This window comes from Drosophila miranda, chromosome 2, assembly GCF_003369915.1.
Source record: "Drosophila miranda strain MSH22 chromosome 2, D.miranda_PacBio2.1, whole genome shotgun sequence".
Lineage (NCBI taxonomy): Eukaryota > Metazoa > Arthropoda > Insecta > Diptera > Drosophilidae > Drosophila > Drosophila miranda.
Window position 1 is genome coordinate 14,472,999 of NC_046675.1, and position 57,491 is coordinate 14,530,489.

Genomic DNA, 57,491 nt, shown 5'->3' on the forward strand with positions numbered 1-57,491 from the left:
CAGCGGACGGGACTCCACATTGTCGACTCAGCGACAAAGCAGCGGCATCATGGCCCGCAGCGGGAAAGCCGGTGGCTACCACAGTCCTGCCAGGAGCACATCCCTGGACCTCCCGAGAGGACGAGGAACTATGGCGGATTCACCCGCGGAGGAGGTACCGATGGCGAGCGGACTGAAAAGGCGGTGAAAACAGGGTAGGACGCTGCAGGAGGCCACAGCCTCGCGCGACAGAAAAACGGAAGCTTAAAGCCTCGGGCCGCTTATCCGGGGAAATATATGATGAAATATGATAACTTCTACATATTTGAGTTTTTCCTTTAATAATGCCTATTTTAGCTCCTCGCTTTATTATATTATAGAATTGATGAAATGTTTGTCAACTTAGGCTACAATGAAAATTAAAAATTTTTAAACGAAAACCGAGATGGTGTCCACATTTTTTACAAATTTTGTTAAAGTGTAGCAAAGTGTAGTTAAAGTTAGAGCTACAATTTTTTTTTAATATTTCTTTTTAAAACCCTCTATAAACAATCCAATAAATTGGTCGATGGTTGCCTCACTGCCAGCACCTGCAGCTACTATGCCTATAGTATGTATGATCAAGTGATCTGATATAGTTATCTTTTAAGGGCAAATCTGGCAATTCGTATTCTAACTTTTGTAGACAGTGCGCGTGATTGTCATATCAAATAATAAAGTTCTACTGTTCATGCTTTGATTTTATTGAAAAATTATGTTTTAAAATGTACTGAAGATGATTGCTAAAACGGTTATACTCTCTTGAGCGTTCATACTAAGATATTAATTAAATATATCTTAAACAATATCTTCTTTTGTGCCTATTTATTTTTATGAAAACAAACGGAAAATTATATTCTTCGCCTACTCCCAAGTTTTTGAAGTCATCATTTCGAGCAAAATAGATACAAATCGGAAAATTTCGCTTTCGAAAAATAAATATTAGCCAAACTGTATGCTTTAGCTGCAAAGTTTTCATTACCGATTTACAGCTGCCTTCATTAACTTTTCAGAATTGTTAAGTTCCATTAAAACTAGTTGTAAGACACTAAAGATGTGACAAAATATGCTAGCTTGAGCCAAAAAAAAAATTGAAGTTGAAAAAAAGGAATACTAACGTATAGCTTGATCACCTAAAATACTTATACCATGCGATCATATTCATAGCTATATATGTATGGACTTCTACATATGTAAGGTTAAACTACTTGTTGCACCGGTTTGTGTTTTGTGTTGACTTTGCCATCACACATTCTCTCAGAGTCTCTCGTGCCTCCCGGACGGATCTCACAGTAGCTTTTGAATCTTTTGGTTGGTTGGTTGTTTTGATTTTCCGTGCTCTTCGTTGTTTGCATTGTTTTTGATTGCCTTACGTGGGTGTTCGCGATAAAAAAAAAAGTATTTATAAATTTCACGCATAGTTGAGTGTACAGCGATTAATTGCCTGAATAACTGTAAATGTGGGATACGCACTGGCGGGTGCCTGGCTAATTAAAATATTGTATTCATTCCTAGTGTTAATTGTGCCAACCGGTTTGTTGTTGTTCCACAATTGTTTCACTGATGACTTAAGTCGAAGACACACCCCAAACTACATAAAATATGAGTACTAGCAACGATATTTGCATAATGACGACATCTAGCTGGAGGCCTGTAATCAGCATGATTCTCTAATCGCAGTCTCAAAATAAAACTGAAATGTTTCCCTGACCTCAGAGCTCCCTCCCGGGAGGCCTTCTACTTTCAAGCTGCCTTCTTTGGGCAGGCGCGGCGACATCCAGAATCGGCTCTGACGCTCGAAAGCCATACCAAATTGGTAGCTCGAGTGCTTGTCACGAACTTGGGGCTTTCAAGTATACAAAAGTGAAATCTAGCTGAAAGAAAGCAGCCATGCAAATGCAGTTTCGGGGAAAAGCCTTACGAAATGCATACCAGACTAGTAATACTACAATAATACAAGTAAAACAATAGTATTACTTCATGGAAATCAACTATCAACTAAGACGCAATCAGAAGTCAAGAGTTTTAATTTTAATGAGTTGTGGTCATCTGATAAGATTCGCAATTGGTTCCGACCCTCTTAAAGACATCTCTTTCATTTATCTTATCTTGCAGCTCGAATTACTTCGAACAAGAAACTCTACACATCAAGATGCCCAATCCACTGTGGTTTGTTTTCTGGCTGCTGGTCTTCTGGTTCGTCTCCTTCTTCGTGGCCTTCTTCTGCGCCTTCTTCTACATCTGGGTCTATGCATTTGCCTCCTGCATACCCGCCCTGTCGGTGAGTCCGGGAAATACCAGCATGGTGTGGGGTGGGGTCGTCACGGGTGAGGTCATCGCTACGAAACAGGTGCTGCATGCGGCTGTTGCTTATCACAGAAAATACATTTCTTCACAATTACTCATGTGCCATACTTTATCGGGGATACTGGGAGGGGCTATACGGAAAATGTGGACAAACGCGATAACGTTCGGTTAGATATGCTCCAATCCACCACTTGCTAAACAAGAAACTCTTTCCGTTTTTTACTCTTCGCAGGGCGTCGCGGATATGCTGCTCCAGGGCGTGCAGTTTCCGTTCTTCTGCGGCAAGGCCATGTTGGAGGGAAAGCCGGCCTTCTAGATCCAGTCTTACTTACATATATGCTTACAACTAAGTGAATAATTTATAACACTTGCTTTGGAAAATCTTTACAATTAAATGTAATTAATTACTTTTTATAAAACCGACCGTCTCTCACTGATGACATTCTACAGATGATAGGAAGATTAATATAACAATTAATAAATAAATTTATTAATGAAAATCGATTAACAAACTTATAAAAATTGATGCAAGCACCAGAAACTCTACTTTATCAAAGTCTACTGTACTAACGAGAGCAACTTGAGCCTGCTTTGAACTGATTCCATGGGTTGAGTGGGCCGCATGCTGCGAGCTACTTTGTCGTGGATGCCACCGTTGCATTCTGCTGGCTGCTGACAGGCGTATCTGGGGTAGGCGGTGCGCAAGTGGCGAGATCGAGACTAGGTTGAGTGGCCAGCGGGCAGTCCTGGTCGCTGAGGGCGCGTAGCTCCAGCTCTCCGATCAGCTGCATGACACGGATTTTGCCCTCGGTAGCTAGCTTTGGCGGTAGCGACTTGACGGTGGAGCAAATGCTGTCAAAGAACAGCTCTAGGGAGTCGCGCGGCGGGGCGATGGAGGAGAGGTTCTGCAGCTGGTACGACTGGAGCTGCCGGGAGGCGTATGATTGCGGCAGACGCGTGGAAGGCGTATAACAGCTGCCGGAGGCTGCTAACGGCGTGATGGTAGCCTTGGACGTAATTTCATGAGACTGCGCAACGTTTGGTGGCGGGCTGGGTGCGGCCATCTGAGCCACGGGCGCCGACACCTTCTTGATGGTGATGCGGCATGGCTGCGGCACCGTGGCTGCTGAAGGGAATGGAGTGCCGGGCAGCAACTGACTGGGCAGCTCGTTGATGGTCACGTGCAGAGGTAAATAGTCCAGCATGCCGGAATGTTGCGAATCACTTTCGGATATGCGGCGCTGTTGTTTGGAAGCTGGTTCGGTCTCATTATCGTTATCGCTTTGGGCATCCACATCCGCATCTGCATCTGCCTCGCCCTCTCCATTTGGGTCAGTGTCGTCATCGTCGACCTCCGCATCGGCATCCCCATCCCCATCAGCCTCATCGTCGCCGTCTTCATCATCGTGCTCTTTTTTCTCATGGGCTGCTCCATACAGCATCAGGCCCTCTTGCTCGTCTGTGTACTCCCAATTCATAATTCCGGACGCCGCCACTGCATCTTCCTCGATCTTTGGAACCAATGACTTTCGCTGTGCATTTTCCGAGTGCTTGATGCTGCCCTCGTGCTTGCCCAGGTCGGAGCGCTTGCAGCTCAACCGACACTCGCAGACCGCGCAGAAGACAAAATGTGGATCCGTCTCGTCCGGCAGGAGCCATGGGTATATCGCTTGGTATTCCGGTTTTGTTTTCGGTCTCGGGTACTTCAGCTGGGCGCACGGCCTGCGTGGTCTGTACTCTGAGCGCAGGGCATCACTGTCGAGAAATATGGGCACGGATCATCAACAGTTGAGTGGCTGCTAGTTAAGAATACTTACAGTTTTTCCTGAGTTAACTGTAAGTTTGCCATTAATTTAATGCACTTTTTGCAAAATATAAACAAATTTGAGTGCAGTACAGTGTGACCGCGGACTTTTCGATAAGATATACGGTCCGATCCTCACAAAATATACCAAAATATACCGTCTCATTTTGAAAATATACCGTAAATATACTGACGAATTCTAGTTGTATTTTACATATTCCTCGCTTTTCATATTCCGACGAATATTATTAGCTAGATAAAACTCTCACCCCAGCCCACATAATTGTATACCATTGAAGAATCAATTTTCCACAAGACTAACTACTTTTAAGTACTCTCATTTATTGCATTTTGACGAAAACAAGGGTTAAAGAAAAAGGTAAACAAGAAAACAGTCACAATGTTGACACGTTAATATTGAAGACTTTGTTTACCCTATTTTACTCTATTTTTATTTTATTTAGAGGCTATGTCGATCCGATATTGTCGGATCTGCTCCCTAGCATGGCGTGGGACCAGGACTCCAGTGCTGCCAAATTTTGAGCGTCAAAATATGCTAGCTATCACAAAAATACAAGCTAGAGCAAGCTAAAAATTGTAGAAAACAGTCTAAAAACAGGCAATATACATTTCTAATAGGGTTATTGCCACCAATTCGCTCGAATCGGTAACGTATTATTGGCAGCCTATTTGCAAAAACAGCAATAAGCTTTTGACTGATACGCAGGTACCTTGCGCAGCTACTCCTTAAATATGTCCAATTTGTCAATTAATTCTAAAATACCATTACACACCAAAATACGTATAAAATACCTAAAAATATATTCAGGATATAAAAAAGCTAAATACGTTGAAATACGTTCAAATAAGCTAGATCTAGCCTTAAATAGGCTAAAATGGCAGCAAATGTCTGAAATTAATACCCCTCTCGATTCTATTGTAATGTTTTGCCTATCGATATCTTCGAAAGAAAGCGACTTGCTATCAATCCAAACTCCACTAACATCAGATGTTCACTTAAAATGTGCGCATTATAATAAAATATTGTGCCTATGTAGTTTGTCACATTAAATAACTACATTTGAATGCAGTAAAAAGGCTCGAATAGGGGAAGTGAAATATCGATGCATATCGATGGAATTCAGCTTGCTGGAGTAGCAATATCGATTGTTATTGTTTCAGTCTCCAGACGCATCTGTGCAAATTTGGTGAATTTTTTTGTTAAACTTTAAGACGGCGTGCTGTGATTTTATAATTGTGTGGATTAGACAACTGCGAGTGCCTGCAGGCTTCTCGGGATCGTAATGGATGAGCACAGTGCACTCGTTGAAAAATTCGACCAGGTACCCGACACCGGCAACAAAATGGCGTCGGCAGATGCGGGCTTGAAAACGACGCAACACGAGCTGAAAATCATGGATGTGGAAGGAGCTATGGACACGGAGGTCCCCCTCGTTATTTTAGTAGAAGACTCAGATATTGATGAATTGGACGACAATGTGCCCACGGTTGAAGAGCTGCCGATTGGGTCTCAAATTGACCCTCTGTCTGAGGACAAAGAAAATGTGTCCACCAAAACCGAGGTGAGCAGCGACGTGGAGAGCAACAACTCGTACGTTGACCCAATGGGGCTCCTCGAGCGCCTGGATAATCACGATGCGGACAGTCAGGACGATGAAGATGATTTCAGCCTGGATGATGGCGTTCCTGCTGGCACATCACACAGTCGAGTGAAAGAGAATCGCTGGCTAATCTGGATGAAACGCTGGCCCTGGGTGCTGCACGAGGACAGCGATGGCAACTATGCCTTCTGCCTGTATTGCAAAATGAAACTCAACGTGAACAACAAGTCCAAGTACATCCAGCAGCACAATATGTCGCTGTACCATCAGGAGCGCGAGACAAACTACCTGGCCTTCAAGGAGAGCCAGAAGCAAATCCAAGCCGCGTGAGTATTCCCACCATATGTTTACCGCCAACATATTTGATTGTTGACTTTCGTCCTGGGTTTTTTCGCAGCACTAACGAGCAAGCCGATGCCGAGATCAAGCACGAGTTCGGCACTAACGGCTATGTGGCGGCCATGAAAGAGAAGCGCGCCAAGGAGACTGATTTGTTCAACGACTTCAACTGGACGCGCTGGCTTGAGTGTCATTCCTGGCTGGAACGCGACCAGCTCCAGGGTACAATTGGCCTGTGTAAATGGTGCAACGTGAAGCTGAATGTGGAGTTTTTGTACCTACGCAAGCGGCACGAGGCCACCAAAGGACATTCGGAGGCCGCGCGACAGCTAAGAGTCTCGGGCAAACAGTCGCTCAAGCGCAAGCGTAGTGCCAGTATCTACCACCCCACCGGTCCGGAGGAGGAGGAGGAAGAGCCAGTGCCTCGGCGGGACAGCACTGTTGTCACAGTCGTTGGCGGGGAAGTCGATGCCAGCAGCGATCCCAGTCGCTGGTGCGAGCTCGTGGATGACACGAGTCCCCAGCAATGCCGCTGCACCCTCTGCAACTGCCAGATGGCGATAACTAGCTTCCTGCGTCACTGCAAAACCAACGCTCACTGCCAGAACGTATTGCTTAATAAAAACCCGGATAGGTGAGACATTCCTTGAACTGAGTCCCCAGCCATCTGTTACCCTTATCGTTACTGTTCTTCAGATCTAGGATAAATCGAGGAATTTGGGAGCATTACTCCGAACTGCATCCCTGGATGGTAGCCGATCCTGAGGACCCCAGTCAGGCGTATTGCAGCATCTGCTGTAAGCGATTCGTGTACGGGCACTCTGAGATCAAGCGCAAGAACCACGAGAACTCTGAGAAGCATCTGGCGGCCGTGGCAGCCTTCAGGTCTGAACATACCGGAACTACCGATGCGGAGGAGGAGGATGGGGAGGAGCAGCGCAGCGAACCAGCCCCATCAGTGCGCCGCAGCGAAAGCGAGCCTAGTGATGCCGAATACCAAGTGGATGAAGATGACGATGATTGGTCTGAATCGCCAAAGGGGTACGTGAGCTCTATAAATAACAAGCTCGGACACAGAACTTACAATTAGGTCTACCCTTAGATATTCTGCGGAGCAAAGAGGCCCGAGGAAGCGCAGGGTCAGGCCTGGGGCTCGATTCTATTCTTGGCTGCGCTACTCCAAGGATCGGAAAACACAGCTGTGCCGGTTCTGTCGCGTGCGCTTCTACAACGAGTCGGGCAAGGCGCGACACGATCTCAGTATTCGCCACAATAACCTGGTTAAGCAGCACAAACTGCGCCAGGAGCTGCTTCGACAGGAAAAAAAACAGCGGAACCGGTTGCCGGAGGCCGAAGGGGACGAGGAGCAGAGCAACACGGACTCTGGGACCGTGCAGGAAAAGTCAGCCGCCCCATTCAGCAAGACCAGCCATCCAATTCCGGCCACAATTAAGGGTAAGGTGATGGTGTGGAAGGAGCGCTTCCCCTGGCTCTCCTACAAGCGCAGCGAGCAGCGTAGTAACTACGGCTGGTGCAAGCTGTGCGAGGTCTCCGTCTTCTTGCCCACCTCCAAGTACGCGTCTAAGCATCAGCGCTCGTCTCGCCACGTGCGGCTGCGCATGGAGAGGAAGCGCACAGGTGGCAAACCAGCAGACGCAGCGAGCAAAGAGGTCATATCCGCCGCTGTCGCCACGGCGGCAGCGCTTACTAGTGCCGAGAGCAAGCAGAAGGCGGCGATGGCAGAGCTGCAGGCTAAGTACGATTGGTTGGATCCCGATGCCACCGATGAGAACCACTGTCAATGCCGCATCTGCGACTCCCGTCTCCCCATCAAGGTGTTCTTTCTGCGCCAGCACGACGCCTCGCGAAAACATGCTGAAAATCTCGAGAAATACATGATTCAGGCCGCGGCTGCAAAACACACCTCGGCCAACCCTGGTGCGGCCGCGGTGCAGGACTCGGCCATGGAAATGGATCAGGACAGCGATGGGGCGTTGAGCGTCAAGTAAGTGCATTGGAATCGAATGAAAGGAAGACATCACTTATCTTTGCTCACTTGCTTCTAGATCTGAAGGCAGCACGACGGAAGAGCCGCCGTCTAAGCGTTCACGCCGCTCGATGGAGGTACGGCGCATCATGCGCTACCTGCGCGACTCTGTGGGAAAGCGATCGGACGACCGCAGCCAATTGGACATGGCGAAGGACATGATCTGCTCCTCCTTCGACATTGTAACGCGCCTTCGCAACCTGGAGCGAGAGGTGGCACCACAGATGGATTCCACGGCGCTGGCGCCGGGTTCGCCCAATGTTTCGATAACGTCTCTGCCATCAGGGCCCCGGCACGTAATGGATCTGTTCTTTGACAGTATTTCTCCGACTATGAAAGCCCTGCCGGCAGATCTTGCCGCCGAAGGCAAGGCAAAGATCATGCAGCTCGTCTGTGGCTTGGAAGTGCGAGCCATGCAGCGCATCGTGGCCCCTGGCCCTGCTGCAGCAACGGCCGCCAGCGTAGTCACCCAGAGCACGGAGACACTTGGTTCTGATGCTTCCCCTAACAATGGAGCCGACTCTTCGTCGCCAGCGCTTTCTAACACGACAACCATTTCCATAAACGACCTAGCCGATGAGAACAGTGGCCAGCAGAACCACAACGAAATTGAGAATGCCAGCTCTGGCGCCACCCCGGCAAAGTCCAGCCCCATGCCACAGAAGAAGGGTCAGGTGACTATCAATGGTTCCAATGGTGCCAAGGATCTGTTGAGCAACGTACGCCACTTGTGGTCCGCCTCCATGCAAGCGTCATGCCGGCAAGACTCCGATGCAGTACGCTGCGTCCCCCTGAACAAGCTGACCACACCAAATAGCTTGAACGGGCGCCACAGCGTCAACACCTCCACGGAAACCACATCCACGTACACGACCGTGAATTCAGCCTCTCCCGTCAAGACGGATAGGCCTAATGGCAATCCATCGGCAATGATGCGTCAGATCCGTCTAAACAATGGCAACCAGTCGAAGATGATATCCATTTCAAAGACACAGACTGTGAAACAGCCGCCCCCCGCCCAACACTTGCGACTTCCACCAACCAACATTAATGGAGGGGCAAAAATTCAACCGACCTGGGCCGTGAAGAACAACAACAATGTCACTGGGAAGAATCAGAAGCTGACAATCAGTAGACCATCGCAGCCATAAGTTATTGGCAGCACCCGCAGACCATACATTACCAGAATGTACTCCCCCATCCATGCCCTTAGTTTCTTGTTTACTTCCCCCACTAGATGTTCTTTCCTGTCCCCATTTCATATATATTTTTACCCCCCATTTAGCTGATTTCTGTCTTAAGAACATATTTATGTTAAAGATGAATGCACGGGAGAGTACCTTTCCTTGGACTCTATGATCGCTCTCAGCCTGACTATTATATTCCAAATACCAGTGTATCCCCGATATTCTGATTGTTATATAGCCGTACAAAATAAGTGAATGTACGTGATTATTTTTTAATTGCCACCAAAAAAATTGAATTGTTTTTAATGCAACTTAAACGGCAATTATTGGGAAATGTTTCGGAGACACTTCCACTTAAGCGTACCGCTTTAATTTATACATTTTAAGCTGACCCGGCAAATTAAAATTATTAATATTAATTTCGAAAAGCAATCGAGTGTACTTTTTTTTTGCAGAAAAACTTGTCGGCAAAGCCCGAATTTAATAATTCTTCAATCCCACTTCTGTCGCCAGTTACATTTACCTACGCGTAAATTCGAAGAATTTGAATAATTCAATAGGTGTCGGGTCGTCCCGCTCGACGACTATGCGCCAGACTGCCTTTTGCTGAATTGAGGTTTTTGTAGCCGCCACGTTCCTCCACCGCCCAGCTTTGTGTGGCAGCAATTTTGAAGAATTCTTGTTAGTACACTTGTACTTCTATTTTAAATTGAACTTTTAACGGATTACCACATTATTTTGAAGAATTCCTGCTGCTCCGAACGATGTCTGCATGATTTTAATGTGCAAATGGACAGGAAAGGGTTTGAATCTGGATCCACACCACATTCTTTATCCATAGCCATGTCGGATAAGCACGTTCGGATGAGCGAAACATTCAATATCTGGCTGTAAATGCTGGATGTACTTTTTGTCGTTATCGGCCACCTCATCTGCGCCGAGCCGCATGTGTTCGTTCCAATTGTCTCTTTTGATTTCTTTCTTCTCGCGCTTCTTCTGATTGAGAGTCCCGCAATTGCGACACGCCCACACGCACATTTTCGTTATCATGTTGGATTCGTTCGTCTGTTCTTTCTGCTGTACAATTTCGCATTTTGTTGCTTTACTCGTTCGACGATGAAAATGTATCGCCTTGCTGCCTCTTATTGTAACACACACACACACAAATTGATCACTAAACTACAACTAATGTAACTTAAGTTAGAATTCTAGCAAAAATAACCAAATTATTACTGATACAGAATGGAATAAATAATATGAAATAAAAATTAGTAAACTACTGTAACATTTTACAGCCTCCTAGATGGGTACCGATTTCACTAGCTACAAGCACCCACCCACACCCCATTTCACGACCCATTGTATAGGTATCGGAGGTAAACATTGCTGGTAAAAATGGGTGGTAAGGGTCAGTAATGAAAGTACTCCTGATCTGTTAGGGAGGGGTGATATCACCACCTCCGAACTAGTGCCCAGTAATGCTACAGTCTCACAAATACGTTGTATTAGAGACGTATTAAAACGTTGTATGGGAGATAAGTGGATGTTTTTCATACAAAAATACAAAAAGCCCGATTAAGAAATGTTGTGTGTCATTCGCATTGAAACAAAAATTGTTCTAAAAATCAGTCGAGCCATTTGAGAGGACTTCAAACACAAACACCATTACACGAGATCTTTTCATCTTAGATTAAAAACTTCAAAATTGTATCGCTTTATTTCATTAGCAGACTCCAAAAGTATAGTACCTGTTCGTTCACTTGGCAGCCACTAGGTGGCTGCTGCACCTAATATAATTTTTTGTTCAGTCAATATGATCAGATCACCGCAGATTGGTGATTGGGAGGTGCCGCTTCTGGGGTTCCGCCGCCGGAAGACCATTCTGCACAACCGTTCCTGGCTTCTCGTCGCTTGTTATCGTCGACAACTCAATTTCCCGCATTTCGCCCAACAGACGACGCATCGAGCTGTGCATGAAAGCATTTTCCGGCATTTCGTAACTACTGGAGACGGCCGCAGGCGTGGGTGTAGATGAGGGGGACGGCGAGGCTCTGGCTACTTCCTGTTTTGTCTTGGCACTGGTCTTGTTCAGCTGCTTTTGTTCGTTAGCCTCCAGTGCCTGGTCGATTGGCGCCGAGCGCGTGTGCAGTGGAAACATGAATTTCACGTCGAGGAAACTACAAAGCTCCTCAATTCCGTCCAGCGTGCGGCTCAGCTCTTCATTGCCCTGCCTGGGCGCCACATGCTGGCGCACAGTTCGCAGGTAATTTTGCAGCTTGCTTCTAGCGATTTTGATTACAGTCTGGGCATTCTTCAACTCCAGCCGCAGCAGTTCTGGGCTCTGGGAAATCGTCATAGGATTGGCGATAATGTCGAGATCGTAAGGTGCATACGAGGGGAGTCACTTACATTTTCCAGGTAGCCATCCATGGCAACGCGGTGGGCATCTTGCAGCTTGGCCAGAGCAGAGGAATCGGCAGCATTGCGCTCCTGCATGTAGGTGATCTGGCGATCGACTTGACTGCCACTGGATGATGTTTCCGAGATGGTACGCAGACGTTGCTGGCGTGCGGATGGCCCCCCAACTGGCGGGGCTGGAAGATTGTTGGCAAAGGACACACAGGTGAAGGCGTTCGCTGGGTAATCGAACTGCTTGGGATTGAGCATGAAGAGAGCATGGCGCAACACCAAGTTGACGTCAACGTTGCCCGGGTATCGCATGAGATAAGTCAGCGACGTAGTGTAGTCGCTGAGCAGCACTGCAATCAAACGGGTAATTACAAGAGCACCCAGACGCCGGGAAATACCCACGCTTATCTCGTATGTGCACCAGCATGGCCACCAGAATGTAGTTGGGCAAGTCGAAGCGGTCGCTATCCGCGAAAATGGCATCCCACAGCAGCAGCAGGTCCAACAACATGAACTCCCGTCCGAATAGAAGGCGTAGCCAGCGACTGTAAAGATCATTAATGTACGAACGGGTATATATTATTATATATGACGATGGGATGTCTCGAATTTAAGCTTACATTCCAAATATGTGCAGCGGTATTTCCATTTTCAGCAGATAATGGTGCAAGTGCTGGTCCTGCTTGGCCAGTATTTTGTCCCGTATACGGTTGAGCTGGCTGATAACCTCCACCTCGGTTTGCTGCTCCTTATCGCTGGAGGCCTGAAAGAGAGCGATAAGATTGTTTTGTCTTGCATCTGCAGCCTGCAGCTGCGACGCACCTCGTTTAGCTGCTCAATGTGGCCGTCAGGAGTGGAAACGAGATTCGATACTCGATAGTACGACTCCACGGAGGCCATGAGACGCGAGAAAATGGAGCTGCAAAACATGAGAACAGATTATGCTAATGGTGGGTGGGCAATGGCAGACGACGTACTATGTGTCCGCCTCCAGATAGCCAGGATCGAGGACGTTCAGCAAGGTCTCGTTTATGTCAGTCTTGGCGATCTCGCTGAAGTGCAGCAGCGACTGGTGATCGCTGTAGATCACAAAGATAATGGGGGCCAGTATCTCATGCATGCCCTGGCGGTAGCACATGTAGGGATGCTCGCGGGCGTAGTAGAACAGGATATTGACCATGGCGTTCTGGACGAGCGCTTTGCGGAAGAAGTCAACGCCGGGGAAGGTGCGCACCACGTCCTGCCGTATCACCGCGAACAGCTCTTGGTCGCTGAAGTACTGGTTCCAAACGCTTTTCGTTGACTGCGACAAGGGGTCGTCGTCGGACACTGCCAGCTCGTGGGGATTGCGCACATAGTCAACCCGGAACTTCTCGTATCTACTGCGCTGCTGCAGGCGCTGGGTGTGCCAGCTCCTATGCTCAGCATTGAGGACGCGCAGGAGCAGCGCCCAGTAGACGCTGCGAAACTTGGACATCTTCAGGTCGCCATTAAAAGCGGCCAGTCGCAGGGTCTCCGGGTTCTCATCAAGATTCTCCAGCAGCTGCGTCCACTCAAGTCTATACCGTTCCACAGAGGTCATTGTGCTGGCGCTGGCTTCGTCGGGTCCAGGTTCAATGGCTTGACCTCTCTCCTCGCGAATGTTTGTTTTGATGGCTGCTGCGTCGCCCTTTGCCTTCGGTATGTTCAATTTGATTGCTTCTATGCCGCGCACGGTCATCGCTTGTTGCTGGAGCTGGCACTAAATGAATACGCACGCCCTTCTTGTTGCCATATCAACGCTTACAACACATACGAACGTCCAATAAGAGGGGTTTTTTACCAAAATAATCTGATTAGGTCCTCGAATTTAATAACACATATGTAGGTCCAGTGCTGCCAGATTTCGGGAGTCGCCATAAGCTAGATTGAAGAAAAAAAATAAGCTAGAATAAGCTAAAAATTAAAAAAGCTAACCATAAAAACACATCAAATTTATGGAAAATTTAATTGTATTAATTTTTTTTTCATATTTCATTAGAGTAATAACGTAATAACAACGGACCTTTTATAGGTCCAAGTGAGCTTGGGGGCGGGAGGCTCTTATCCCCCCCCTCCCGGCTACCGCCTTAACCTAACCTAATAACGTAATTTTTTCCACTACATTATGTTATGGCCGAGTGATCAGCAATGTACGAACCAAGTTCTGCCTTCTGCTCCTCTGTTTTTGAGGACTTTCTTGTGCCATGCTTCAATGCAAGACACAATAGGTTTTTAGTGAAAAGCAGCAGTACGATTTTGTGGGGTCAGATGGCACATTGCGTAGCCACTCCTTAATTATTTTTTGTATTTAAATGTGCAAACATGTGCAATATAATATATAAAATAAGCTTAAAGCTTCTAGCTTAAGCTATCTAGCTTCAAATAAGCTAACATGGCACCACTGCTCCATTTAAATGTTATACAACACTGGGGTTTAGGGTAGATCGGTTCCACGTAAATACAATTGATCCCCAATCCGCGAATGATTTCTTATCGTTGGGGACAATAAGTGAGTCGCTTATGGCAGCGCACATTAAAACTGGACTCGGACATAGTCAGTCGGTAAATAATAATTGAGAAAATCTATATTTAGTGGAACCGCACTCTAATTGATTGTCCCAATGCCGTTTGATGACCTTGGAAGAGGCGGAGTGGAGCGCAGACCCTAAATCAACAAACACACATACACACATTCCAAACCATTCCACATTCCATGTATGTGTGTATATGTACATGCCAAGTAATCGACAGGTTCTCTGTTTACAGTAAGGGCGAACAAACAGCTGATTATGCCTGCCACCTAATTTGGGGCTGGGGCTGGGTTCCTCAATATTTTTCTTGCGATGATCTCATTCCTTTCAATGTAGAACAAGACACTAACATGTGCGCTCTTCGCTCTTTTATTTTTCTCCAGTAATCTAAACACAGCGCAGCTCCCATGGGCAAGGATCAGCATTTGCTGACGGCAGCAAGAAGTGGAGACATCCGAACGGTCGACAAGTTGCTGGATCTTTCATCCAAACGTCACGGGCCTTTGTCGAGGTGAGTCAGCCAAACAAAGTATTTTCAATTGAGTTTACGTACTAAATGTAGTGTGGATCTCATATTTCAGCTTTCGCCGCAGTCCCAGCATCAATTGCCAAGATGTGAATGGATACACATCACTGCACCATGCCTGCCTCAACGGGCATGGGAATATTGTCCGCCTGCTTCTGTCCCACAATGCCAAGCTGGATGTGCCAGATATTCGTGGCTCCACACCGCTATTTCTTGCCGCTTGGGCTGGCCACCAGGAAATCGTGAAAATGCTGCTAATGCACAGCCCCAATGGTGCCAATCCCAATGCCCAAACGATCGAGAACGAAACCCCACTGCATTCGGGGGCCCAGCATGGTCACAACGCCGTCGTGGCCATCCTACTCTCCTACGGTGCTGATCCGGCAATACGCAACAATAGCTTCCAGACGGCTCTGGATCTGGCCGCCCAATTTGGACGATTGCAGGTGGTACAAACGCTATTGCGGGTCTATCCAGATCTTATACTGCCATATAAGAGGGATCTGTCTGAGCTGCTGGGATACTCCGACTCCAGTCCGTATGCAACGTCGCCCACGAAGCACATTTTTACGCACACATGTCTGCATCTGGCCAGTCGGAATGGACACAAAAAGGTGGTGGACACGCTGCTGGCGGCGGGCGTTGATGTCAACATACTCACGCATGCGGGCAGCGCCCTTCACGAGGCGGCGCTGTGCGGCAAAAAGTCTGTGGTGGTCACCCTGCTAAAGGCCGGTATTTTTGTATACGCCACAGATGGCAACGGGCGCACTGCCCTGGATATACTCTCGGACTATCCCCCTCACGTCACATACGACATTGTGGGTGTCATCAATGGTGGGAGGAGGCCACGCCTTGGACATTTCAAAGCTTCTAACGGCTACCATTTCTTTCAGAGTTCACCAACCAGGCGATGGCACAGCAGACTCGAATGGTTGCTGATGATTTGATCGTGGAGAATAGCACCCAGTCGCTGCCGAAGCGCTTGTTTGAAAAGAACTCGCAGCGCCAGAAGCTGTCCAAGCTGCGCGATTCGGCGAGGCAGAGGAAGTAAGCCCCAGCACCAGTGCCCTAACCATGTCTTGTGGCACGCACGCCCATACCAACCACCACATTCTGTTTGTCTGTTTGTCGTACTCACTCGTAATGTGTCTGTTAATGTCGTGACCTTAATTAACCCCTTGCTCTGCAGCTCATGTCATTCGGAAAACGCACTGCACTCATCCCAACTCTTGCACCCACACACTCACGCCCACGCCCACTACCATCATCGTCAGAATCGATTGCTCCACACACTCTTCAATTAACCGGTCTGGTCTTAATGGTCTTTCTTCCATAACCCCATTCGCCCCACCGCTCCCCTATAGAAACCAAGATCAAGCCAACGGACTTTCGCACTCTTTAAGCTCGCTGGACGTATACACCAAGCTGCCGGAAAATGATCTGGCCATGAAGCCAATCACACTGCAGAAATCGTTCAACGATGTCCACACAATCCAGGACGACAGCAGGAATCATTGGGAGTCGTACAAGCCTGTCTACAAGCAGCCCCATCTGCCTAGCTTCCAGACGTTCGGCGATATCTCCAGTGCCTCTGTGCCGTCGCGATCCTACGAGTACATCAATCTGTTGAAAAATGGTTCCGCCAGTGATGACAATAACTCAGCCAGCACAAGCAGTAATTGTAAGTACAAAAGAAACCAATTAACAGCAGGAAAAGCAATTGATTCGGAGAGTGACTACTTGGTTGTTCAAAGATCTATTTTTAATGACTTTTCCTTTACAGCTGGAGCACGACATCAGGCTGTGACTATTTATATGGAAATGTCGCTAGCATCTCCTCCGACTCCGATGCCACGTACACACATAAATGGGAAATCCAATGACTATGCGAACCTCGTGGTGATAGAAGAAGGGAGCAATGGAGCGCCGGCGAAAACCGCAGTTGTGGACAGCAACAACAACAGCAGCGGCAGCAAACTGCGAACGGTTCGTCATTCGCCCACGCCAGATTATCCGCCGCCCACGGTTACGGAGGCGGAGCACACGATATTGAACTATATAATGCCCGTGACACTGCGAAGGGACAGCGCCTTGGAATCAAGTGAATCGGCACGCACCACGAACTCTTTCAGTTCGGATCATGTGGAGGAATTTGTAGGCGATATTCCGTTCGCGGGTCTTTTCAAGGGATCTACATTGAATTTGGCTGCAGACACCACTGATGGGCGAGGCTCAGTGCCCCGGGAGCGAGAATTTCTACGTTCGCCTAGCATGGTGAGGTCTGTACATGCCCTGAACCATCGCCGCAGTCTGTCCAAGCAGCGATACTCTGCCTTGGGGGAGGATTTCAGCGCCTCTCGTGTCTGGGCTGAGATTGATACCATCTTTGAGAACATCGGAAATGAAGTATCTACAGAATACGATCAAGATACCGAGGAGCAGGAGCAGGAGGAGGTCGACGAACCCCAGAGCTTGCCCGCTGATGACCCACGATACTCTCTACACATACGCAATCCGGCAGAACTCCTACTGGGCAAGAGCCAGAGTTCCGCCTCCCACTGGTGTCACTCGCCGTACACCCTAATATACGGCGAAATACGGTACTCCCTGTTTGTATGTTTGTCTGGAAATCTATTGGGTGCAGTTTTTTTAAATCAGATTTTCTTTCTAGTATCTCGGATCGACGGTTATAAGGCAATTGCAGGGCACACTGTCTACGCGCAAGTCCATTCAGAAGCTGAAGATCGATGAGAACATGAAATCAGCCGCGAGCGTCAGTGACTTTAGTCTTCTCGAGAATTGCACAACTTCCACAAAATATCTGAAGGCTGCCAATCTGCAGACGCGTCACAACGTGGACATTGCAGTTTCATGTATCGGTGTTAAATTTATGGATCATGAGAAAAAGGTAAAAACAGAATATATTATCCCTAAATAATTCAACTATCCATTCTTCAATAGACTGCCCTCTGCTCCCATGACATTGAGAATATCAATTGCGTCTGCCAGGACACTGAAGACTTGCGGTACTTTGCATATATAACCAAAGAGCAGGATCTGCATTATTGCCATGTCTTTATGGTCGATAATTTGGTTCGTAGAATACCAATTCCCTATTTCCGGCTTCTTAACTTATTTTACCTTACAGGAGCTGGCTAAGGAAATTATTTTGACTTTGGGACAAGCTTTTGAGGTAGCCTACCAGCTAGCCCTGAGCAGGCAGACCACTCCCATAATCGAAGAGTGCTAATCTACAAAAGTGCCACAAATGGATCATAGGAGTATAATATATTTATTGAATTGCATTTCATTTGCTAGTCGTTGATGCCATCTCGATGCTAGCTTTATTTCACATGAGGCAGCTCACATGTTAAAGTATTCGGATAATGTTTTTAAATAAATTTATTATAAAATTATCCGTTCTCTTCATTTTGATTAATAATAAAAAGACTCTTCAAGTCAAGTGGGTGCAGTGGTTAAATTTATCAAAGTTTATTTCATTTATGTATTTTAGTTTATTTGAATTCAACTGAAACAATCGAGAAATCGTTGCGATTGTTGCTTTCGCTATGTATCGGTCATAAAATGCCAACTCCTTTCAGTTCGAGCACCTCTCGTATCCAGTCGATAGTATCTATAGCCGTAGCAGGAAAAGTCAAGTATTTAAAATAATTGGATAAAATTATGTGGGCAGGGCTGAGAGATCTATCTAGCTGGTGGTAATATTCGGCGGAATATCAAAATCGAGGAATATATATAACTTGAATTCGTCAGTATATTTACGGTATAATTTTAAAATGAGACGGTATATTTTGGTATATTTTGTGAGGGTCGGACCGTCTATCTTATCGAAAAGTAACACAGGTTACACATCTCTAACGCTTTGAAATAAACGTACAGCCCGGAAAGATTGTTTGGCATTTTCCTGTTATTGTGCTGTTTCATTATAAATATTATACAAAATTCGGAATGGAATCTATTATTGGTAAGCAGAAAGTTGAACACACGTATTTTCCATGAAGTCTATATCGTGCATTTACAATTCCTAGACCTGCATCAGGATGATTTGAGCGTCCTGACGCCGACGCCACATAACAAACAAAGTGCTGTACAGCAAGATACACCATTGCCAATGAAAACTCGCCACGTTTGTAAGAAAAACAAAGCTAACCCTGAATTGGTGTCGCCAACCAATCGAGATCCTCCCAAAACACCAACAAGTAGACAGCATCTGGCAAATGAAACGCCGAGACGCAGTTCGCGCAAGAGTGTGCGACCGGCGATCGACTACGACGATATTATGCTACGTTCTGCCAGCAAGGAAATAAAAAGCAAACTAGTCGAATTGGACGAGAATGCTGAAGAGCAACCTACTCAGATGTGGACTGCCGCAGAAGTGGGCCGCAATTCTCGTAAGCGCAGTCGTAAGTCCAAACGCGCTTCTAGTAAGGTCAATACCACTGCGTTAGAGGAAGACGACGAAGTCGTCAAACCTGGTGTTGTTGTCGAGCCATCCTCAGATATAGATGGGGATAAGATCTCCACTGAAACCATGCAAGAGGATACTAACACCGAGAAAAAAGATTCAGATCTGGGTGATGACGATGAACAATGCTTAGTTTCATTCGGAGTGGAACACATCACAGCCGATGAAACCGATGAGGAGACCATGGTATCAACCAAACAGCCAATTCTGATGGACGTGAAAGACCTGAGCTTGATTTCACTGACCGATAACGATGACAAAGAGGAAATAAAGGTAGTGTCAACTGAACAACCTGCACAGGGCGTCCATAATGCAACATTGGATGATCTGGGATTGTGTCCACTTGAGCCTATGGACCAATTCGAACATGAATCAGCGGTAGATGACTTTGAATGCGAAATGCCATCTCTGATTATGCTCGACGATGATGATCTTGCCGATCCAAATAAATCTGTGCTCAACACGACCTTCGACGCTGATGAAAGAAAGAGTGACGAACAAAATGTTATCACAGATGCAGTATTACACAAATCGGAGCAATCCCGTACGTCGGTGAAGCCCTCGATTAAAATTGTTTTAACAACGGAGGATAATCTTGACCAGACACTTTTGAATTTAACTAAGTTCGCGACAAACACAACACCATCAGGTCCCAATAGTTCCAAGGGATATCGATTCCCTACACCTTATAAGTCCCAGTCGCGTGTATCCGCTAAGACGGTGGCGGCATCGGATCCTGGCACCCAATTAGGAAGCAAAGAAATTAAGAAACGACGCTCAAATTCAGCCACCACTTGGGAAGATATCAAATCGAAAACGGTCTCGTTCCGTAGTCCCATTGAAGTCACTCATGTCTATGGCATTGATAAGCGCTGGGAGGGTCTGAACACCAGCAGTAAGTTGGAATATTTGTAATAATTTATGTCATATGCTTATACAACTAATTCCAGATGTCACAAACCGTCGCAAGCGCTCAAAGTCTGTGGACGAGAGCCGCTCGAAGGGGAGCAGGATTCCCCCGCCAAGTAAGGACCGATCGCGACCTTTCGCCTATCCAATAAATACAACAATATATGCTCTCCTTTTCAGAATTCTTTAAGAATAACAAAGTGCTCTCACCGTGCAAGGTGACGAAGCGAACAAAGCTTCCAAACTTTGCAGCCATTCATCAGAAGCACTTTTCCACGATGGAGAATTTGGTGGACCACGTCAATCGCAAGGAAGTGCGCGCCAAGGAGTTGATTAACTCAGGATTGAAGCCAACGCAAGGAGCTGGATCATCCGTGAAGAAGATACCAAGTTCCAGTGAATTGGCGTCTGGCGATCGTTCTCGACCACCGGCTCTCAAGAAAATTGATTGGGCCAGCAACCCGACAGTAACCAAGCAGCCTGAATGCACATTCAAAATGCAGTTACCTGAGCTCCGTCCAGCCGCTGAGGTAAAGCAGCCGCCACAAAGCCGGTTGCCCTTGATGAGTGGCAGCAACATAGTGGTGAAGCCACCATTCAATTTATCAACATCCGCGGTCAAGAAATTTACGGCAACCAGTACATTCGCTCCGACTACAGCACAGAAGCCAACAGAAGCGTTTAAGGATAAAGTGGCAGAGAGACGCCAACGACACATGGAAATGTACAAGAGCTCCAGTGCCCCAAAGGAGAAGACCGGAGATTTCATACGGGGAGTGCGCTTAAATCGTCGCTTTGAGCTACAGATGCAGCATCGTCGGCACATGGAGGAGGAATAATCTTAGATTTAACTGTTCAATTACTTTTACACATACAATACGCACACATACATATATGATTTATCTTTCTGGTTGATTGAAATGCGGGGCTTTAACATGCTGCTAACAAATTCATTAAAGTTTTTAATTTTCTCTTTTAATTGTTTTTGTTTTTTGAATTCCTTGTCTTGCAATTCTCCTTGCAGTCATCGCTCGCACGATTACGCGTGGCTTCTAATTCGTTATCTGGCATTTGCATTATTCACTGCACAATCGTGCTTTAGCTAGTAATTTTTTAGCTATGCCCGGTACTCAAAGATAATAGGGATATACTCGATTTATGGTGAATTTGGTTGTGTGGAACACCCAAAAGGGTGTTCAACTTAATTTTGTATCCAGACTCCTGTGATATCACACTGTTATAAGTGTATTCAAAAATTCCTCCTCACGATAAGTACGAGCAAAATTTGGAGAGATTGCTGGGAGATCGCACCTCTCCGCATTATCTTACAGATCAATTCGTCCCTTTTACGAACAGCGATCGTTTCCCCTCGTTATTATTTATAAATCAATGGATTTATATTTTCCTAGAAAAAACTAGAATGACAATTAAGAACACCGTGCAAACATAATTTTTTCTACGCGTTGTCGCAGCAGCCCTTTCTGATTGTTTCTAAAATCTTTACAGATATTCAGTATATATTTTTCTACTATATTATATCATAGAGTTTTCATTCATTTCTCGCAATTTTGTAATCACAGTTCCAGCATCAAAATCGAGGCAGCTGGCATCCCTATATAACGGTGCCGGCATTTTTTTCCCCTTTTCCTATCATTCTGTTGCCGTTTCGCTGCTTCGGCTTCGTTTCGTATAAAAAAAATTGAAAACAACAAGCAGGTGGATAAGTAGTATAACATTTCTGGAAGACGACTTGGATTTCGGTTAGTGGCAGAATAAGGACCTCTATCTGTCATGTCTGACGCGGCGAATCAAGCGAAGTCTTGGCGCTTAGCCAACAACTTATACGGCAATGGGACTTCGGCGCTCTGTCTGCTGCATTTGGAAATAGAAAATTTTTACAACTTTATCCAATCCACAGCGACGGAATTCTATCTGCGCGCAGAAGCAGTGCGTTGCATCGAAGATATGCTGGTCTCCATATGGCCAGGAGCCAGTGTCGAAGTGTTTGGCTCCTTTCGCACCGGGCTGAATTTGCCGCTTTCGGACATTGATCTGGTCGTCAAGAACCGTAGGAGCTACTGGTACAATCCTCCACTGTACGAGCTGGAGAGTGAGCTTGTGGCACGCGGCGTCGCGGATCCGCAAACAGTCAACGTGGTGAAGACAGCTGCAGTCCCCGTGGTCAAGTTCACGGAGCGCGTGTCGCAAATCAAATTCGATATTAGCTTCAATGTGGGATCCGGCGTGAAGGCAGCCGAGCTGATCAAGGACTTAATTCACGAGTTTCCCGATTTGCCAAAGCTAGTTATGGTCCTGAAGCAGTTCCTGGCTATGCATGGATTGAACGATGTCTATCGCTCGGGAGGCATTTCATCCTACGGCATTACCCTCATGTGCATCGGCTTTCTCCAGCACCAATCGCAGAGCAACCAAAAGTACAGCAATAACAACAGGCTGGGGATACTGCTGCTCAAGTTCCTGGAGTACTATGGCTGCAAATTTGACTTCAACAAGTACGCGATTTCGGTAACCGGCAAGGGAGGCTGTGAGACGAAGGAACAACTGAAATCTACCATGGGCAACTATAACTGGCAGTCATTTTTAAGCATTCAGGACCCGATCACACCGTCAAACGACATTGGACGCAGCTCGTACGCAGCCTTGAGTGTAATGAAATTGTTCGAAGCTGCTTTCCAGAAGCTATCCCGCCTGGTGGACCTTGACCCGACAAAGATAACTGGGCCCATCCTGGATAGCATAGTGGAAGTCCCCCAGCAGGTGATCAATTACCGTGATTGGGTACACTACAATTTCCGGCATCTGGTTAGACCCGGCAGCTCTTCTGGTCCCCCGCCGCCGTCTCCAGGAAAAATGCTGAAGCGGCGACGCAGCTCACAGTATAATGATTCGAAGCCTTGTACTACGTCCACATCGGAGGGCGAATCGACTGACGGCAATGCGAATGCTCCAAATATGTTAGAATGTTAAAAAATTTTATTTATGTATGTTCCTTTTATTGCACCCGTTATGAACTCTAAGTTGGTTTACTTTGTAAGCTAATTTCCAGTTTGATTTTAAATCTAGTTTATATAATTCGTATCTCAATTTTATTTGTGTATTATCTTATGCTCGGCATATAAAAAAAAATGTAAAAAATAAATAAAAAATAAAAAAAATAAATAAAAAACGAGGTGGAACGTTGTGAGTTGCTGCGGACACCGCAACTCTACAGTTATACCCGATACTAAGTCAGTATGGCTCTCTCCGGCAGACGCCGCTAATATTGAACGACACGACAAAGAGTGCGTGCGAGAGAGACAGAAAATCAGTCTGAGCGTGACGTCGGGGGCTGCGTAGCCACTGCAAATTGATTTGTTCCTTTTGGCTACAAAAATGATCTGATCTGATCCAGATTCAGCAATCTGATAGATATGGTCATTATCTATGATTATGCGTTTTTAGTTTTCTCGAATGTGCAATATTGTGGATGCAACAGATTTTCGTCCTTTGTGGGGGCGGAAGGGGGTGGGTCGAAATTCTGAGATATACGTTTTGTAGTGAGATCTAACAGAAGTGCGGATACCAAATTTGGTTACTCTAGCCTTAATAGTCTCTGAGATTTGTGGATGCCCCAGATTTTCGTCCTTTGCGGGGGCGGAAGGGGGTGTGGCGAAATTTGGACACGAAACGGTCAAGGTCCGATATCACAGGAGTGTGGATACCAAATTTGGTTGCTCTGGCTCTTACAGGTTCTGAGATCCTTGAACTCATATTTTGCAATTGGCAAAGCCGACCATGAAACCTGTGTGTTAGAGAGAGACAGAGCGAGAAAGAATGAAATTGTTTTCTTGATTCTGGCTATAATAATTATACGATCTGGTTGAGATTTTACACTCTAGAACATATAGTCATCTTCTACGATTCTGCGTTTTTGGTTTTATCGTATCTTTAAAAATGTAGATGCCACAGATTTTCGTCCTTTGTGGGGGCGGAAGTGGGCGGGGCGAAGTTTTGAAATATTTTTGTAGCAGTGACATATCACAGAAGTCTGGATCCAAAACATCGTTGCTCTAGCTCTTATAGTTTTTGAGCACTAGGTGCTGAAGGGGACGGACGGACGGACGGACGGACGGACGGACGGACGGACGGACGGACGGACGGACGGACGGACAGACGGACAGACAGACAGGGCTCAATCGACTCGGCTATTGATGCTGATCAAGAATATATATACTTTATGGGGTTGGAAACGATTCCTTCTGGACGTTACACACATCCACTTTTACCACAAATCTAATATACCCCAATACTCATTTTGAGTATCGGGTATAATTAAAAACTCAAAACTGATTGGCAATTAAATAAATTTAGCTTAATCTAAATTAAAAACTAAACGTAGATATCCACAAATTTATTCACGGGATATTCGCCAGTAGATACACACTTTTAATCTAGGCATACTAGTCTAGTGTCATAAGGACATTTATAAAATAGCCACTTTGCCATCTCTATTGCTTATCGGCGGCATTGGCAGCCTTGGCAGCTGTCAACTGAAATTGGTGTGCTAGCAGGTTTGTTGAGGTCAAAATTAAACCGACGGTATATTTACGGTATATAATGGTATATTTTTGTCAACTTCATTAATCTATTATATTTCATTTTCAAAGGTATATAGAAATCCAACAAAAGCAAGAGTTTAAATGAAGCCAGTTAATTAGAAATAGGTTCATTAATTGGATAAAATTATGTGGGCATGGCTAACTGTTCTATCTAGCTAATAATATTCGACGGAATAGCGAAATCGAGGAATATATATAATAGAACTTAAATTCGTCAGTATATGTACGGTATATTTCTAAAATGAGACGGTATATTTTAACGATTAATCCGCGGTCACACTGTTTGACACTCTACGCCTGGGCCCCAGCGTTTTTTTTTTTTGTTATAAATTCGGGAATACGCATTTAGGATTTGTAAATATCTAGCTGAATAATTGCATAAGTGAACATGATGAACATTTTGCGACAGCGTCGCCTGTTCCTCTGCCCAGCGCAGGCCGCTCAGCGCAGTCTGTTGCACACTTCACATTGCCGGCCGGGCTACATCGTGCTGTAAGTATTTAGTTCTATAATAGTAGTCCCCGAATACTGAAACGACCTCTTCTTACCCCGTGCTTTAGTGTACCCGAAATCGGTGAGGAGGGGCCCTTGGGCGAGGGCGTGCTGAAGCCGGATGGACTGCCTGCATTCAGTGACATAACCATCGAGATGTGCTTGGGAGCCATCGGACAGCAGGCGTCGGCCGTTGAGAAGTCTGTCAAGGCTCTGGAGCAGGAAATTAAGAGTGGCAAGCGGGTCGACAGTGCGGCCATATTCGGGGAGCTTGATGCAGTCACCGGACCTCTCGAGACGACCTGGGGCGTGGCCAAGGCCCTCTACCTGGGCAATAGTACGCTGATCCCCACGAAGTCGTACATGAACATACACGAACGAGCGCGCAACGCACGCGCCGCCAAGTACTGCAACAAGACTGTCTACAATGCGCTGCTTCAGCAGGAAGGAGTGGCCGCCGCTGGGGTGAGTGAGCAGCGAATGCGTCAGAAGTACTTGCTGGAGGGCAAGCTGAATGGCCTGATGCTGAGCAAGGACTCGCAGGACGGGCTCAAGGAGCTGCTGACGCAGCTGGGTCGCGAGCGAGCCAGCTACAAGAACAAGGTCACCATGGCCGTGCACTCGTTTGGCCATGCCGTGAACGATTTCCAGCTGGTGCGTGATTTTCCACCCGCACTGCTGGAGGCCACGGCACGCGATCCCAGCCAGCCGCTGGAGGGTCCCTGGAAAGTGACGCTGCAGCCGCAGATAGTCGAGGGCTTCCTCAAGTACTGTCCGGAGCGTCTGCAGCGCTGGAACGTGTGGCGGGCCAATGTCTTGAAGGCATCGGCGCAGCAGGACAAGGCCCTGGAGAACAGCACGCACTTGGAGAAGATCCGCGGCCTGCGCCACCGGCAGGCCAACCTTCTCGACTACCCCACATACGCGGACATGTCCATGCAGACAAAAATGGTCGGCAGTGTCGACAACCTGAAGCAGATCTTCGCCAAGCTTCTGAAATTCGCGGGTCCCGCACAAAGCGTGGAGCTCGAGAAGCTGCAACAATTTGCCAAGGACAGCGGCTGCGATTACAAGCTGGACGCCTACGATGTGAGCTACTGGAGGCGCAAGCAGCTGGTGGCCGAGCACAATCTGCAGGAGGAGAAGCTGAGCGAGTTCTTCCCCCTGCCGCGCGTCATTTCGGGGCTCTTTTCGCTCAGCGAGAAGCTGTTCAACATCCGCATTGTGGAGCACCCCAAGGCTGAGGTCTGGCATCCGGCCGTCAAGTTCTACGACGTTTTCGACGGGGACGTAAGCAACGGATCGACTCCCGTGGGTGGCTTCTATGTGGACTGCTTCTCCAAGGAGCACCGTTTCGGTCGGAACAATGGTTGGATGGTGGGCATACGGAACAGCAATAAGTCAGCCGGTCTCACGCCCCTCTGCGCTCTGATCTTCAATTTTGCTGATCCTGTGCAGGGCAAGGTGCCGCTCCTCACCTACGACGACCTGCAGATGATGTTCAAGACCTTTGGCAGCGGACTGCAGCATCTGCTCACCCAGGCTGGCTACAGCGACCTGGCCGGTCTCTCCAACATCGAGTGGGACGCGTCGCAGGTGTCCGGCTATGTGATGAGCAATTTCCTCGACGATCCCACCGTCCTGCGCAGTCTCTCCGGCCACTATGCCAGCGACGAGCCCATCGACGCTGCCCTGTCCCAGAAGATGCCGCTGCTGAAGACCCAGTTGGGCGGGTATCAGCTCTGCCAGGAGCTATATCTAGCCGACCTCGATTTGGAGCTGCATCGCTCCAATGCCTTTTGGCTGGATATCGTGCGCAAACTCTGGCCCGTTTACCACTGCATGCCGCTCGACAAGAAGGACGCCCACCCCTGCTCCATGACTGACATATTCTCCGGCGACTGGGCAGCCGCCCAATTCAGTAATTTGTATTCCAAGATGATAGCCGCCGACATCTCGAGCAGCTTTGCGGCGCAACGCAGCGGCGAGAACTATGCGGCCGTGGGCAAGCGATACAAGCAGACGTTCCTCAGTTCCGGCGGTTCGGTGCCAACAGTAGAGGTGTTCCGTCGCTTCCAGGGACGCGATCCCTCTGTGGAGGCCCTACTGAAGTCTCTGGACATATTCGCTCCATCGCAGACCACCGAAAATAATTGATGAACAATGCGAGGCGAGTGCGGCCTGACCCGCGGCAGCCCAGTTATCTTCTGTGTAGTTTAGTTGATAACACTTGACACCGCCTAATCGATGGATAAAGTGATAATGAGTCAGTCGGCAGGTGCAGGTGCGCCAGTGGATCTTATCGGACAGGTGTTCAGGTGTCTTTTCTGCGAGTTGAACCACACACACACAATTGTTGCTTTATTTAAATAATACTTTAATAATAAATTGCATAAATTTATAACATTTAACATATTCCCTCGATTCGATTCTCTCATTCTTTCTTGTCCTCTCCAATTCCATTTGATATAGATATATATATATACACAACAAAATGTAAAACATGATTTCTGCAGATAAACGAGGAACGAAACGAACCCGGAGGAACGCGGGTGTGGGGGCTTAGAGTGGAGGGGGGTGCATCCTTGCACACAAGGATAGGAAGGATCTCTACGGATACAAATAGGTTGTGCCATAAGTCTGCAAGGTAGTATTTGGAAAAGCAAATGCTCGTGGAAGGCGAAGGCGAAGAGAATAACCAAAAGAGAACAACAGAAGAGAACAGATTTCGTTGAAGATTCCCGAAGTTGGTGGAAGGCGGGGCGGGGCTTTAGCTACGTTACAGGCCATTCAATTTATAGTACTATATATCCACTAGATCGAAGAATGTTGTTACACAGATTAGTTCCATAGTGTACTATGTGTGTGTATATGATGCAATGGATGTTTCTGCGCGTGTTTCGAGGCTGAAGAAATCTTTTTAGAATATTTTTTGCTAAGGCTGTCCTCTGTGTTGCGTGTAATTGCTGTAGATTAATAGATGTCGGGGCAGCCGCTCCAGTCCTGCGCCTCCTTGGCCTCCCAGTAGGTGTTCTTGTACACATGGACAAAGTTCTCGCTGTCCTCCTCCTTCTCGCGCTTGAACCACATGGGCTCGTAGGCCGGATAGGGTCTGCCCTCGGATGCCGCATGCTCCGCTTCGCTCTCCCGCTGCCTGCGCACCGTACGCTGCTTCTCCTCGAGACGCAGCTTCTCGTTGTTGCTCTCATCCCAGTTGCCTTGCTCCATCAGCCGCTGGTCGGGACGTCGTCTGCAGTCCGTTGGCGCCACACCCTCCTCCTCCTCGTTGAGCTGGCAGGCCAGTGTCGTGAAATTGTAGTACTTATCCGAATCGGCCGGTGCGGGACGGCGCTGCCATGCCACCTTGTACTCGCCGGTGGTGTATGTGGGGCTGTCCGGAGTGCCCGATGTCTTGAGGACGGGCGCAATCTCGATCTGGGCATCCCAGGTGCCGCGAATCACCCACTTGACCTCGTTGTGCTGATTCATAACCACGCCCTTGACGCTCCGCTGCACCTCGCGACTGAAGTACGAGTACGGGATGAAGTTCAGGATGCACTTGTTGCCCTGCGACGCATGGGAGCCGATTATCTCCATCTCCCCGTGCTGGTCCACCCACAAGCGGCCCACGATAATGTTGTTTACGGTGGTGGTCACCTTGTGCCAGGAGTAGCGGTTGCCGCTCTTCAGGAACTGCACATAAGCCCCGCCCAAGGGATTTATCTGAAACAAGCAAGAAAAACGAAAACAATGACGTTTCAATCGAATGTAGAACATAGTAGCCTTTGGAGACAAACCTGAACATATTTGCCGCGAAACTTGCTGGTCATCGAGAACTCCTGCCAGCAGACCCATTTGGTGCTCTCGCAGTGGAGCGCCGCGACTGGGGGATGATGGGAGACCTGCTCGGCCAGGCAGCGCCAGCCGAAATCGTCCATGCGATCGCACTCATAGGTCTCTCCGAGCAGTGGATTGAACGGTTTGCCCGTGCGGTTCGTTGTCGTTGCGTACGCGGAGACGGTGAAGGCGGCCACATGGGCTAGCTGTTCGCACGCATCCTTGCAGTTGGCGGCCTGATCGAGTATGTCCGAATACTCGTAGTCCTCCACCAGGCGCTGGAGCATGGAGAGCGGCTCGTTGAAGTTCACGGGCATGGGGATCTTCGACAGATCCTTGCCAATGCAGTTCTTCATGATGGACCACAGGCTCAGGGGATAGTTGGGCTTATCGGGGACCCTCTGGCGGCGAAACTTCACCGGCCTGCTGCTCCTGGTACTGCTAGCCCGCGACTCACTGTTCTCCAACTGGGCGGCCCGATCCACATCGTCTTCGTCGTCCACGTAGTGCCCTCCGCCGGAGGCAACGCGGGGCGCACTCACCAGACAGACCTGTTGGATGGTTTTGATGGTGCGCTTCTGTTCGTCGCTCTCCGAGGAGCTGCCCGTCTGGCCATCGAACTGGTCCTCGGAGCTGCTGCGTCGTTTGTTCAGTTTCAGGATGAAGGTGCCATCCCCGGGTAAGGCGTGCTCCAGAGCGTCAAAGAACTCCACCTCGTCGTCGGAGGTTAGAGCCGTGTTGGAGCTGCTGCCGCCAGCGTTCAGGGACATTGTGGTGCTGGACGAGACCATGGGCGGAACGGGTTTGTTTTGGCGCACCAGGACGGCGGCCTGCTCCATCTGGGACTGCTGCTTGGCCATCTGCTCGATTATCTCCTCGAGCTTCAGGCGCTGCTCGCGCTCGTGGTGGAGCATCTTGGACCACTTGTGGCCCTGCGCCTCGGCCGAATGGAGATAGTCATTGCCAGCATTGATCATCGCATTCGATGTTATCCGAAAGAGCGTGGCCCGCTCGTTGACTATTTTTGTGCGGCTGGCCAGCGACTCCTCTTCGTTGGACTCCAGATCGTTGAGGGCCCGCTGCAGGGCGGCTCCGTGCTTAGTGATCAGATCGTAGCAGGTGCGCATGTTCTCCAGCCGCTCGGTGAGATCCCGCACCACCGAACTGATCTCTTGGCTGGGCACCACCTGGGCCGTCTCCTCCTCCTCCTCTTCCTCGCTCTCTATCGCCCGAATGGCCTTGACCTTGGCCAGCTCGAGGGCCGTCACCCAGGACTGTCGTTCCACCTCGGTGCCCGCTTTGATGTGAAATGTCTGCGTGCCGCCGTTCGAGATGACAAAGGTGCACGAGTCGACTGTGTGGATGAGGGCACCGTGCAGCGAGATGGTGCCGCGACATGTGTGGTTTATCTCCGACTGGTTGCGGTAGTAGCTGAGCACACCCTTGGACAGGACGAACCATCGCCGCTGGTAGCCCTTGATGTAGTTGGTCCACTTTAGCAGCCATCCCTTCATCTCCGGCAGCCCCTTCTCGGCCAGTGCGTTGCCTGCGGCGTCCGTCATGGTGGCCCTGGTGGATCCGATGGTGGAACTTCCAGCAGCAGAAGCAGCACTCGCGACGACCTCGGACTGCTCCGACCGACGACTTCTGATTAAGCCGTGTCGTTGTCGCCGCGGCAATTGTGCAAATAAACGCCACGTACGACGACAGTGACGGCGGGTGGTGGCGGTGGCAGCGGCGACGGCGGCAACTACTGGCGAATGACGACCAGCAGCAGCAGTAGCACCAGCAACAACAACCCGAAACTCCGTCTCCTCTTGTCTCGAAAATCGGGCAGCAGCAATTGTTCGATTATGCGACCGCGTCTGCTGTAGCAGCAGCAGCTTGCATTATAGATTGATTGCACTTTGGCTACCGTGTTCTCTCGTTCTCGCCTCTGTAGCGCGCTCACAATTGATTTCGTTTCGTGCCGTTTTTCTAATTTTTCTGCAGAAAATAAAGAAACTGTGCAAGTAGGCAGAGTGGGCGCATCTGTGTGCGTGAGTGTATTGTGTGTGAGTGTGTTGGGCTGCGAGTGTGACCCTCAGAAATATACCGTAATGTACCGTCTCGTTTTCAAGATATACCGTAAATATACTGACGAATTATACAAGTTATATTATACATATTCCTCGTTTTTGATATTCCGTCGAATATTACTAGCTAGATAGAACCCTTAGCCCTGCCCACATATTTTTATCCAATTAATGAGTCAGTTTTCTACTTGGCTGGCTCATTTAAAATACTCCTTTTTATTGCATTTTGTCTAAAAAAAGGTTTTAGCGAAAAAGGTCAAGCAAATAAAACGTAAGTGAGTAATCGATCCTATTGCTTAATTTTGATATTCCGTCGAATATTACTAGCTAGGTAGAACTCTCAGCTGTGCCCACATAATTTTATGCCATTGATGAATACATTTCCTACTAGATTGACTACTTTTAAATACTCCCTTTTATTGTATTGTGTATAAAACAAGGCTTAAACAAAAAAGTTCAATAACAAAACAGTGGCAACGTAAGTGAGTCATTTCTTACATGCTGTTGGTATATGAAGACTTGTTGCTTGTCAACCGGAGTATGGGCGTTTATATACCCTATTTCGTGATTTAATATGAAGATACTGTTTTCAAAACTGTTTTAAAACATAATTATTAATGTCCTTGTCTTAGATTGAAAATAGTTTAATAAAGAGACTGGCTAGTTTTTGCATATATTGGCGCCTTAGATGAGAAAAATTTTCTCAATTCTATAATACCCATTTTCCCAGGGTATGCAGAGTGATGATCTATGCGTTCCAATGTTGTGCGACAATGCTGCTCAGTGAAAAAGGACTTGAGCGCCAAATAGAAATTGTTTGAAAGTGAATGAGCGACAAGGATTTAAATACGATCCAATGCAATAATGCTCGAAAGTACAATTTGAGAGAGAGAAAATTAAAAAAGCCTGCGTACGGAAGTTTCTATACCCTATGTTCTTTAAAATTTTAATTGCTTCCACTACACTTTCCGACGACCCTCAGAAATATACTGGTTTTCACCCACCGGTATATCGTTATTTCGATAGGTATAGTCGGTTATTTTATCGGCCGTTTCAGCCTAGAGACGAAAGTAGGTAAATATTTAATGTAAATAGCATTTTAAGCTACGTTTGTTTATATATTTGGTTTCCTTTTAACTTAATGGGGGCTTTGGTGCACTTCAAGCATGCCCTGAATGCAGTAGTGACTCTTTCTATGTGAAGTTGCAACTCAGTGTCGGTTGGCTGTTAATTTTAAAAACCCAAACCGAACTTTTTGCGCCGCATGGTGTGTTTACCTGCCCAATGACTCATTTCGCAATTAAAAAGATTGCACGTGTAATTGGGTTACAGTTGTATATTTATAAATACGGGGCTTGATAAATAGCAAAAAAATACAAATTTGTGTATAACAAGGTGGGGGTGGGGCGGGCGTCAGCCTCGAGAGCCAGCTGGGGTTTTGGTTTTCGTTTTGTTCACTTACTACACTTCTCGGCCCATGAGTAGCGGAAGGAACGTATCATGTGGATAAGGCTGCAAATACAAAGATTGGTCATAAAGGCTGGCAGGCAAAGGCAGAGGCAGAGGCATAAAGTACTGCAGGTGCTACGATACGATATGATGGGAAATGACTCAGGCAGAGGGACGGCACAGAATTCGGAACAACGACAAGCAGAAGAGGGGGACACCACATGATGTGTACAATGTGTATTGATGTATATACAGAAAATCGTTTATTCGTAGGCAGTTGTTGCATAATATAAAATAAATATGTATACAGTTACAAGTAATTTAAAAGTACAAATACAGTTTCATAGGTTGCTTTGTTTTCCGTTTTCTTTTTGTTTTGTTTTATAGTCCCTGACGGCACTTTTCACAAAGTTTCAAGATCGCGGATCATCGGTCGGTCGGTCGGGTCGGGTCGGGCCGGTTCGGTCTTCAATGAACACACGCTTCACAGAACATATGAGAAGGACGTACTACTACACAAGCTTACACTTTATTGAGGGTCATTATGAGGGGATGTGACGGTAACATAGACAAAAGCGGGGGGAAATATAAATACGAAAAGCAGACAATGCTCGGGCGATCCTTAGTGGCTATTATGATGTGGGTGTGAGATGGAGGTGGAAGTTGGAGCTTGTTTAATGAGTAAGTAGAAATAGCATTTCGTTACATGGTGTTGTATGCAGCCGTGTTGAAGCCTGGCTTTGGTGTACTTAGCCTAGTGAGTGGATGGGTCTTCCCATGCTGTGCCAGACGCCTAATCTGCACTTGCTGATGCTGCTGCTCAGACTGCTGTTGTGGCAGCTGCACGTGGCTGGTGTGGCTGCTGCTGCCGTAGTTGACGCTGGCAGTGAGTCTGGCAGGTGCGGGCGGTGGTCGACTCTCGCTATAATCGTGCGTTTTGTTCGACAGCGAGGAGCGATCGTAGTAGGAGCGCGGGCGTTGCTTGTAGCTATTGGCGTTAGTGGCGGCGTTGCAGTTAGTGCTGTGGCTGTGGCTGTGGCCGTGGCTGTGACTGGCGGTTAATGGCGGCGGCGGCGGCAGTGCGGTGGTTGTAGGCGGGACGATGACTGCAGTCTGGCTCGCAGCTTGGCTATTGCAGGAAGTGGTTTGATATTTATGCACTAGACCTTTTACATTACGATCACAATTTTCGCTTACGCTGGAATCGGACGAGTTCGACGTTGAGGAGGAGCTGGAGGAGGACACATGATTCGCGTGCTGAGCAACTGGTGACGAGGGCAGTGATTGGTGTGTCGTCGTCTTCTTAGCCCCCATCTGTGGGGCAGCTGTTGCTGAGCTGGCAGTAGCAGAACCACTAGTCGCTGCAGTGCTGCTCGTCGGGCAAACAGTGGGTGCACAAGGTGCACAAGGTGCACCCGCTGCCACAGTCAAGACTACCGCCACCGATCCCACACCAACCACTGCCGCCTTGGCCTCAAAGTTCTGCTTGAGTATTTGCACATTACCGGAAATTCGCTGATCCTCAGCCAGCGTCTGATTGGGGCACCGCAAAACCACTGCCGCAGTCGCCGCCTCCAGGTCGCTGGTCGTGTTCTTGTTCTCAATATCGCTGGTGTGCATCAGCTCCTCGCTGTTGCAGCGCAGCGGCTGCCTCTGCCTGGGACTGTTGGCCGAGGAGGCGCTCCGGTAGAGGGTTGCAGACCTCCTCTGACCAGCACCAGCCCCAGCCCCAGCAGCATCTCCTCCGCTGGTATCCAGCTCTTGGTCCTGCTCCTGGGCATCCTCTGGGCAGCGCTTCTTCAGCACCGTGCTCTCCTCCAGCTTCTGCTTGGTGCGCTTGACTGTCCCCAGCTGGCCTCCGCTCCCGCTTACGCTTACGCTTCCTCCCTCGCTGACGTTGCAGTTGCTGGCAGTCTTCGGGTCAGTGCTGATCCTGCTGCAGCTGCTCCGCTTCAGATCTTGGATCTCGCCCTCGAAGATGGCCGTGGTGTTGCGATTGCTGTCGTAGTAGCTGCCGGAACTTGTGCGCAGCGGCAAACTGCTCCGGTTGTCCCCCGATCCCCAGCTGGAGTGTCGCGACGGCGGCTCCCGCTGTCGCAGGCCGCGGTTGCGTAGCATGATGGATTGTTGCTGCTGCTGCGACTGCTGCGGCGTGGCATCTAGAATAATTCCCCCGCTGGGTCCAAATGCCTCTGTCCACGAATGTGTCTTTCGACGCTGACGCTTCTCCCGCTCCTCTTTGGCGAATACATTATCCACTTGCGAGGAGAACACATCCGAGGAGCTGGAATCTCTGCGGGGCAATCCTCTTTCGGTAGCGCTTTCAATGACTCCTCCTCCTCCTCCTCCACCATTGCCTCCCAAGTGGGACGTTTGAGTGATTAGCTTGGTCAGTGAGGTCCACACAGGGCCTGGCTGCGACTGTGATGGCGACTGCTGTGGCAACTGATCCGAGCGATGCGCCTCGAGATCATGAACGCGTGTGCGCACCGACAGAGGCGTGTGCTTCTGGATGTGCAGCACCTGGTTCTGGGTGACGCTGTAGTTCTCTCCGTTGCTGCCGGGGAAACGCATATTCTTTGGCTCCTCCGCCACGCTGCGCTCCGGCGTGAGGTTCTCCATCGACTGGCTCTGCTGTTTGGTGACAACAGCCGTCTGGGTCTTCGGGGAAGTGCTGCTGGAACGTCGCACCATGCGTCGCTGCTTTTGTGCGCTCGATCGGCGATGGAGTCGCGAGAGTCTTGTGTCCTGCCCCGCCGCCTCCTCGTCCTCCTCCTCGGGTGTCACAACTCCAGCCTCGCCGCTCGACTTGGACTTGGCCTGATTGAGGGCCTGTATCAGGGGCGTGGGCTCGCTGCCCGGCAACAGCCTCGCATCCTTTGTGCTCTTCAAATTCGTCTCACTCTTGCTGCGCTGCAGCTTCTCCTTGTTCTTCATGGCGTCCAGCATGCCGCTGTATGTCTCCAACTGGCTCAGAAAGTTCTTGTTCGGCTTGATGCAGCTCCGACGCTCCTTCACATGATCCAGCGCTCGCTGGAACTCCCACTTGTAGGCCTTCATGGCATAGGCTATCACCACAGAAGCGGACCGACTCACGCCCATTTTGCAATGGACCAGCACCTTGGAGCCCTCGGCCTTGGCGCGAGTAATATAACGATATGTGTCGTCCCAGTATTTGAGAAGATTCGTCTTCTCATCATCATATACACGCACGTTAAAGTACTCAAACGTCCCAGGGAAGAAGTTATCTATCTCCCGCGTCACATTCAGAATATGGCGAACGCTGCAATCGAGATAAATTATAATATTAGTGTTTCGCAGACGACAGAGGACGAGGATACAGTCCATAGTGTGTGTGTGTGCGTGTGTGTCTTGACATACCCATTCTTCTGAAGCTCCTCCAGATTGCTGGCATTCCACTCGGAGCCCAAATACACGTGCTCGAATATCTTTGTGGGTGCATCCATTTGGCCGAGTATGACAAGCATTTCGGCATCAATGAACGACTTGTACTCGCCCAGATCCATGTCCAGTATCTCCTCAAGGCGACCGCGTATATACTTGGAGGTAACCTCGTCCAGGTCCACGGACATCATGATTGCTTTCAACTTCATTTTAATGACACTTTCAGTTTCCTCCTTTTCGGTTGGCCTACAGTGAAAGAGGTCGCATTTAATGAGGAACAAATAAAGTGGAGGGCAGATCTGGGACTCATACTTGTTCCGTATGGCATCTGGTGAGGGTGGGCGGCGACTCTCTAGCGCATCCATGGCATTCCACTCGTTCAGGCACGACTGATCCGACTCGATGCGTCGCTCGTAGCTGGAGAGCCAATCGTGCGAGGGGCCGCTCGCATAAAAGTTGTTTTCACGAGCCTTCTTCGATACTTTGTGAATCGTCTGAAGCGCCGACCTGTGCCCCCGCAGGATGGGAAGTAAGTTTTGATTAAAGCTGGATGGGAAGAAGGTCGTTCCACAACCTACCACATGGCCTGCACCGACACGGGCTTGAAGATGTGTGTCTTCTCAAACACGGCCACGCTGAAGCCGCTGCAAGGAAGGAAGGAAGGTAGGCAAAATCAGTGTTGGGGCTGTCGGACAACACACACACAAGACAGAGGCTCACCCATCGCCATCCAGATGGATGGTGGTGTCTGCCAGTATGGGCACCACCAGACCGATTGTCGTCCGCTCATTGCAATCGATGCCGAGCAGGCAGGACTCCTCCATGCCCGAGATGTTCTTGTTGTCGCCGGCACCAGCCACATTTTCCTTGTCCGCTGTTTTATCACATTTACTGGCTGCTGCTGCTGCTGCTGCTGCTGCTGCTGCTGCAACTGATGGTGCAACGTCCTCTGAATGCTGCCGCTGCGTTGTTACCGCCGACGCGATGCTGCTGGAGGAGGACGTGGAGGAGCTGACCTTTGCCGAATTGTGACGCATTATCTTGTTGCGGCGACGTTCGCTGGTGGCAGCCCGGCGGCAGCAACTGCGCGAGGCAATCACCAGGTAACGTTTGCGATTGCTACGCTGCGACTCCAGTTTGACAGCCTGTCGAGAAAAGAACATGCATTCGTAAGTATTTTGCAAGCAGCGAACGAACAACATCTACTGACCATCTTTAGCGTGTCCTCACGGTGCAAGAGAAAGAACATCGACTGCAGGTGGTGCTGTATGTCGGAGTTGTTGCTCTGTGTGCTGTTGCTGGACCGCGTCGAGTCTGTGCTAAGCCTTCGCTCCGGCTGTTGATGGGGCGGTATATCCTTAAGCGCTAATACCAGGGCGGTTCCTTTGCCAGCAAAGAAGCATTCGCTCTTTTCGTTCTTGCTATTGCCTTCGTCGTCATCGGCCTCGCCATCCTGTTGGAACGATAAACGATTCAATTTTTGTTTACACTCGGCAGCTGCTGTGTCTCTGTCCCTGCCACGGGAGTCACAGTCACCCGCCCGGTGACTCACTCGCTCACTCTCTCACCCACCCACTCACCCAGCACTCATTGCGGCCTACCATTTTAACCAACTTTCATCGGCAATGAGTTCAAAAGGGGTAAAGCTTACGATAAAGATCACTCGATTATTATTGGCTGATTGCCTGAATTAAGATTCCAAGGGCAGCCACCCAGCGTGTGGTTGTGTGGCACACGAATGTATACCTACGTCGGGTACTATATAGACAGTCTCAAGGTCTTCAGAACTATTTTTGGGGCGGGCGGACGGCAGGCTAACGGAACCAAAGAGAAAATCTCACACAGCGACGCGACGGATGACAAAACGACAAATAAGGCAATGCAAAAATATAAAGGCGCGCGGCTGACGTCGCGACGTCTGCTACGGATTTGGTTGAGTTACAACAAGAGCAACAACAGCAACAAAAACAAAAACGATGATGATGACGCTGACGAGCCGCGCCGCGCCGCAAGCGCCCACACACACGACACGCCACGGCACGGCACGGCCAAGAGAGACACACAGACAGCCACTCGAAATAATCGTTTTGCGTTTTGGGGCACAGGCCAAAAAATACTCAACACACAAAGGATCATGCACCCAAGACGGAACACGCACAGGAAAAGCGATTATAGGCCGTGTCGGAGAGCCAGCCACTCACTCCGAATAAAATTATTAAAACCAAAACAAAGCGCAGTTCCGAGAGCGAGCGAGAAAGAGATGGAGCTTGACAACCCCCCCATACACACGCACACAGCCCTGCCTTGCCGCTGGGATTCACAACAAAACACACACGCCAATAGATAAGGTGGTGGGGTGGGGGGCAAATGCACCCAACGTGGAGCTTCATCTGGAGCCTCTTCCTGGCTCCGCGCACTTACACTCACCGAATTCGAGCCCGAGCCAGCGACACTTGGGGAGCGCTGCACCGTCACAAGCGCCATTTGTTGTTGCTGCTGCTGCTGATGATGGAGCAGCGGTCGTCGCCTCCTGACTTCGACTCTGCCTGCTCCTTCGCTATCCTTGCTGTTTCAGGGGGTCTTCTGTTTGTCTGTCTGCCTGACTGTGTGTCTCTGTCAGTCACAAATGCATTTTCGTTTCGCTGCCTGCTGCTGGCCGTTGTTTTTGCACTCGGCGCCTTGCCTGCCCGTCGTGGACGTTTTACACCGCACTAAAAACACTTATATTATGGCTGTTGCGCTAATCGGTCAAGAGTGTGAGACGAGAATAGCCCGCACTGGTCCTTATAATTGACAAACACACACAACGTTGATAAATTGTAAATACGACCACACGAATTTTTCATAAAAGAAAGACAGACGCCATTTCTAGTCGATAACACTGCCCACTAATCGTTCTGAAGCAGATCGAGTATGGTCTAGAGGTGGCGAAACTTCGAATTTTTTTTGGGTCACTATCGATGCATTTTATTGCATACTAGGAATTTTAAATGAGTTACAAAATATCAAGGAATACAATTTTTAGAGAAATTTTTTTAGTACTACTGTGTTTTAGACTGTGTTCTACAATTAAAGGTAATCTAAACAAAACAGGCATTTGACGAATTTTATTAATTTTATCGATGTTTCCCACTGAAAACATCGAAAGGCATCGAATGAAGTTGGCAGCACGCACATGTCCGCAGTGTTGTAGAAAGCAGCGAAAAACAGCTGTCTAAACCACAACATTGCGATTCGAGTTGGAATTTGATATTTACATGAATTTGGTTTAAAATGTCGGCGTTCATGGAAGAAACAACGTGCTTGCTGCCCCGGATCGCCTTCATAGCATGCGGCTGCTTCAGTCCGCCCACGCCGATGCACCTCAGATTGTTTGGTAAGCAGCATGCGGCTTAGGTTTTAAAACTTGTGTAATTTCTAAATATAATCGATACCGTCACCCACTCGACGCGTGCACAGAGATAGCCAGGGATCACTTTGAGATGCAGGGGACGCACAAGGTGGTGGGCGGCATAATCTCACCCACCCATGACTCATATGGAAAGAAGGGGCTGGTTTCATCGCTGGACCGCTGCGCTATGGTGAAATTGTCCGTTCAGAGCTCGAACTGGATACGGCTATCCGACTGGGAGGTGCACCAGAGCCAGTGGATGCGCACACAATCTGTTCTGCAGTACCACCAGAACTTCATGAACAACTACATCAACTCTCCCTCTGGTGCTGGAGATGCAGAGCCAAACGGTGCCCTTCCCGGATGGCTTCCCACTTCCCTGCGAGAGCGCAGCGATCCAGTGCAACTAAAGCTGCTGTGTGGGGCAGACTTACTGGAGTCCTTTGCCGTGCCTGGTCTCTGGGAAGATGCCGACGTAAGTCCACGTTTAGTTAGAGTGTTATTTGTGGTCTTTTGACAGACTTGTGCTCCACAGATTGAGGATATTGTGGCCAACCATGGCCTGGTGGTCATTACTCGCTGCGGATCAAATCCCGATAAGTTTATATTTAATTCGGACATTTTAACCAAATATCAGGTATGTAAAATTAATTATTTAAATAAATTTGTATCTATATAAATTGACATTTCCAGCGAAATATTACTCTGATTACTAATTGGGTGGCCAATGAAGTGAGCTCCACGCTGGTGCGACGTCTTCTGAGTCGCGGCCAGTCGGTGAAATATCTCATAGACGACCTGGTGCTGGAGTACATCAAGCGTCAGCGATTGTTCAACGTTAAATCGTAGGTGGAAAACCCCCTGATTTCCCTTGTAAATGTGCATCCCTCATGTAGACTTACATTCCACCCTGATACGTACACTGAATGAGTCGCCATTCGATTAGCTACTTGCCACATTTGTACACTGTACACTGCACCAGCCGCACATTAGAGATCATCCTAGCGCACAGCCCAGCAATTCTCTCTACGTCTCTTTCTATGTCTCAAACTGCAGGCAGGATGCACCGGCACCGCCCGAGGGCGACTCTTGACGCGTACTGCAGCAGCAGCAAGCGCAGAAGCAGAAGCAGAAGCCGCTCTACCATCGTCACAATCAGCACCTACCACCCACCCACCAGCACCACACGCAAATATCTCAAGCCCTTCTAATGCAGTGGCGTCTCTTCATGGAGTGTGAGTGAGCCCAAGCAGAGAAAAACAGAAATGTTCAAGTTCCTTTTAGCGCAATTTGCAGTCTGGCTTTTGCATGTATATAATGTACACTATATATATCTTATTTATTGTGGCAACCCATCCGCCCCTGTTCTTGCCACGAACCTAACACTTACACCTGTTAATACCCGCAATATATATTGTATAATCCTTGAGTTGAGATCCTTGGTGGTCAGTGTACGTATCATTTACTTACACCAATTTTGCAATTCTGCCGCTGGGCACATCAAATGTATTTCCCATTAAACTATAACCAAACCTTTGTTGCTGTTGTACTGACACGCCTGCCTAACCTCGTGGACTGTGTAGTAAGTATATAACGGATGCAGTGCGTCCAAATCATTTGATCTTTAATCACGCCTACACGGACAACAACAAGAACGCTACGAGCTCCCTCATAAGCGAGCTGGATATGGACGAGTCGGACAGCCCGAGTCCGCAGATGCAGCAGACGACATCGCGGGTCTTCTGCTGTGGCGAAACTTCGCCGCGTGGCCCGAAGCTCTTGCGTGTGGGCCCTGGCCAGGCGGTGCAGGTCATCACCATGCAGAAAGATGAGATTTCAGAGGTATGTAGCATGTATAGATAAGTATTTAAGCTTTACTAATGCAGTCTTATTTCCACAGAGCGAGGCCAAGAAGCAGAAAATTGCCCAAGTGCAGCTTTAAGCTGGATGAAGACAATTTCACAGATAGATGCAGGAATGGAGGAAGGGGAAGCTATTGTTGATATGTGCATGTAAAAATAAACACTTTAATCACATGGATAAATTGATTTCTTCTCCATTTTGTGGGTCATCCGCCATCCGACGAGCTAGAGCGAAGGCATTGAACTTTGCTATTGACCAGAGACAGAGTCAGAGTCAGAGTCAGAGTCGACGTGCTTTAACATTGCAGTGCAAGGGCTTCCCTGTGCATTGGGTGTCGGATGACAAACGACAGAACTTGTTGGCAGTACTCCAGAGTGCATCTTAGACGGGGCCACAGTTGAGTTTTTCGTGTTGCAGCGTCTAGTTCCGAGTTCGAGTCCAAGCGAATGTTCTTCTTCCGACGGAAAAATGTCAAACCAGCGCCACGTCCCTCGCGCGCCCCATCCTTTGCCCTTCCCAAGAGACGCTCGTCCGTGCAGCTGATGCCCTCGCACCAGCATGACCAGCTGCCGTTCCTGTCGCGCACCCGTTTCAGTGCCCTGCCCCATTTCCGCGCCTACGAGGATGAGCCGGAGAACCTGTCGCTCTTCATTGCCATCCTCTATGTGGTGGATCTGTTCGGCATCTTTCCGTTCGTCACGCTCCCCGCAATGCTGGTGGAACTGGGATACTTTGGCATTCTCCTGGTCCTGTCCATTATCTTTCTGCAGATCTACACATCTTTTCTGCTGTCCCAATGCTGGACCATGGCCGAGCACCTGGATCCCTCGATCCTGCAGAAGCGCAACTATCCGTACGCCGCCCTAGCGGAGCTGGCCTACGGCCCGTATGTGAGTCTGCTGGTCTCTGTGCTCCTGGATCTCAGCATCTTTGCCATGGCCGTGCCCAGTGTGGTGATGGCCGCCGAGAACCTGGAGGCTGTCGTCCTGCGCATGAGCGCCGGCCACTATAACTTCTCTTACTGCTACTGGGCCATCATTGTGGGTCTGGTCATCTGCCCGCTCATGTGGCTGGGGAGTCCAAAGCATATGAGGTGAGAGAGAGAGGATATTCTGGTGCTCCGATGCCATATTCTACGTGCCATTCTACGTTCTATGCAGGGGCCTGGCCATCATAGCCGTCTGTGTGATGATCCTTATTGTGGCGCTGCTCTGGTTCTGTCTCTTTGCTGCTCCTGCCATTGGCACACCCTTCGAGGGCATATCCATGGGTGGGTAAAATGAAAACAGCTTTATTCTGGCCTAGTGGCTTATTCTCATGGATTGTTCTCCATAGAGCTACCCGGATTCTTGACCGTGCTCAGCAGCTACAGCATTCTGGCCTTCCAGTTTGACATCCACCCGGTCCTGCTGACGCTCCAGATCGACATGAAGCGCAAGTCCCAGGTCTCCTGGGCGGCGACGATTGGAATTGCCAGTAAGTGATTGCCACAATCATTCCACTACAGTCGAATGGCCACTAATGGAGGTTGGATACCCACTCTTAGTTACCTGCAGCGTGGCCATCTTTGGGTCCATCATTGCCGCCTACAAGTTTGGGTCCATGATAGCGAGCAACCTGCTGCAGTCGCTGCCCACGAGCGTGCCCTTCTACGTGATGCTGATCCTCATGTCGCTGCAGCTGTGCTTCTCCGTGACGGTGGCCAGCTCTGCCATGTTCCTGCAGATCGAAAACTACTTCAAGCTGCCTGAGAGTAAGATTCCCCATTGCCTCAAGAACTCCTCTACATTGACCTGCTTGCGTCCACCTTTCAGGCCTCTCGCTCAAGCGCATGGCCATACGCTCTACTGTGCTGGCTCTGGAGGTGCTTGTGGCGGAGTTTGTGCCGAGCTTTAATGCCCTCATGGATGTGGTGGGTGGCACCATAACAGGGCCCCTGGTGTTTATTCTCCCGCCGCTGCTGTACCGCCGCATTCTTCGGATGGAGCGCGTCCACCAGCGGATCGCTGCCGAAGCCAGCTATGGCAGCCTGCCGCTGGATCTCAACTACGATCCGGTTGAGCTCGAGATGGAGCCGCTACTGGTGGCCGCCAAGCCCAACTCCCCGCGCGGCTGCTGGCTGCGTCTGGTGCGGCTCCTGCACCGCCTCGATTGCGATGTCTCCTGCACCATGGGCGTGCTGCTCTTTGGAATACTGGCCACCTTTCTGTCCACCTACCTCAATCTGTTCAGCCTGCCCAGTCTCTTCACCAACAACTCGCCGTGCCTGAGTAATCTGACCAAGCCATAGACCCGACTGGGATTCCCTCCGTGGCCAATCTCTTGGCCAATTTACTCAGTCAAGTTCGTTCGAAGAATCGATTGACCTGTCCTTCGATGGGTTCAAAAACCTCAGCCATCTTCAGCTTCAACTTCAGCTTTGAATTTAATGCAGCATTTTAAAGGTTTTTTGTACAACACAAACTACAAATTTAATAAATTAATTATATTACACCAAGACACGCACGTGCTAAGGGTATACATACGGTTATGTGTGTGACTAAATATATAAGTATTTGCGTGTGTGTGTGTGTCTGGTTAGATGTTTAATTAGTTAAGCTTTATTAAAACACGAGAAACAACAAAAGCGAAACTATTTGTTCGGGGGAATTGCACACGCGCATCATTTATCATCTTTTTCGGCTGCCCAGCAAATGTTTCTGTTTGCCAAAAATTGTATTTAACAATTCTGTTCGCGTTACTATTGTTGTTGCCTTAGCTTAGGTTTTTACAGTCTCGACGGGGTAATTTCAGACCAGCTTTGGTTCGTCGGAGATCGGTCCAGTCCAGTCCAGCCCAGTCCAGAAGCTTCTGCCACTGGAAAGTAAACACGGCCTGAGCTGATAACACCTTTCGCAGCTCTCCACCATCTCCGGATACGAGGTAGTATGCCGCATGCCAGTGGGTCTGAGCTCAGGGTTTAAATTTAAACACTAACACGAAGAGATTATTCTGCCTAGACTCGAGATATGAGATTTGGGATTCTTCTGGGCCCATACGCAAATTTAATTTATTCTTTGGCATCTGCTTACCTCCATGCATGGCATTTTTTTTTTTCACTATTTGCGTATTTCGTATATGAATACCATCTATACAATATACAATATACCATTTGTATTTGTTTTTTCTCTCCTGGCATTCATTTCCGTCTTCCATAATACGTTTTTAAGCGTGTTCCATGTTCTATTCGGGGCGGGAGATGACTCAAGGCATTGTGTTGATAACCTCCCGCAGTCATCCGTCGGTCGGCCAATGCAAAAACCGCAACAACAAATCAGTGATAATTTTATTTTATTTATTTTTTTCCGTTCTCGGTGATTATTTATTAAAATTAATACTCAATTGTTTGATAGGAACACTCTAGCTGTTGTCGTCGCGTCATCAGTCAGCGATGAGGTTCCGTTCCCCCACAGCCCTCAAGGCAGACACCTGTGGTGGTGGCCTGGCCGCTATATGTACATAGCGTACTCGTACACTGCTTTTATTAGCTCGTTATTTTCAGCTTGCTTTACGGCCAGAAGTACTCCCCAGAGAAGAGATCAGAGCCATCGAGCCAGAGCTACGCGCCCTTTTAATTGCGACGAAATTAAATTTTACTGCCGTTTGAGTTAGGGTTTTTTTATTCATATAAAATACCTGTGTAGTATTTTGTTTATTCACCAGATTTCAATATGCAGAAGGTCTCGTTTGGCACGAACTCTGCTGCGCATGAGTCACACAAGAGGCTAATACAAGTACTTGCCATACCACTCGGACATGGATCTGTGGATATCATGTAGAGTCGAAGAGGCGAGGGCAGGGCAGACGCAGGGGCTGCCTTGTGGCAGTTGCCAAGTGCAGCATAAGTCGTGCTAATTGATTATATCGCCTGGCAATTGACAACCATTTGGCAAGTTTATAGATTTATTTATGCTCTTTTCTGTTTTTGCAATTACACATAACATGCATAATTAATAGGTATTAATTTTAATAGCCCAGCCGGCTGGGCACCATTCATCCATTCGATTCCTTTTTTCACGTGTACCTCTCTCTCTGGTTGATCGCTGAATGATTCGCCGGACAATTCTCCGCTGATTAAACATCCATTCCCACTCGATGGACAGAGTGTCGCCATCTCGCCCATGACCGACCACTCGAAGACAGTGAAATGGCCAAGAGTCGTTGCCAATTTGGCCTGCGGCTGATGCGGGGCCCCTGTCGGTTGTCAAAAACTGATTATACGGTGGCAATTTTCAAGTGGCCGGCACAAAGGCTTAACCCAGAATTTAATGATATTTAAATTGCAAGTTCCTTTGGCAGAAAGATCACAAAAAATCAAAAAACATACGAGTACATACAATATATTGTAGAGTACACAACAAAAGCTGGAAACCGTGGCAGAGAGCTTTAAGCGTACAAATTTCACTTTTCATTTCCTATTGACCCCGATTCCCAAGGCGCACTTCTTTCTAATTTTTTTGTTTTTCTCTGGCTCCGGCTCTGGCTCTGCAGCTTCTTTCCTATCTTTGGAGTCAGCCCACTTCTACATCTCGTACCTATCTCGCACCTCTCGTACTGGGCCGGCCCGGCTCTGCTCGTCTGAAGTGCCCGCAGTTCTTCGTTCATCGATTCTCCAGCGCCTTTTCACCCTACTTCTCCTCCTAATCGAATCTCGAATCTGGCGCTCGCTCGATCGATCGAACTGTAACGTCTTTCAAATAGCCATTTATGGCCGCTTCTGACTGCTCTGCTCGTTGCTGGGCTTTCTGCATCAATTGAATACTCATTAGGCACACTCACACTTGCGGATTCCGATTCGCCAGAGATTCAGATTCTGAGATTCGGTTTCTCGTGGCGAATGATGACTTTTTGATTTCGTTTGTCTTCACCGGAATCGCACAGAATCGCCAAAGAGTGTTTCTCAAGCCTCCTTCCAGCTCTCCTCCAAAAAGATCTCTGTCTTTTGGGTATTTCTTCCCAATATTGCATTGTTTTGCATGTTGATTTGTCTATCTCATGTGTCTTGGGGCGATCTTTGCGTTTGAGGTTTGACCAACATTTCCAAGTGCGGCAGTAGGGCATTGGCGTTTTAAAACGCCACAGCGACGAGTCCTACACGACTAAAGTCGCGTTTTCCAACGACAGTGCGACTTGCGTGCGTTTTAAAACGTATTCAGTAAGTTTTTCTATCTTTGGCATTCCACAGGGGGTGCGCTTTTTATCGCCTCAGCGATTTATCCAATGCGTCATGGAGGGCTTACAGCGCGTTTTTAAACGCCATAGCGGCACTTGCCATACCTCTTCGCTTCACTGAAACTTGTATTCGACTTATGGCGTGATTTTTGTAGCGATTTCCAGCACAGTTTGATCACAGCAACTGCGATACGTTGTAAAAATCGTAGGAAGCCGTTTGATTTATTTTATTTCCCTTTGAGGGGAAGGTGCTGAAGCATAAAAAAAAACAATTGATATTCCGATAAAACGCATTTTTACATAATAAATGAAATAATATGCTAAGCCGTTAATAACGTTGTTTAAAAATAAATCGATGACGCTATGAATGATTAACTCTTAGACAATACAAATTGTTTTCTAATAGACATGGCTCGGAGGGCGATAGACAGGGGGAGATACGACAATCGTACGAGTATGGAAAAGCCGACGGAGACGAGTCTATCTAGGGGCTAGAGATTCGAATCGCAATATTCACATAAATTATAATATTTGGCGAGCACAAAACGTGAGCCATAAAGGCAGAAACAACAACTAAAATCGAGACTCGATAATAGGCAAATATATTATAATTATACACAAGTTCAATAAATGTACAGCCAAGGACGTTGAAGGCCATTCAACGACTCTTTTGGGGGTTGTACGTACTCGTACCCACCTCTCTGTCTCTATGCTCACCCATCACTCAGTCAACCCTCTCTAGTCATCCATCTAACCAACTAGTCACCCATCCATCCACCTGCTACACCTCCTACTACGGCAACTCCATCTCTGCAATGCGATGGCTTCCTCAAGCTCATCGACATGCTAATCAAGCCGCAACAGGCATTAAGTCAGATGGATGTTGGCCCATAAATATATGGCTGCCCCCAGAGGAGGGGTGGGTGGCATGCTGCAAGGCCGTGGCCCAACTGTAAATAGCTTGCAGCTCATTACCATTAGTCGTTCGCTGTTGCCTGTTGCCTGCTGCTGTTGCTGTTGCCTGTTGGCCGTTTTCTGTTGGCTGCATCTGCGGTTTATTGTCTAAAAATAAACGGCAGGCGACTGGTCTCCTCTCGTTGTACCCTCTCAGAGGGCATTATGATTACCTTAAGGTACTCCGCCGACACATACATATCCTAGAGACTGATATGACTGATATTTATATCCCATAGCTAACATGATGCAAGTGTATCACAGGCTTCGGCCTGCAGAAGCTGGTATTCGTTTCTCGTTTCGGCTTAGATAGGTTTTGGCTGGAAACATGAATCTGAGCCGGAGCCTGAGCCCCAGTCTGAGCCAGAACCTGAGCGCCGTCTTCCTGCTTGGGGTTTGTAGATATTTTTGTTTTATTATTATTAATTAGTACAGCTCACTAGTCGGGCAGGGATCAGATCGGAGCGGAGCGGAGCGGAGCGGGCTAGAACTCTGACAGGAATGCTGAGTACGTGAAGCTGGGTCCATGGCATGGGGTGTTGGCGCTTTGGCGCCTCTCATCAAGGCACCCAGACACCAGACTGCAGCTGCATCAGGCACAGCATTTGGCCAAAGACAGCAACAGCAACGGCAGAGGCAACGGCAACGGCAGAGGCAACGGCAACGGCAACAGCAACCAATTAATTGGCATTGGGCCGCTGCAACCCATCCCCATCCCTAAACGAACCTCCAGAGTTAATCAGGGGGCAACTGGCCACGAGATTTTAATGGCAACGCTTAGGAGATGCTATAAATAAACCCATCTTCTGGCAGCCACTTCCACATAGTACCTCATTTCCATTGTCAATCTTTGGCAGTGGGTTCTGGGCCCAAGAACTTTCCACCACCGCCACCACCAGCACCACCGCCCCCCCGCCGCTCATTAAAGACCAAATGAACGCAGCAGCGTTGACTTTTTTATTGATGCAATGAAAATGTGGCAGAGGAAACAAAAACCTTTTAAGTGTCTTAAAAATGCAGCCAGCGGCAATTCCTCACTTCTTATTACCCGTATGGGGGCCTGAAATGCCCTTCTAGGAATTGGCAAAAAACCCGAAATGGTATGGTATGGCGTGGTCATAGACCGGCTCCTCCATCGTCGATGCGTACGGGTCCAGGACCCATAAAACTGGGGGGAGGGCAGGGCAGCGGATGGAAGTGACTCGATGTCGGATGAACTAAACTGAAGTCGAGTAAACTAATCAGATGCTGAGTGGCTGTTAATGATGGCTACAGGAAATGCCAATTCTATGGGTTAAGTGGAATAGTAACGATGAGCAATCAGAAATGATTCTTGCGAATGATTGAAAGACGAATGGAGGCAGCCTCTTGAAGGATGTAGATCTCTTCTTCCTCTGAATCATAAAAGAACCACCAAAAAGCTTTCATTTACTTCGATTTTAAGCCCAAAACAGGCGATAGTCACTGGGACTATCCCAATTCGAGGAGCTTAAAGGCACGATCACCGAGATTTATTGTCCCCAGTTTAGTCGGTGATTTATTTTAATATCAAAGTAGCAGCCATTATGGGTACACCGCCCTGTGTCTATGCCTATGCCCCGAAAGAAGGGAAATGAAATGATAATGAAGGAAAGGAAAGAAATGAACAGAACAGAACGGATTAGAACGGAATAGAATAGAATAGAATAGAACAGAACACTTGACTTGAGTTTAACTGCCGCTACTTCATTTTGGGTTGAATAAAACAATAAACAGAAGCGGAGCTGCGACCGGGACTTGGACTGGGAAGGGGACTGAGGTTCTAAATTAAGCTGATTATTCATAAATTTTATACGAGTTGGGTCTGCGTCTGCGTCTGCGTTTGCGGTGCCTCTTGCAGATGATTAGATAAAACCACGACAACGCACGTTGACCGCGACGAACGACCCAGACTTAGGGATAGATCGTGGTAGAGGGTGAGAGGGCCACTGCCAAGACCCTCCCCATTCACGTAACAACTGGAGTTTGGGGAGTGGGGGGGAGTGGCGGTACGAAACGGGATGGGACGGAAGAGTTCTCAGCACTAAAATTATAATTAAAGAGACACTCTGGGGAGGACGGTCCATGGCAGAATTAGAGTTATGTTTCCTTAATGAGAGTGACCGCTAAGCATCTTTCAATCGGGTTCACTGAACTTTTTGGCAATGGTAGGGAGAGAGATCTCTGATGGCCGGGTCTCTGGGCTTGGGCCTGGGAGCTGGCCACTTTCCCAATCCCATCCAGAACACTCGACTCTTGCGATAACGCCTCTAACTGTAAATATATTTACAGATTTCTGTGTCTTGTCTTATTTTTCCCCTTATTTCGGCTCTTGTTCGACGCTGTTCGGCAGATCTGTTCGGTGCTGTTTGCCTGTGTTCGAAATTTGCATAAATTTTGATTTTACATTTAGAAAATGCTGTACGAATATGAATCTACTGCTGTTGCTGCTGCGGCTTCTTCTGGAGTGTTTACATAACACTAAAAGACAGATCTCATGAATGAACCGTAAAGCAAACACATCGGGGTTCTCTGTGCCGCCAGGCGAACAAATTTGCATCAGTTTCGACAGGCCAAATGAATCAAAAGTGCCGCAGGTCTCTCTATTTCTATCTCTACCTGTTCCAGGTCCCATCCCATCCCCCATATCCCACATCCCATCCCGTCTCCAGCCCAGTACCCGGGCAGCCTTAACGCTCAATTACTCAAAGACTTCAACGGGGGGTTACGACGACTCTGACATATTTACTCAGCAAACCAGCCCGAAGGCCCGAGATGGAGAGTGGAACCCGCCCGGGAGCGTTCTAATCAAAAACTTTTACCTATTTGGGGCGTCGTTGTCATTTGGGCGTCTGCGTGAGCCATTTGTGTGCCAAATGCCAAATAGCTTTGTGAAATTCCCCCGTCTAGGCCATAAATCAGGCGAGAGTGCCTAGAATCTGGCGACTGCCCGCTGTAATTGTCGCATTAGAAACGCCACCAAAACGCGCGAATAAATCAACTAACCCGAACGCCTCCTCTCACACCTCTCATACCACTCACACCTCATACGGGGCCAACACCCAACACCCACCTCGTACGTGGAACGCCTTCGACTCCAACTGCCACCGGACTGCCGATCTCGTACAGTCTTACTACTGTTGGAGCTCTATCTACTACCGTTCTACCGCTTTTTTTTTGTTTTTTTTTTGTTTACCATTTTACATTTACATTTGCCTTTGTTTTTACGGCTTTCGGCGCATTTTGCAGGCGGGACAAAACGAGCATAAATGCCACAGCAGTCACGCCTCTTTTCATTTGGCATAATTTGTCGCCCATTTGCCACAGTCTCGTAAATTTGTTAGAGCTGCGCGTGCGCGAATGTCGCTCGCAGCACACTCCGTGGGTACCGTTTGTCTCCCTCAAAGTGTCGCCATGTGGGTGTACTGGCAGTGGCTGTGGCAGGGGCAGGGGCAGGGGCAGGGGTAGTAGTAGCACCAGTGGCCAGGCCTGGGTGTGTGCCAAACATTGTGTGTATCCCCTGCACTTCCGGCTTCCGCCTTGATCATCGCCGTGGTCTGGCCTGGGCTAGTCTCGGCCGTAGCCGTAGGCCATTGGCTAAACATCATCATTACATGGCCGATTCGCGGGAAGCAATTAACAGCGCTTCGACTCGGCAATCGGCCAGCGACCAGCGACCATCGGCCATCGAACATCGAACATCGCGAACAAATAAACCTGGCTCAATGCAAAACAAATATGAGTCTGAAATGTGTTTAAAAACGTTGTGCGGCAAATTGCTTCGACAAGTATTTAAGTTTAATTGAATTTGACGATTTTCTGTTGTTATGGCTATTGCTATTTCTATTTCTATTTCTATCGGTATTGCTTTTGCCTTCTGCAAAACGATTCAAGGCTACCTCCGGCCTCAGACCAGGTCGATCTTCGAGCAGCTCCAGCCTGGTCTTAGCAATGATAATCATCTGAAGCTGCCAGAGAACCCAAGCCCGCCAGCCAGCGATCGCACGACTTCACTCACTCAGACAATTAGTCGAAACCATATTTTCTATACCCATGTATGCGATTATTGGCAATCTACGAAATCTTCTTTGGCATCGGCGGCCGGCCTCAGAATTGTATGCGATTATGCAAGCGCGGTCTTAACGTGGCCAACTTCACTCAAGCTTCCCGCCCGATTGGCGGGCGAGAGGTTAAGGCGCTTTCCGACATATATTTCCGTTTGCCAGAATCCGAATCCGCTTTAGTGATTCACAAAATGATTACACGCCACTCGAAAGGTACTAGATCCGGAAGGAGTCTGTGTATGAGTGTGCTTGGGTTGAAGGAAGGGCATGGCAACTGTCTGGCAGACGGACTTGGCCACCAAAGTCATAAGTCTGCGCAAGCAAATCACTGAATTAGAATATCAATGCCACGCATGGCTGTGAAGATGAGTTCTTTAGCTTAATTGGATCATAAATCTCTTTCGAATGATAAGTGTGATCAAGCATTCCGCCAAAGATACGATCGGACAACACGTGCAGGCTTTTGGAATTCTAAATATCTAATCTTAGATCTTATTGGGTCTGCTAATAGCTGTCTAGATAGAGGGGAAATCTAACTTTAAGTTAGAACTTATATATATATAATTAGCAGCGCATTCAAGCTTCCATACAGCCCGATCTAATGTAGGGAATTTTCATATTTCTTTTATGGCTACTTTATCATTAATATGAGTAAGAGTTTTGTCTTTTGTTTTGCTTGGGTTTTGTTTTCAGGCTGATTTAAGGTTCTAACTTGGCTAAAACCAAACCAGTTTTCATTTCTAACTTATTTTCGTTTGTTTCGCATGAGTTCTGCCAGCTTTTTGTATTTTCTTCGCCATCTCTCCCACTGGTTGGGTTGTATTTCAAGGTTCAATGTCCGCATCGGATGGATGGCGGACGAGCCGCCGCCTAATGGATATGTTCGGGTCGCCGGCTCCTCCGCTGAGCTCCTTTCGATGTCTCGTCGGGGACTGTCTCATTAAAGGCTTAAGGAAACTGCAAGCGAAATGCACTCAACATCTGATCTGTCATGTGTGTGTATAAGGTGTATTCTCGAGTGCCTAAATGCGGCCCATACTCCTCATCAAATCCGTTTCAAGTGCGGCTGTCAAACGGTTTGATAGGCCGCTCCGAAACCGAGACAGGCGCGTCTTCAATGTCAGGGTCACACTGTTTTGGCCGGGCAAGACGGGAGGAGAGACACAAACAAGACAAGACAAGACAAGACAAGAGTCAACAACATTTGACAGCCGCTAATTGGCCAAACACATGCCGGACAAGGCACCCCCACACTGCCGGGGGACCGCTTGAAGCCGCTTGGACCCCGTCCGGCTCGGCTTGGCTTGGCTCGGCTCGGCTCACGCCTCAATTATTAATGGCTTTCCTATTGACATGATTTTTACGCACGCAGTCGCGTTAAAAATTCATGCCCACCGGCAGCACCTCGCATTTATGCGGCTGTCAAGGCCAATTGCATTAATTTCGTAATAATCGCGTTAGTTACCTGGAAATATCGAGTACCCGTGGACACCACTGACTCCCCCTGCTGCATTGTATGGGTTTTTGACAATTTGCTCACGCCTCAGAAAGAGGGGAGACCGAAAATAGTTTTGGCTCTTTGGTTGCCATTCACTTTTCACCCAGTCGAAACAAAAAACTTTCAAACAGTCGTAAAAATCGAATCCAGACCCAAAATAAAAACCCTATAACTATGAACAGTGTTCTCTGCCCCTCTACCCCTCCTCTCTATCGGGTTCTGGCCATGGCAAAAACAAGTTCAAGTGTAACGGTACTTTTGTTACCATGCGCCAAGCAATTTGTTATTTGTGCGAGGCATTCGTTTGTATCTGCTCTAATTTGTATGTTTCGACTTCAGCCATCAACCGAAGAGCCAGCCAGCCAGCCGGGCCGGGCCGGGCCGGGCCTGGAGAGGGTCTGGAGAAGGTCCGGACACCGGCGAAGGTGCTGTGGCAGAGGCATAGTTCCAGGCACAGCTGACATTTTTGCCTGTGCACAAAGCAAATACCAGACTGTGCCTGGCATGGCTAATTAGAACCGGGCTAGCAGAGACGCTCACGCGCTCACTCGCTCGCTTGCTCGCCTGCTCGCTCTCTGCGATGCGAGTACACACTCGAATACTCGTAGATACATTTGTATCTCAACGAACATTGACTCCGAGTGACTGTTGTTTGACCCACGCTCAGCGGGCAGATACAAATGCTTATAGAATCGCGCTTTGTTTTTCGGTTAACAGCTCTGCAGTGCTCTTCCGTTAACTGTCGCGAATCTATTTGCAAATTTCTCGCCCAGGCTTGACAACATTTATCCACCTCCCCCACACACATGTGTATGTATAGATATCTTTGCCAGAAAGCAACCATTTGTCGGGCTTAAACTGACAGACACGTTTACGAGTTGGGCGTCGTGCCTTAAGTGAACCCATTTCGTGGCATGGCTTTTGTTCCACAGTGGAAACTGGGTCGGCGGGGCCCGCGTCCAAGTGTCTTCCCGGTTGGCTGGCAACACCTGGCCGGGCGCTTAATTAACCCAAAGTCGCATAAAATGATGCGTGTCTTGGTCACTTTAACTCAAAGCGCATCATCACTCTTAAATAAAATCTCCACTGGATGCCACAGCACACAGAACGCAGAACCGAAGCACAGCCAAACAGATCTGAATCGAGCCCGGAGGCATTTTATTTTTAGTGCCGCGTCTGACGTAGACGAATTGCATCCAACAACCAGCAGATACCACAGATGGGGGCGTAGACTCAGACACAGTCCAGGCAATTAAAAGTTCCCCAAGATTAGTGGCTCGACTAGGGGCCTGGTCTGCTTATTGTATGTTTTTTGTTCTTAAGAACCATGGCAGATCGTTCCGTTTGTCAAGGAATTACATATATTTATGGTTTGCCATTTATACTATAATTATTATCGCTCTTTAGCTAGGCATTCCCGACATCAAGTCCAGAAAATTTCTCTAATGATTCAACAGAGTAATGGGAAATTTCTCATTTAGTCGAGAAATTTATAGAAGAAGATCTTTTATAGTAGCTTAGGTTTTTAAGAGAGTAGGAAAACTAAAAGAAGAGCTAACAAATAAAGGAAATCAATAATAGATTGTGCCAAATTCCTTTCTGCAGGAAAACTCCCTGTCGTTTCAGTGGCATCTTTGGGACCATCTTTCCTTGGGATGTGTGGCTTTTTAAATTTTAAGATATTCTTGGCAGCTCATAAACACCGCCATAAATATCAATTTATTTCTACCATTAGCAACATTTATTCATTTGGTATTAGCATTTTCTCAGCTGAACTTTCTCAATTCGGTTTGCTATTTCTTAGAGCCATAAGTATTTCTAGTTATTTCAAATAACTGTCCAGATTTATTACTTTCTTTGTCTTCGCATGCGTTATTAAAACGTAATTAATGGCACTTTAAATTAATTAATTCAGCATATTTATAAGACAATTAATGAAGTTCGCAGAGCAGCTATTAGAATCATTAGTTGCGATGCGATGCGATGCCCTCGCAGAAGGAGAAAAGAAACAAAGATCAGGTCCGAGGGGCAGGAAAGAAACAAACATCCATCCACGAATGGCTGAGCACTGGAATTGGCGTGCGTTGAAAGTTATTTCTGATGGATGACAAAATATCGAAAACAGAAGAAATTAATGGATTCCTTGTAAGCCATCTATAAGACGGAGCCCCACAGAATCTTGTTTTCAGCCTCCATTTATTAGACGCTTATGAAGATATTTGTTTTCATAGATCTTTAATTGCTGTTATGTTTTGGTCCGCGTCTCAAATTAGCTCTGTCGCTCCGTGTGTTCTTTGTGGCGGGCTGCCTTGGACGGGGGATTTGCATAGATCATAGCCATAGTCGCAAAGTCAGGTTTTCTGGCTCTAACCCCTCCCCTCCCCTCCCCGCTCCAACGCGATGGTCATGAGTCAGCAGAATCACGGCTGGGCAGAGCGACTAGCTGCGTGTTACGTTTTTTCCCCCATCGCTATTTATACACTGATTACAAAATTAATTTGCATTACAAAACGCTGCTGCCCGGGGGACGGACCGACTCGGGCGACAGTTCTAGATCGCGGACACGCCCCAAAGAGACAGAGAGCAAGTCGTTGACTTAAGCGATGGTCAGAGTCGGAGTCAGAGTCAGAGCCAACCGGGCACCGTTTAGCGCAGATGCTTATCCCAGATCGAGTCCCAGTCCCAATCCCAGGCCAAATAGCCAGCAAACAATTTGCAGATAATCGCGGATGGGCGGGCTAACGACCTGCAGAAAGGTTTGGGAACTTTTTCGCGCTGTAAATAGAAGTCATATTTATAGCATCCAATTCGGAATACAATGTTGTGACTCACACATGCAGGCTGCCCCATCGATGGGCCATAAAACGCACATCAAGTTCGTGTTCTAAGTCTTTTGTTTTAAACGAGTCTCGTAACCACTCGACTGGACACTTAACACCCCAGAATAACCATCAAACGGCACCCTTATGCCCCCGATCATACTTTTAGTACCAATAAAACCGAATTTACAACGATCAACAAAAGTAAAGCTCAAACAACGCCTTAAAAAAATGTCACCCAACGATATCGGCGATGACGCTGCCTCCGATCTGTGGGTTAACGAACTACCGGGGATCAAACTTAATTAATGAATGCATAAAATTGCCGGCTAAACAAATGCTGAACATATTCACAACATTGCCCACATTGATAAGGGTCACAAATGAAATGCCCCGATATACCCAAGCCGAAACCCAGACCCAAACCCAATCCGACAAATCTCAGACATATAGCAAGTGTCGCCGCCTGCCTCGCACCGATTCAGATGCTAATCGCGTGAAATTTATCAAAACTGTGCATATTTGCATACATTTCAATGCTCGATCTGTGTCTTCTGCCGTTTCAAGTGGCCAAGTGATTCGTTGCCCAAGCCCAAGCCCCGAATGGATTTTTTCAATTTAAATAAAATTCGATTGAGATAAATTAGGCAGCCAACCTCTGGCTGCCTCGCCGATCTCTGCCTTTTGTTTGTGCGGCGTGAAAGCTTCTTCAGCGATTGAATAGACCAGAGAACCCGGCAAACATAGGGTACGAGTATATAGCCGTAGCCAAATTCAAAAGCCTTTCATTTCGGCCCTCTCGCAGCGAGTGTGTTTTGTCAGGTTGTGGTAGAATTGGGCGCAAGCCCGCGCAGACAATTGCAAAGCTAAAAGGCTTATGAGCTTATGGCTTGGACTGGACTGGAGCAAGCGGAGCCGTGGAAAGCGGCCTTAGCTTTCGCCCATCTCTCTCTCTGCTGAAGGTCGTTGTTTTTCCATTGTTCGCCGCTCGCCGCTCCATGGAGAATGACTAAACTAAAGCAGAACGTTTCGGCTCGCTTCGGAGATGTACTAGTATCTAGGAGATCTCTCGCGGCAATTGTCCGGCACCAAAGAAGTCGGACAGAAAGCGTTAGAATGTTTGATTTAGTGCACTCCAATTAGCCGAACGTTTTCGAAATTAACTCTTACTAACGGTTGCCCAAACATCGATTGGGCTAATCAAACCAATACCGAATCTCAAAGTCTCAATTGGTTATTGGTTTTGTTGCTTAATTATAAATACATTCGAATGTCTTAGTGCAGAATCCATCTCATCTATACACACAATCGATATTTTGTGCTTGGGGAAATATAGCTTGTAATATGATCCACCGGATGATGATGATGCGTAGGTTGTACCACGGACTTTAGCTTGATTGTTGAACAATATAATACTGATTGATTAACGGCAAAATTTGCGATTCAAATTTTGCGGCAAAGAGCAGCATTTTTGCTTTTCACGCATGCCTAATGAACGACTGCCAAAATCAGAGGCAACTTGAGCAGACAGATTATATGCTTTGGATTGTGCAACCTGCTGACGAACACGCAACGTGCCAGAGCTTG

General features: G+C 48.0%; 12 protein-coding genes across 18 annotated transcripts; 8 read left to right on the forward strand and 4 right to left on the reverse strand.

Moving 5' to 3' along the window:
• Positions 1-2,132: 2,132 nt before the first annotated feature.
• LOC108157185 (bifunctional lysine-specific demethylase and histidyl-hydroxylase NO66) lies at positions 2,133-4,252 on the reverse strand. Its single transcript, XM_017289113.2, has 2 exons — positions 4,143-4,252; positions 2,133-4,080 (listed from the first exon to the last, which is right to left on the reverse strand). Exons 1-2 carry the CDS (start codon positions 4,172-4,174, stop codon positions 2,958-2,960), a joined length of 1,155 nt encoding a protein of 384 aa, XP_017144602.1. The 5' UTR covers positions 4,175-4,252; the 3' UTR covers positions 2,133-2,957.
• On the forward strand, positions 2,149-2,744 carry LOC108157186. The gene is made up of 2 exons (XM_033389788.1): positions 2,149-2,299; positions 2,558-2,744. Exons 1-2 carry the CDS (start codon positions 2,171-2,173, stop codon positions 2,639-2,641), a joined length of 213 nt encoding a protein of 70 aa, XP_033245679.1. The 5' UTR covers positions 2,149-2,170; the 3' UTR covers positions 2,642-2,744.
• Positions 4,253-5,129: 877 nt separating the features above from the next.
• Positions 5,130-9,752, forward strand: LOC108155619 (protein suppressor of variegation 3-7). Its single transcript, XM_017286547.2, has 5 exons — positions 5,130-6,077; positions 6,149-6,724; positions 6,787-7,131; positions 7,193-8,095; positions 8,157-9,752. The coding sequence occupies exons 1-5, from the start codon at positions 5,434-5,436 to the stop codon at positions 9,286-9,288; spliced, it is 3,600 nt and encodes a 1,199-aa protein (XP_017142036.1). The 5' UTR covers positions 5,130-5,433; the 3' UTR covers positions 9,289-9,752.
• A 1,257-nt stretch (positions 9,753-11,009) lies between these two features.
• On the reverse strand, positions 11,010-13,613 carry LOC108155621 (TBC1 domain family member 5). The gene is made up of 6 exons (XM_017286551.2): positions 12,711-13,613; positions 12,556-12,652; positions 12,354-12,496; positions 12,136-12,278; positions 11,734-12,083; positions 11,010-11,665 (listed from the first exon to the last, which is right to left on the reverse strand). Exons 1-6 carry the CDS (start codon positions 13,451-13,453, stop codon positions 11,147-11,149), a joined length of 1,995 nt encoding a protein of 664 aa, XP_017142040.1. The 5' UTR covers positions 13,454-13,613; the 3' UTR covers positions 11,010-11,146.
• Positions 13,614-14,175: 562 nt separating this feature from the next.
• Positions 14,176-18,218, forward strand: LOC108155620 (ankyrin repeat and sterile alpha motif domain-containing protein 1B). Of its 2 annotated transcripts, none has more exons than XM_017286548.2 (9): positions 14,176-14,316; positions 14,669-14,796; positions 14,867-15,648; positions 15,708-15,861; positions 16,179-16,495; positions 16,598-17,427; positions 17,486-17,722; positions 17,776-17,907; positions 17,963-18,218. In XM_017286548.2, exons 2-9 carry the CDS (start codon positions 14,693-14,695, stop codon positions 18,062-18,064), a joined length of 2,658 nt encoding a protein of 885 aa, XP_017142037.1. In that variant the 5' UTR covers positions 14,176-14,316; positions 14,669-14,692; the 3' UTR covers positions 18,065-18,218. The 2 variants fall into 2 exon arrangements, with proteins under 2 accessions (XP_017142037.1, XP_017142038.1); XM_017286549.2 differs by having other exon boundaries at positions 16,218-16,495.
• Positions 18,219-18,684: 466 nt separating this feature from the next.
• On the forward strand, positions 18,685-21,159 carry LOC108156962. The gene is made up of 4 exons (XM_017288740.2): positions 18,685-18,799; positions 18,864-20,195; positions 20,251-20,325; positions 20,390-21,159. The coding sequence occupies exons 1-4, from the start codon at positions 18,784-18,786 to the stop codon at positions 21,046-21,048; spliced, it is 2,082 nt and encodes a 693-aa protein (XP_017144229.1). The 5' UTR covers positions 18,685-18,783; the 3' UTR covers positions 21,049-21,159.
• A 608-nt stretch (positions 21,160-21,767) lies between these two features.
• LOC108157480 (inactive non-canonical poly(A) RNA polymerase protein Trf4-2) lies at positions 21,768-23,330 on the forward strand. The gene is made up of 2 exons (XM_017289565.2): positions 21,768-21,969; positions 22,128-23,330. The coding sequence occupies exon 2, from the start codon at positions 22,175-22,177 to the stop codon at positions 23,195-23,197; it is 1,023 nt and encodes a 340-aa protein (XP_017145054.1). The 5' UTR covers positions 21,768-21,969; positions 22,128-22,174; the 3' UTR covers positions 23,198-23,330.
• Positions 23,331-25,106: 1,776 nt separating this feature from the next.
• LOC108155331 (oligopeptidase A) lies at positions 25,107-27,731 on the forward strand. Its single transcript, XM_017286072.2, has 2 exons — positions 25,107-25,320; positions 25,389-27,731. The coding sequence occupies exons 1-2, from the start codon at positions 25,217-25,219 to the stop codon at positions 27,475-27,477; spliced, it is 2,193 nt and encodes a 730-aa protein (XP_017141561.1). The 5' UTR covers positions 25,107-25,216; the 3' UTR covers positions 27,478-27,731.
• On the reverse strand, positions 27,681-31,210 carry LOC108155330 (oxysterol-binding protein 1). The gene is made up of 2 exons (XM_017286071.2): positions 29,118-31,210; positions 27,681-29,043 (listed from the first exon to the last, which is right to left on the reverse strand). The coding sequence occupies exons 1-2, from the start codon at positions 30,717-30,719 to the stop codon at positions 28,294-28,296; spliced, it is 2,352 nt and encodes a 783-aa protein (XP_017141560.1). The 5' UTR covers positions 30,720-31,210; the 3' UTR covers positions 27,681-28,293.
• Positions 31,211-32,553: 1,343 nt separating this feature from the next.
• On the reverse strand, positions 32,554-39,123 carry LOC108155328 (protein phosphatase Slingshot). Of its 5 annotated transcripts, none has more exons than XM_017286064.2 (8): positions 38,508-39,123; positions 37,297-37,539; positions 36,807-37,231; positions 36,665-36,730; positions 36,399-36,593; positions 36,063-36,332; positions 33,388-35,964; positions 32,554-32,744 (listed from the first exon to the last, which is right to left on the reverse strand). In XM_017286064.2, the coding sequence occupies exons 1-8, from the start codon at positions 38,568-38,570 to the stop codon at positions 32,687-32,689; spliced, it is 3,897 nt and encodes a 1,298-aa protein (XP_017141553.1). In that variant the 5' UTR covers positions 38,571-39,123; the 3' UTR covers positions 32,554-32,686. The 5 variants fall into 5 exon arrangements, with proteins under 5 accessions (XP_017141553.1, XP_017141554.1, XP_017141559.1 ...); XM_017286065.2 differs by having other exon boundaries at positions 38,514-39,122; XM_017286070.2 differs by having other exon boundaries at positions 33,879-35,964; positions 38,508-39,122.
• A 115-nt stretch (positions 39,124-39,238) lies between these two features.
• Positions 39,239-41,521, forward strand: LOC108155332 (nicotinamide/nicotinic acid mononucleotide adenylyltransferase 3). 2 transcript variants are annotated; one of them, XM_017286073.2, is made up of 6 exons: positions 39,239-39,462; positions 39,546-39,952; positions 40,013-40,114; positions 40,171-40,322; positions 41,061-41,319; positions 41,378-41,521. In XM_017286073.2, exons 1-6 carry the CDS (start codon positions 39,360-39,362, stop codon positions 41,417-41,419), a joined length of 1,065 nt encoding a protein of 354 aa, XP_017141562.1. In that variant the 5' UTR covers positions 39,239-39,359; the 3' UTR covers positions 41,420-41,521. The 2 variants fall into 2 exon arrangements, with proteins under 2 accessions (XP_017141562.1, XP_017141564.1); XM_017286075.2 differs by lacking the exons at positions 41,061-41,319; positions 41,378-41,521 and adding an exon at positions 40,534-41,040 and having other exon boundaries at positions 39,242-39,462.
• A 73-nt stretch (positions 41,522-41,594) lies between these two features.
• Positions 41,595-43,963, forward strand: LOC108154466 (sodium-coupled neutral amino acid transporter 1). The gene is made up of 5 exons (XM_017284736.2): positions 41,595-42,433; positions 42,501-42,610; positions 42,676-42,816; positions 42,887-43,093; positions 43,155-43,963. The coding sequence occupies exons 1-5, from the start codon at positions 41,787-41,789 to the stop codon at positions 43,628-43,630; spliced, it is 1,581 nt and encodes a 526-aa protein (XP_017140225.1). The 5' UTR covers positions 41,595-41,786; the 3' UTR covers positions 43,631-43,963.
• The last annotated feature ends 13,528 nt before the right edge of the window (positions 43,964-57,491 follow it).

Coding starts and splice junctions, on each gene's coding strand:
- LOC108154466 (XM_017284736.2), top strand. CDS start 41,787: ATGTTCTTCTTCCGACGGAAAAATGTCAAACCAGCGCCACGTCCCTCG. Junction 42,817..42,886: donor GGCGACGATTGGAATTGCCA/GTAAGTGATTGC, acceptor ACCCACTCTTAG/TTACCTGCAGCGTGGCCATC. Junction 43,094..43,154: donor CTACTTCAAGCTGCCTGAGA/GTAAGATTCCCC, acceptor TCCACCTTTCAG/GCCTCTCGCTCAAGCGCATG.
- LOC108155621 (XM_017286551.2), bottom strand. CDS start 13,453: ATGACCGTGCGCGGCATAGAAGCAATCAAATTGAACATACCGAAGGCA. Junction 12,497..12,555: donor ACATTGAGCAGCTAAACGAG/GTGCGTCGCAGC, acceptor GCTCTCTTTCAG/GCCTCCAGCGATAAGGAGCA. Junction 12,279..12,353: donor CCGCTGCACATATTTGGAAT/GTAAGCTTAAAT, acceptor TGATCTTTACAG/TCGCTGGCTACGCCTTCTAT.
- LOC108155332 (XM_017286073.2), top strand. CDS start 39,360: ATGTCGGCGTTCATGGAAGAAACAACGTGCTTGCTGCCCCGGATCGCC. Junction 39,463..39,545: donor GATGCACCTCAGATTGTTTG/GTAAGCAGCATG, acceptor ACGCGTGCACAG/AGATAGCCAGGGATCACTTT. Junction 40,323..41,060: donor CGATTGTTCAACGTTAAATC/GTAGGTGGAAAA, acceptor TGGACTGTGTAG/TAAGTATATAACGGATGCAG.
- LOC108155620 (XM_017286548.2), top strand. CDS start 14,693: ATGGGCAAGGATCAGCATTTGCTGACGGCAGCAAGAAGTGGAGACATC. Junction 14,797..14,866: donor CGTCACGGGCCTTTGTCGAG/GTGAGTCAGCCA, acceptor CTCATATTTCAG/CTTTCGCCGCAGTCCCAGCA. Junction 16,496..16,597: donor AGCCAGCACAAGCAGTAATT/GTAAGTACAAAA, acceptor TTTCCTTTACAG/CTGGAGCACGACATCAGGCT.
- LOC108155331 (XM_017286072.2), top strand. CDS start 25,217: ATGATGAACATTTTGCGACAGCGTCGCCTGTTCCTCTGCCCAGCGCAG. Junction 25,321..25,388: donor CGGCCGGGCTACATCGTGCT/GTAAGTATTTAG, acceptor CCCGTGCTTTAG/TGTACCCGAAATCGGTGAGG.
- LOC108157185 (XM_017289113.2), bottom strand. CDS start 4,174: ATGGCAAACTTACAGTTAACTCAGGAAAAACT. Junction 4,081..4,142: donor CAGTTAACTCAGGAAAAACT/GTAAGTATTCTT, acceptor ATTTCTCGACAG/TGATGCCCTGCGCTCAGAGT.
- LOC108157186 (XM_033389788.1), top strand. CDS start 2,171: ATGCCCAATCCACTGTGGTTTGTTTTCTGGCTGCTGGTCTTCTGGTTC. Junction 2,300..2,557: donor CCTGCATACCCGCCCTGTCG/GTGAGTCCGGGA, acceptor TACTCTTCGCAG/GGCGTCGCGGATATGCTGCT.
- LOC108155330 (XM_017286071.2), bottom strand. CDS start 30,719: ATGACGGACGCCGCAGGCAACGCACTGGCCGAGAAGGGGCTGCCGGAG. Junction 29,044..29,117: donor TTCGCGGCAAATATGTTCAG/GTTTGTCTCCAA, acceptor TGCTTGTTTCAG/ATAAATCCCTTGGGCGGGGC.
- LOC108157480 (XM_017289565.2), top strand. CDS start 22,175: ATGCTGGTCTCCATATGGCCAGGAGCCAGTGTCGAAGTGTTTGGCTCC.
- LOC108156962 (XM_017288740.2), top strand. Junction 20,196..20,250: donor GGAGGGTCTGAACACCAGCA/GTAAGTTGGAAT, acceptor AACTAATTCCAG/ATGTCACAAACCGTCGCAAG. Junction 20,326..20,389: donor GAGCAGGATTCCCCCGCCAA/GTAAGGACCGAT, acceptor TCTCCTTTTCAG/AATTCTTTAAGAATAACAAA.
- LOC108155328 (XM_017286064.2), bottom strand. CDS start 38,570: ATGGCGCTTGTGACGGTGCAGCGCTCCCCAAGTGTCGCTGGCTCGGGC. Junction 37,540..38,507: donor CGGGCTCGAATTCGGTGAGT/GTAAGTGCGCGG, acceptor TCGTTCCAACAG/GATGGCGAGGCCGATGACGA. Junction 36,731..36,806: donor ATCCATCTGGATGGCGATGG/GTGAGCCTCTGT, acceptor CCTTCCTTGCAG/CGGCTTCAGCGTGGCCGTGT.
- LOC108155619 (XM_017286547.2), top strand. CDS start 5,434: ATGGATGAGCACAGTGCACTCGTTGAAAAATTCGACCAGGTACCCGAC. Junction 6,078..6,148: donor CAGAAGCAAATCCAAGCCGC/GTGAGTATTCCC, acceptor GTTTTTTCGCAG/CACTAACGAGCAAGCCGATG. Junction 6,725..6,786: donor CTTAATAAAAACCCGGATAG/GTGAGACATTCC, acceptor ACTGTTCTTCAG/ATCTAGGATAAATCGAGGAA.